A 72,089-nucleotide genomic window follows, 5' to 3' on the forward strand; every position below is an offset into this window, starting at 1 on the left:
GGGTTCCAAACAAATTTTCGAGGGCACACAAGGGATTCGGTATTTTTCAGGTGCATAGAAGGGATTGAGAGAGTTCTGAGGTGTACACAAGGAATTTCTCTTATTTTTTATCGATCATATAATATAGACAATGGAGTTCATTTCAATGCCATAAAAACATATATTGCCTTGAGCTTTTCAAATGTTTATGAAGCTATATATGAAATTGTATTTGCTAATGTTAGCTGCTTTACATTTCCATCGTGTTTTAAAAGGGGTCATAAAGTAATATGTCAAATTACACTATAATTAGTAGATATAGTTAACGTGGAATATGTTTGATGCAATATATTTCAAGTGTCTTTATATGGTTGCGATGACATAAATGATGGGAAACGTGCGCACAATATTACTGGTCATATTTAAAGTCTCCACCAGTGAGATTGAGTTTATTCGCTCTCTGCTGACCCGGCTTCCCTGTCCCGCCGATACGCTGTTCCCTTCCCTGTCCCGGCGACGTGTCATCTTATTATCCACCGGGTTTTTTCTGGTGGGCCAGTACGCATGGGCTCCTCTTTCACTTAAACGGCGTCAACATCTCCGTTCTTTCTCACACAACGGCGTAACATATCCCTTCCATCCCCCAACGGAAGGCATCGTATACATTATTAATTCCTATCTCTCCATGCTGTTGATCTTACTACAACAAAATAAAAATTCCCCACCTTGACCTAGATGAACTCCGCCAGATTCCGGCGCTTTACGGGTAAGCTCGAGCACCGCTTGCGCGAGCAGTCGATTGTCTCGAGCTCGCCACCACTGATCAAGCGCCTTGCCGCTGAGTTGGAGCTGATGCATGGTTGAGCTCGTGCAAATTAATCAAGGTCCAGCTGCATCAAAGTGCATGAGCTTGGATCTAGAAGGTCCATGATGTTTGGATACTATTCTCCAAAAACCGGAACTTCGGGATACTATTGCGGTGGTATCATGACGTTTGGACCAGGTGGCGCAGGAATTTTTTACCCAGGAGCATGGGCGGCGGTCTAGTCTATGGATTGATAGCCACTAATTTTATGTTTCCTTTACACTCCTATGCTTGGGATGAGGTTTTTTTCTTTTTTGATTGGTTGTGTGCATTTCATGCAAAGGCCAGGGGTGGGCTCAGTTGATTTTATCACCTTGGTGTAATTGACTGAGTCTTAATAAAACTTTCATTATCTAAAAAGAAGGTCCATGGTGTGATCGATGCTAACATCGTCAAGTACTACGCCAACCAGTGGATACAATCCAGCCCCTGTGACTTGATTTTGTTCAGTAAGATCCCAATCCCAATGTTGTTGCCTTTGTTTTTCAGATCTGTTCAATTTTTGACAACTTCTAAATGCTATGTATGATTTAGATAGTATTTTGTGGCCTGAAGAGGATTGCTGTATAATTTGCACATCGTTTATTCAAAATCTAACCAAAAACACATATTACTACTGATAAGTAAACTTCATTGCAGTGTTCAGTAAATTAAAAATAAGAAATGTTGTTGCACTAAAAGAAATTAATATTGCAAGTAGGTCAGGGGAACATATTGTGGAAATCAGTGTCAAATTATTGAATTGGCCTCCCTTGGTGCAGCCCCTGACTTTCTGGAGTCACTGAGATAGGAGTATGAAATAAAGGGTGTGTTGACACTTCCAGAGCAGCATAGTACTGTGATACATGTAAAAAAGTACTTTGTGTTGCTCTGAAGTCACACTTTACCTCTTCATATCTTTTATCTCCCACCAATCTGTCAAAGTGCTCAAAAAAAAGTAAGCATGTCATACTTCACACTAATATAACCCTTTAATTCATTATTCAAGCTTTCATTTCTTCGGGTGGTACTAGTATCCGCAGAAAACGTGTTCCGGCCATATACTAGTGCCCATTGCTCCCTTTTCTTAAAAATCCGTTGCAACCATGTATTCTGCTGGAGCTCATATTTTTCAAGCAATTGGCCCCATGCACGTAAAAATTCTTCTTCTTCTTCCTGATCATATATGCAGTTCTGAAAGTCAGCATTAAATTTCTTATAGTCCTTAACACACCCAGTAAGGTGCTTGCAGGCATTCTGATTCATGTGCCATACACATATCCGATGATGAGTTTCTGGAAGAACTATTTTAATTGCTTTAGCCATAGCTGCATCTTCATTTGGCAAAATTGTTTTTGGCTTCTTTCCTGATATAACATTTAGAAAAGTATTAAATAACCAAACAAAACTATTAGCGGTCTCATCATATAGAAGAGCAGCACCAAAAACAGTAGTCTTCTTATGATTATTCACTCCTACAAGCAAACCAAAAGGGTGTCCGTCATCCAACTTTCTATATGTTGTGTCAAAGCATACAACATCACCAAAATCTTCATAGTCCGCAACCATTTTAGAGTCAGCCCAGAAAATGTTTGTAATTAAGACATCCTCATCAACTTGAATAGAATAAAAAAACTTGACATCTTCTGATGCTTTCTTCTCCATATATTCTAACACTCCTCCAGTATCACCTTGTTTGGTTTGTAGTGACCTCTTGGAGTATAATTTATTCTTCATGTCAACACGAGTAAACCCGAGATTCTCAAATCCACAAGCTTGTTTTGCCATCAAATCAATAGCTGCTTTAGTAGAAATCCCTACGGATTTTGCGACTTCAACGCTTGCAATTTGAGCTTCATTTATCTTCCTTTGTGATCTTAACTGATGAGCCTGACTTCTAGTGGCAAGATTATGGTTATGTTCAGGCACAAAGTGATAGATAGAATATAATCCATCTATGATACTTATCTTCATACATGCTTGACACTTGCATCGAGTTTCTGGCCAACTAAAACTATCACCATAGCCTGAAGCTTCTGCTCTTTTGTCAATACCTCTACTTCCTGATAATACAGTGCACTAATTGAAACAAAATGTCTCTAATTGAAAGTTAATGTAACTATAAAAAGAAACAAAGAATTTACCTTGACAAGAACAACAAAATGTCTTGTTTTTTTATAATTTTAGTATTTCCCATGTAATGATAGCTGCTTCTTCTAATGCTGAAACCTTTCTTAAGAGCATAAGCATTGTAGAAGTCATAAGCTTCTTGTTCAGAGCTAAATTTCATGCCAATCTTTGGCACCAAGTCTTCCATATATTTTGTTGTATGAGAAGCTTCATTTGTTCCTTCATCCTAATTTTATCCGTGGTAATAGTTTCCATCAAAAAATTGCAAAAAAAAAGGAACGATAAATATAGTTGTTCATATGCACATACACATGTCCGGATCTTACAGTTTAGATGCAACTAATTTAACAAAATGTAAAGGAGAATAGATAGGGATCTTACAACTTCTAATTGATTTCTTCCCAGGCCATCGGAGGGATCTGTGGACTCAGCAGGATTTGATGATGATGATGATGGGGCAGAAGTATCACCCAAGAATGCGAACGTACCGTATGTTCCTGTATTCAGCAATTTTGATGGCATTGGTCCAGGAATCGGGAGTTCATCTGGCATGGTGCCAAGATTTGGCAGAGTTCTTGTTAGTGTGGAGACACAATCTGTGTAGATGAAAATAAAACAACTGTGTATTTATACTTATGTACCGCTCTAATCTTTCTTCCCGCCACTAATTTTATTTGCTTGGCGCCATATTTTTGTTAGCGTTTAAATTGCGTTGTTTCCAACTTAATTGTGATAGTATAACACGGGACGTTGACGCCGTTTAAGTGAAAGAGGAGCCCATGCGTACTTGCCCACCAGAAAAAACCCAGCGAATAAAAAGATGACACATCGCCAGGAACAGTGAAGGGAACAGGATATCGGGACAGGGAAGCCGCATCCACCCTCAAGAGTATCAAGGAAACATAGATTAATTTTGGTTCATCTATTCCATACTCACAGTCCTCATAAGAATGCCATCCAAAGGAACCACTAGAGCAGGTGCTTCTCTACATATACTAGTAATCGTGCACGTGCAAGGCACGTTGCTATCACATTCAGTTAGAAGTCCACTATCCCTTAAACAACCACAAAGAGTAATTCATAAGATAAAAATGAAAAACCTTGGTGATGATTCTCAGGGCGTGAGAAGTCATCATCGTCAAGGTTGACCATAAAGTATTGTTCATCCAAATCCTCAAAACGCTGCACAGGCATGACGGATTTCAGAGGAATAGAGACAATTAGGCAAAAGTTAGGAGACTGAAAGCAAGGCTGTCCATTTGATTATTGCTCATAACTTAATGCAATCTTTCAATGCATACAATTAGGCACACACCAAAATTTACAGATTACAGGGATACTATTACCCGAAACCTTGTAGTATCAGCCTCTGAGAAAAACATGGGCTACTCCACATCCATATCCATCACATTCTCTGGCAGTGTTACTGCTTCATTCCTCCATGAAGCCCCAATTTTAGATGAGCAAATCATTTACTTTCTTACTGTTGGTCTAAACTACTCATTCTCCATCCACTAACTTGTACCAATTCTATGCTATTTACAAAAGTAAGTTGAAAAGACCCTTCGGATACAATCATACAGAGGAACTAACTAAGACTGGAAGAGGGTTAACCTTATTGCAACTGTACAGGTTATATCAGGTGAATATTACACTATCGAACATAGTTCCAAAGGGAGTGATGATACATATCAGATACAGGCCACAATGGAAGGAAATGGTACACCCACAAGAGTCAGTCCTTAGAGCATGATACAAGATTAAGAAATTTTTGCCTCCAGTTTTCCAAGGTGATGGAATTTAACGAAAGCATAATGGTTCCATACGGAGGTTTTCACTAGGGACTCCATCTTGACAACAGGTGATGAAATTCCCTACGACCTGCACCTTGCCACCAGTAACTGACACCCAAGAAAAAAGTCAAATGTTCATCCCACAAAAACATGTATTGCCGAGTGACAATGGACAGTTCCAATAGATAACAGGTAGAATAGAACAATCAGCCATATGGCAACATCAAGTACAACTGAAAACATAACAACACACTATAAATGCTGAAGGAGAAAGTGTCATCATAAAATCAACATTACACAGATGCAGCATGTTGTAATCGGAACCAAGTAAGCTGGTGACAAATCAATTTATAGTAAAGGTTTACCGTCCAAAACAATGGAACATTTCATAGCCTAGCATGTAATTAAACAAAATATGAACTATGAATAAATTTATTATTGAGCAGTGGCATTATAACAGATCTGCACCCATCCCTAAAAAGGAAAATATGACACAAAGGGCCTATAACAGTGCATGCTTACTTCTATTGATTAGACAAAAGAATTAAACCGCAAGCACCACCATTATTTGCCATTGACACTAATTATATTTGATAAATAGTAAACATTTTATAGCATAAACCAAAATCCATACTATAATAGTGGTGCACAATATTGTGTATACTAAAAGGCGCAATGGGGCTGCAAAATGATTGAGTTTTGCACATTTTCTCCTATAACTATTATGCCTAGGGGGTAGAGGGTATATCGATGACTTCAACTCCTGGAGGGATAGTGAATCCCTTATTGCCAGTGCGCTTCTTTTTTGGCACTAGCTCAATCACCACTTCATCATCTTCAACTATCACCACTTCTGGCTTTGCTGGATTGTTGTTTTGTTCTTCCAATTGCAGTAGCTCTTTCTTCTTTGCTCAACCGCACTCAAATTTGTAATATCTCCAAGCACACATATTGAAATACACAATTAGATTGACCCTCCCCCCCCCCCCAAAAAAAAACCAAACGCAAAGAGTAATTTGATAGTACAAATTGATTCCACGAGACATTACCAGGTGTGCAGGAAGACACGGGTGCGGAGGAAGGCACAGGTTGAAATGATGATTGACAATCTATGGTTTGGCTTCCATTATGCAAACTCAAATTTGTAATATCGCCAAGCACACCTATTGAAATATCAATTAGATTGACCCCCCTCCCCCCCAAAAAAAAAAAAACAGACGCACAGAGTAATTTGATATTATAAATTGATTCCACATGACATTACCAGGTGTGGAGGAGGGCACAGGTTGAAATGATGGCTGACAATCTACAGTTTGGCTTCCATTATGCAAACTCAAATTTGTAATATCGCCAAGCACACCTGTTGAAATATACAATTAGATTGAACCCCCTCCCCCCTCCAAAAAAAAAAAACAAACACACAGAGTAATTTGATATTATAAATTGATTCCACAGGACATTACCAGGTGTGGAGGAAGGCACAGGGTGAAATGATGGCTGACAATTTACAGTTTGGCCACCATTATGCAAACTCTGATTAAAAACTACAATCCAATCGAATGTGCCTAGGTTTCAGCATTGTTTGCCATGAAATAGGGTTGAACATAATAAGAAGCGAATGAATATATCATAACCTATGCCCGATGTAGATGCTGACTTCTTCCTCTTCCTATTTTCACGATTCTTTTGAACCAAAGAAATAACACATATCAACAAAAGAAATTGCAAGTACTGAAGTAGGTACTTGACATATAGAGCAAACAGGTCTGAAGTAGGTAAATTCGACATCACAGAATACTGGAGCTAGTTTATGGTACACATAAATTTGTAAGATTTGATGGAGCAGGCCTTCAATATAATGGCAAATGAGATATTTGCTTAAAGTTATCTTCAGCTACAAAACATTCTACAGAAAATTATGCTCATATACATTGTAATTAAAGTTGATAATTCTCATGGCCAAAAAAAGTGTAGTTAATGAAATGACCAAAGGTTGAAATCCCAAAATTACAATAAACGCAACACATTGACTTTCAATAAACGCAACACATTGACTGTCATTGAATCACTGGAGCATCCAAGAAAGAAATCACAAAACACATAAACGTACCAGCCACCGAGGTGTTTGTAGCAGGAACACAGGGGGACAGGGCACTACCTAGTGGTTACCTCAATAACCCACTAAATTTTGCACAAACACTCATGTTCTTAGGTTCGAACTCAATCTCCTGACCACAAGAAAAACCAAAACTTAATTAGACGCTGCAACTTATCAACTAAAATGCTCTCTGAATCTCTAATCACCTCCAAGATAGTGTCAGCTCCAAACTCTTTCCTTTCCATCTCAGCATCTCTGCCCCATTGGCATCGCTTTATCATGATCGTACTTCCTTGCCTTGAGAAACATGCATCGAGATGGCAACAGACAAGGGGGGGTTATAATCAGCAGTGGCAAGGATCCATCTGATGGGGGCAAAAAGATACATTTTTTTGGCAGACCTTAGCATTATATGGGTCATCGTTCTTATATGGTAGTCGTCGTGCTTATCCTGCAGGAGGCTGTGTGTGGCGAGACGGTCGATGCTTGCGGCACGACGGCGAGGAGGCAGGACGGCGATCTGGAGGCGCCTTCTGAGGGCAGCGCGTAGGCTACCTGGGCGGATGGGCCTAGAGGGGGGGGGGAGGGGGGTGGTACGACAGATTGGAGAGGGGTGGGGGTGGTAGGGATTGACGATTGTAAAATCAAAGGTGTTTTTGATTATTATTCTGTGATGAACAATTGGGCATTGGAGATTATTGGTTTTATTATTTGGAATTTATTCACGAAGTGGTTTTGGAGACGATTGGATTTCACGGGTGAATCGCAGGATCGTCATTTTATGTGACCGGTCAGACCGGGCTCTGGTAGCCGGTCAGACCGGCGTGTATTGCACGGTCAGACCGGCACAGCCCGCGGTCTGACCGGCCGACACTGTGTCGGTTTCGGGTTGTTTATTTGGATATTCGAGTTTATTTCATGATTATGACTTCTAGATGGATACTATACGTATGTAATACTATCGTTTGCTGCTAATGAGTCAAGCTGGAGATAGCTTGGTCTCGGAATATGGTTTCTTTGTTTATTCCATGTGTAGGTGACTCGATGTCTCGGGAGAGTATTTGCGGTGATGGACTGGGAGTCGACTTGGGGATAAGACGACGTCCGTGGTGGTCAGAGATCATGCGGGATACTTAGGCTAGAGTTGATGCACGTGGTTGATGGAGATTCCATATGGCATACGATGGAGGTATTGTGTGCGTATGGGATGTGGAGTCGAATTTGGAAGGAGTCCAAATTTGGTACGATTGGTTATGTAAAGTTTCTTTCTTGTACTAGAGGGTTTCCTAAGGTGTTTAGGACTCTTAGTATGAGTTTGGTTCGTGGCTTTAAGCTGCCTACCTCATGTATAAATAGAGGGGGAGCGTGAGGCTTCCCGGTATCGCTTTTCAGAGCAATAGAGTTGAGTTTTGAGTTAGGGTTTCGAGTTTAGTCGAAATTTTTGTAAGGAGTGCTGTTGGTGCACTTTGTAAACACAGAGAGAATCAATAAAGTCGTCATCCACTTTAAGAGTTCTTCGATTTGTGTTTACCGGGTTCGGTGGTCTTCTAACTGGCGATCTACCGGTGGTCAGACCGGCGGCAAGCGGCGGTCCGACCGGCGGCATACGGGCGGTCATACCGGCGGCGGCAACAGGCGCGGCAGGCGACTTCGACGGTTCGACCGATCGATCTACATCGGTCAGACCGACGTTCATCAGGCGGTCAGACCGGCTCAACACCTTCGGTCAGACCGCGATCCGTCAACTTCGAGGGTAACTTTTATTTCTGCTAAAAGTTTTCGGTTTTTGGGTATACCAACCATTCACCCCCCCTCTGGTTGGCTTAGTTCTTGTGATTCGATCCTACAACGATGACCTGATGGTGGCGCGGTGGCTCGACGGATCGACGACAACCTGATGGCACGCGCAAGAAGAACCTGTGATGTGGATTGCGGTGATGGTGGAAGGGGAAGAAATCGGTTCCAGCGAGGGCATCGATGGACTACGACGGCGTTGGTGGAGGAGGAGGAGCACCGGCGGGAGAAGCGGTGGATTGAGGCGGAGCGAGGACAAGCGGCGCGTGTTGGCGGCGGCGGCAGCGACTACGGAAGGGGACAACCCTCCGACGGCGGCGAACGGGGAATGCGAGGAGGAAGAGGGCGGAGGAAGAGGAGCGCCGGTGGGAGCAGCGGTGGCGGGGCGAGAAGAATCGGCGCGTGCTAGCAGCGGCAGCAAACGCGCTGGGGAGGAGCGCGAGTCCCGCGTGGTCAGCGCACGCTCATCGCGCGAGGAGGAAGCGGACGGAAAGGAGAGATGGCGGGTGGACGATCTGGATTAGGAGAAACGCAGATGGACGGTAGAGATTGAACCAGGTGATTTCACCAGTAGGATTGAAGGGGGCAACTCCTACTTTTTATATTAGTATAAATATAGATATAGATGATTGAGAAAATTAACGTCAATAATTTATCTTATAATACATAATTGCCTTCATATTCATTTATATTGATAAGCTTTGCACGTATATATTGAGGTACATATTGTCCTTTGGTCAATCCGTACTAACGCAGCTTTATAACATAAAGTTTTGTGATTGATGCAATTAACTGTTTGCTGAAATGAATAAAGTAATTATTTCCCATCTATTATCTTCATCGAGCCTTATAGGCTGGCCTAATAAACCAATGAAAAAACCAAAATTTAAATTTGAAGTTAATTTTAAGATATTTTTAACGTAATTTCTTTTTATCATTGGTTTTAAGTCGCTACGAACAAATATATAAAAGTTGTAGCCTATAAATTAATTTTTATTTCCTAATAAGCTGTTTTAGTTTATTATGGAATATGGGCAACCGATGAGGCTATACATTTTCTTTAGCAAGGTCTCAATTTTCACCTACAAAATCACGCAGCAACGCTTTCATCTAGCTATTCAGTTCTTCTGGTCGTCGTCTTCCTCAGCCAGCGAGCGAGCATCGTCGTGCCCCGCCGTTGTGCCAAATCTCGCGACACCGCAGCTGTCCCCAGGTCCCCCGGCGATCTCGGCGACGAAGCCCCATTGCTGGAAAGGCTTAGCTTCAAAACCGAACGAGAAGCTTTCGCCTCATACGGCTCCTCAAGGGATGTGGGTAGGGCCAGCCAATGTTCGTTGTACACGTCCTCATCAGTTGAGCATTCAGTTAGAGACACCGATGGTACGTTCGCCCTTTGCACAATTCCTCGCATTTTCCCCGAGCTTATGTAGTACACGACCTCATGCATTCTTTGATTTTGTGATCCGTTTACTAGATCCACTTGTCCACGGTGTTCCCGGAGCCCCTTCATCTTGAGCCTCCGCTCGGTGAACAAACTTTCGATCCGTAAGTATAATCTCATTTCATATTCATACATCAAGGTCTGGATATCGGGCAAGCCATTCATGTAAGGAAAATTTCTCCATTTTATTGGGAAAAAAAAACAGACAACTACTCTTTCTAAGATCACACGTATATTATGATTTTTGTTAATGTTTGCAGTCCAGTGTCATTATAGCAAAGGTTAATGTTTGCAGTGTTATAATTGCAAATCCTCCTTTTGTACATGGATATGGACATGGTAAAATCAAAAGCAAGATAATGTTCAGTAGTCTGAATACCAAAACTCACATTTTTTTTAGATAATGGAAATGGATTACATCTCCGGCTTCTGTCATAAGACACACAGCCATAAGTTTAATAGTAAAAAAAGGTAAGATAAAAGTAAATCAAAATGAGAAATAAGGTGATGGGACAAATCCCCAACTCTTATTTATTATTGACTAGCGTTAAATCACATAAAATATTTTAGCTAGCAATTCTTATGGAACTACGTCACCCATAGTGGAATAAGAAACCCTTGGCTACCGATTCTAAGAGTGTAGCACCATTGTGCATAGTATCCTGCTCCAAATAATATAGTACTGTACAACATCAGCTTTATGTTTTATTCTCGGCTCTTTCCATCAAGGCAGAGTGGAGGGAAACATGACACAGAGTAGCAAATCAAACATAACCCAGGCAGGAATATGCAACAACTCCATTTTTTCCTTTTTGGGGACAACTCCAGTTGACCGAAGTACTTCCCATTCTACGCGTCCAATAGCCAACAATAACGCCAAGGTACCTCCAACTTGTTACATTCTGTCTCACTTGTTTCTCCTTTTTTCAATAATGCAATAGAGCATCATAGCCTTAAAAGAAACTTAAAAGACGAAACCAACCATAAAGAAAGAAACAAACTAAAGACTCCAACCAAAGATAAAGATACACAATTATTGAATTCTGTTTGTGAACCTCTATCTAAAATTGACAAAAAAAAGTTGCATAACCATTGTCTCAAGAATATGGCTTGCAACCTTTTAAAGCTCACTATCTTCCTCACACTTGTGTAGTTGTGCCCAAGACCGGAGCCAATGTGTTGCCCTGAAAACTACCTGCATATATGAAATAGATGGTGACGTGTCAAAAATAACAGAACCCAACATATAGCAGATGCTCTTATAAGAAAAAAGTTTTCTTCTTTTTTTGTCCAACCCCAGAAGCCAATTATAAAAAATATGAGATATAACATGAGGAAGGTAAAGACCAAAAGAAAACTGAACTGCTCTCCATAAAAACTTTGCATAATGACACTCCATAAAAAGATGTTGAATAGTCTCATTTTTCATACAGAAACAACATCTCAAGCTGCCATTCCAGTTCCTGCTTACCAAATTATCTTTAGTTAATACAACCCGTTTAAGCAAGTATCACGTAAAGATCTGGATCTTATAAGGCATCCGAAGTTTCCAAATAATCTTGTTTCTCTTAATATAACCATTGTTTATTAAGGCTAAATACATGGTCCGACTAGTAAATTGACCATTTTGATGATAATTCCATCTAAAACAATCATTCCGTTGACTCAACTGAATATGCAGAATAGAAGAACACAAGTTGTACCAATTTTCTATATTCTGACCAACCAAAGCTCTCCTAAAAGAAATATTCAGCGGAATAGATCTTATAACACTATCAATTGAAGAATTCTTCCTTTGAACAATGGCATATAAAGACGGATACTTGTCTTTAAAAGCCACGTTACCTATTCATTTATCTTCCTAAAATCTAGTTTGTTCCCCATTATTCCCAATCCAGTAACCCATATTTAAGAAAGTATTTTGAACTTTCATAAGGCCTGACCAGAAATGAGAATCTCCTGGTTTTCTATCAACTTGAGTTATATAATGGTTAGAGAGATACTTCCCCTTGTTTCTCCTAAAAGTCAAAAGAAACAATATAAACATTTTCTCTAGAAAATAATAGCTCACAGTTTAACTAATTAATGGCCGCAATATCGCACAATTTTATTGCAAAATACTATACCGATAATAGCAATTTGTTTGAACTTCTCATCCACTGAACCTCAAAGATACTCCCTCCATACTCGTAAAGAAAGTCGTTTTGGACAGCAACACGGTCTCCAAAACACAATTTTGATTTCTTGTTTCTATAAAAATATTTATTGAAAAGTGATATATGTATACTTTTATGAAAGTATTTTTCAAGACAAATCTATTCATATAATTTTTATATTTTCAAACTCAACAAATTGAGAGTATTTATGATTTATATTTCCAAGGTTTGATTTAAACATTGTCCTAAACGACTTTATTTATGAGTATGAAGGGAGTACCATCTATTGGTGTAAATAAAGGCAGGGAATGATTTGGGGCATGAAAAAATAAAACTTTTATGATGGTAAACGAAACAATATTAATATGTAGGCAGAGCCTCTTATCTAGTCCTAGCTGCTATCGAAGTTCTTAACGAAATGGGAATAACATGGCACAAAAACTCGCTATTATTAAAGATTATATCCGCCAATAATTAAATGAATTCTTCTGTCATATCGCGATAATCAAGCACAAATCCAGGTGTGAGGACCATTAATTAACCTGTCTAGTTTGACGTTTGACCACCCAAAAGCAAGGAAAGATATGACGAGAATTGTATGGCTGTGCGCATCATTGGCCTCCGGTGTGCAAAGAAAGAACTCTTTGACGCGATAAAGGGATTGGTGCCCAATGTTGGCTCAAAGGTCTCCAGGTTCTTCTCAAACACTTTGAAGAATGGCGCGTAAAGCGCAAAGGCTTTGTTGCAATCCCACCGTAGTTTGCTCCACCATTGCTCCTCTCCTCATATCCGCTTTAGATGAGTAATCCCTTCATGTGTTGCTTGGAGAGGGAACTCCTGAAGCAATGGACACCCAAACACATCCATGTATTCCAAACAAGGGCTTTCCAGCTTAAGCCTGCTGAATATTTCCAGATTTGGCAAGTAGTTCAACTGTAGTATTCTGAGTTTAGGGAAGGCATGGACTCTGTTGTTGTCTGCCATGATTTCACTTTCTTCTCCATCATCTGTGTCAGCTATGATACATTTGAGCATGCTGCAAAATGACAAGTCAAGGTGTTCCAAGTATGGCAATTTGATAATCCAGGTGAGATCAGTAAGTCCATTGTTCTCGACGATGTTCAGCATACGGATATAGAGGAGATCATGCCCCAGGCTTACTTTACTTAGTTTTGGCAGGCGCCAGAATGTTAGGAACTCCAAGTATGGGATTGCCTTTTCAGGGTAACTATCATCAACATATTCAATTGACAAGGTTTCTATGCCGAGGCACATTTTGAAGTTCACCACTGACATGCTACTCTTCAATTTTAAGCTGACAGAGGATTCTCCTTGAAGTTGTTCTACACCAAGATGGTGTACATTAATGTCAGGAAGTTCGGACAACTTCTTGAGAGCAAGGCTTGTCCTGACAGTGATACCAAGGGCTAGCCCGTTGTCAAAGCAATCCAATTCAGTTAAGCTGAACTCGTTAATTTGCTTGCCATTTGCACAACTACCATCAAATTCCTTCTCGAAGCCCGTATACTTACTTTGGTATAAGTACAACACTTTCAACATTGAAAGCCTGGATATCACACCATAAGGTATGTTCATCAGATGGTTTGTGAAACTGAGGTTCAGTATCCTTAACTGTTTCAAGTCACCAAACTTTTCAGGAAGAGAGGCTATGAATGAGTCAGCAAGGTTGAGGCACTGCAAATTGACGAGGTGGCATATCTCCCTTGGAAGATACTCAAATTGGGTCCAACTTAGATCCAAGTACGTGAGTGCAGACATACTTTGGAAGAAAGTTGGTAGTATCTCACTGAAATGGAAATTCTGCTGAAGGACAAGCACCGACAAATTCGGGCAGCTTGGGAGCACAGAAGGCAGAGATTCAACGAAGTTGCACATCAGTGAGATCGTTGTAGCACTGGCCCATCTCTCTATATCCGTAACCCTCCTCATACCAAGGCCTGCTTGCATAAGCCAACCTTTCTCTGATGTGATCCAGAGCGCCATGTCACGGATCGTGTCATGAAGCCGGACCTCAGTGTGCCCTATGTCCCCCTCCTCCAGTAAGCACACCCTTTTCAGCTGCCATATAACACTATACCCATCATTGTGGCTTTGACATAGTGCTCTTCCTATAGGTATCAAACCCAATCCAATCCAACAGTTCACCAGGTCAATGTTCCATATTGAGTAGTCTTGTGGCCAGATGGCACAAGCCAAGAAGCATTCTCTCAGGTGATCACTACTCAGGTTGTCATAGGTAAGCCTCAAGGTGGCAAGAATAGCGTTTTCCTTCTTCAATCCTGATTTTTCGAAAAGTTGGTAGCTCTTGTTGAGTGATCTGAGGGCAGCCTCCCACTCTTGCCACTGCCTTCTTATCGACATGGTCCTCCCAACAGAAACAAGTGCTAGGGGAAGTCCTTTGCACCTGTCACAAACCTCCCTTGCTAAACGTTGTATCCTCATGTCCAAGTTGATAGTTGCTTCTGTGACATTGGATAGGAATAGCTTCCATGCATCATCTTGAGGTAGGCATTCCACTTTTATTGTTGTTCTTGCCTCCATTTCAGCACACACTTGCTCCGAACGGGTTGCTAGGACTACTTTATGGATCTTGTCACGACCTGGCGGTGGAACCCCGATTTCTTCGAGGCTAATTTTCTCCCACAGGTCATCCAGGAGAAGCAAGAAGTTCTTGTTCCAGAGATAGTCGAAGATAGCTGCACGACGGGATTCTCTCCCGGTGTCCATCCTCAGCTCCAGCCCAAGTTTCTCAAGTAAGTTTATCTGAAGATTCTCTGGCCTGCAGCTCCTTGATGCTGTAACACAGATGACAAGATCGAAGTGCAGGCCATCAACAGTACCAAGGAATTCATTGTTGATGAGCTTTAGCAGCGTCGTCTTCCCAACTCCACCCATTCCCCATATCCCAATTACAGGGATGTTCTTATCTTTCTCTCTGAGGTAGCACATGACCATGTCAAGGTAATGCTCCATTCCGATCACCACCGATGTTCCGATAGGCCTGTGCTCGACTTTGGGTGGAGGTTTGCAAGGAAATTCACCTTCACTAAATTCACCTCCCGCGTACACTTGCTTCAACTTTATCATACTCTTTCTGGCTCTCTTGCTGATCCTGTAGCTCCTTGCAACATTTAAATTTGGCGTCAACCTTTGAAAACATGGAGTCCTATTGTCATACTCGGTTTTTATTTCATCTGCTTCACCAATGGCATGTTCTGCATCTTCCATCCAATCCCTCACTACATGTGGGCAAACTTTCTGCTTCCTCTCTGCATTCTCAATCATTAGCTCAATATCATCCCTCCTTGCTTGCAGTTTTCTTCTAAGCTCTGTTAGCTTCTTAACATTTTGCGCAGTTTTGAAAGGATATGTTAGGTGTGGTAGAAGCCATCCGCCGATGCGACACATTATTGTGGTGGCTCCTACGGCAATCTGGGCAATGGAACCCATCTCTACAGTGGACAGAAATGGTATGAACATTTGAACAAACATTATTCAGTAACAGTAGTAGGAGGGTAATACTTACTGAATGCCAAAGTAAATATTCCTCAATACTTGTGCACTCTTTAGGAGATGAGTGAGCAGAGTAGATCGACCAATTAATCGAGATACTGAAGATACTGCGAGGATGGTATAAATAATTATTAAATATCAGTGCAGATTAATCAGCCTGAAGGTTTCAGATATAAACTCATTCTGTACCGCAATGGAGCTAAACTCTCTTTCAGAAGCCTGAGGCCTATTGGCAAGGCTTTTGAGAGAGGAAAAATCTGTACTGGCCTTGTACCTGATTTCCAAATCAAAACAGTACGGACTATTTTGCATTGGTTGAATGAATCAAAGGTTTGATGATACCCCACAAGCCTTAGGAGGAAAAATGTAATTTTTACTAACATGGTCTAAGAATAGGAAATAAGAGGGGTTAGAGCATTTGCAATAGTGGATTTAAAGGGGTATTAAAGGAGAAAGAAGGGATGGAGTCACTCCCATACAATGTGGTGTTTTTGTCAGGGGGTCTCGGCCAAAGACCAGGGACTAGTCATGAGGCCTGACTCTATTGCTGCAAGTTGAAGAGAGCTTTCTTTAATATGTTTTAATTTAAGTGGTACCCATAATTGTACCTATGGAAATTTATTGCAGCTCTTTTTATCTGTTACTATCACTGATATGGGCCCATGTTTAATACCGATTGCATGAAGTATATACAAGTACTGATGGCTCTTATCAGATATCTTGTAGTTGTATTGATTTTATTTCAATCTATTAAAACAGTAAATTAAATTTTGATTTGCAGTGTCAGATAAGAGTAAGGGTATGTAAGTTTTAATTGGTGTATATCTACGATTGCTACATGTGTGACTCATCCAAAAAAGCTATTTAAAATATGTGACCCAAGCATACAAATGTGCAAGTTGATGGTGTTAAGGCAAACTTGAACATTAGTAGCTTAGAGAGAGCTAATGCTAATTTATTGACATTTCTATCTTGTACATTATCCAGAAGTCCATTATATAGTGAAATATATATGGCATATCACCCTTAGTTTTTTTTGGCGAGAAAAGGGTCGATTTCTAGTAATCACAAATTTAATTTCCAAATTCAGATTTTAGCATGCCCACTATTTCAGTTATCCAGACGCCACGCTATGCATGTTTCAACCCATGTTTTGTGCTAACTCATCTACGTAGAGATAATAATACCCTAACACTACTACCTCCGCAATTTAGCAAATTGCACATGGCTCAAATTGGCATACAAGTGAGAAGATGAGCAAATTCTACCCAGCTTTTGAGAGTTGGGGATGAGCTCGACTAAACATTGGAGTTGATTTACAAAACTAAGCCAGGGGTTGAGGCATGTAATAGGATTTGACCTTGAGAGATTATATTGATCAGGATTAATTCTCGAGTCCAAGGAAAAAAAAAGTGAAAAACCAAAACATTTATATGAGGAAATATCCAACGGAAATCATCAAAACTGTTGAGAATCATGAAAAACGGTTCAGGGACTACACTTGTATGTTCTAAGAAACACCCCAAAAAACATATTCAATTATATATATATATATATATATATATATATATATATATATATATATATATTGCTAGTTGCGGATGAACGGTGGATGAGACCAGGAGTACATACACCTAGGAGTATAGAATCAGTTTCCTATATTATCTCATTTGGATGATATGAAATTAAGAAACATTAGAATGAATAGTGTTGAAGTGGTATACAAATTTGAAGTTTGATGGGTTTTTCCGCAATTCATTCCACCATTTGTGAATTCCAGATCTTATGAACAAATTGAGTTTCATCTTGAAAATTACGTGGTCATATGATATCAACCCTTTAGATATGTTAGTGTTTTTAGGGGTATTTGTATAGTGGTTTTCACTAGCTATTTTAAGTCAATTGGGATGTTTTTAAGCTGATACCTCCCCGTTTATATTCATGAATATATACATGACAAAAAAAAAAACCATGCATGCAACATAAAACTTGCTTAATTAAGGTGTAACACAGTGAAAAATCTCTCGTGTTAAAAATTTTGCATATTCTTTTGTTTTGAAAGATGAGAAAAGCTTGTGTATGTATTCCCTAAGTTTCATATTATAAGACGTTTTGACTTTTCCAAATATCAAATTTCATTGAGTTTGATAAAATTTATAGAGAAATGTAGTAACCTTTTCAACACAAAATGAACATACTATCAAAATATAATCAGTCTTATATTTAATAAAACTGATTTGGTGTTATAAATGTTGCTGCATTTTCTATAAACTTAATCAAACATAAAGAGGTTTGACTTAGAAAACAATCAAAACGTCTTATAGTATGAAACAGAAAAGGTATATATTAACAGAAGGAGAAGTTTACAACTTTCAAGGTGATCTTATTATCATCCTCTCTCACCCCCACCCCGCACCACCACGATATTTTTTTTATTCAAGTGCCCATGTCTATTTCCATTATCGATTCGATTGCTTGTAGTAAAATCAAAGGGAGAGAGACATTTTGTAAATCGATGGCTCATGTATATCAATTCTACTGCTAGCACATTAGTAATATTTGCAAGGAGCTTGTGAAAAGCTCCAATAGAAAGGAAAAGCCAAAAGAAAGAAAAGGCATGACTGGATAATGCATAAAATGAAAGATTGCCCATAATAGTGCTAACAAATCAAAGCTTGCACTAGTGGTCAAGGCGAGAGTTGGTGCATATGGTCGGTTTTAGGCCTAGTTCGGATGGAACTGTTCGCAATTTGAAAACCTGGACGAATCATTAACGCATGATTAATGACACTATTATATATTTTAAAAATGGATTTATTCGCTTCTTTCTAAAATAGCTTATGTATTGATTTTTTTACATAAAATATACCGTTAAGAAGTTTGGGTAACTTAGTAATCAAAAACGAGAAAGTTGCTATCTCTGAGTTGCTGAAAAGAACAACCTAAGCTTTACGGAGCAGTACAATAGCACGCCGTGTTTGGATGATATTCCTCCTAGCTACTTGATGAGTCTACAAGCATGAAGCATCAATTCTAATAAGTATCTAACAGTAAAGAACCAAAACAGAACAACCGCATATATACCTTATGTACTGAAAACTGTCATCTTAAGATCATTTGCTCCAGCTTGATATGTGCTTATCCCAATGCCTGCTTGATGAGATACCAAAGCACGTTGCTCTCGTTGCTATGTCGAATCAGACCATCGAGTGCCACTGTATATATATACACACTAGTGCTCCTCATGGCTCTAACTTGCCAACATGGCACTTTAAAAAATATTTAACAAGATCCAACTCAAGTGGCGGACACATTGTTGCCGGATTGGATGAAAACCTCTTGTGACTCAGTAAAAGAATGCCGAAAGGAAAAAACATTTATGAAATGGCATGATTGGCAAAGAAATACTCCCTTATGTTACAACAAATTAATACAATTGAAACCTCGAAGTCAGAATGTTGGAAGAATCCAAGGGACCGTTTTTTAAGATTGAATGACAGGGTGGTCGATGCCCATGAACAGACACAACGTACTGAAGTACTACTGATCTTTGAGAAAATTAATAATAGCCCATTGATTGCTCTTGCTTCTGAGCCGTGCTTGCTTTAGTTTAGCACACTTGAGTTTTATAAATAAACGTACAACTGCAGTCGTAGTTGCGTATTTGAGAAGCATAGTACAGAGATATAAGTAAATGGATGACAGGGTGGAGGATGTCCATAAATTAAACTCATATAACCGATGAACTGAGCTCTCAAATCTTTTGAGAACTTTTTGTTACAGCCCATCTATTTGTTCTTACTTCTTACTACTGTGCGCTTACTCTGGCGCGCTTCTGGTTTAAAAAAAGAAACAAACAACTACATAGTTGTGCTATCGTATACGCATCAATTAGAGTTAAAGCATCAGCTATTCAAATTACAAATTTAGTGTATGGACAACTTGTTGACGCCTAATCGCGTCACCACACACACCTTGAGCATTATGTGCAACCCATACTGACACTCGGAGACGCGGTGTCGTAGGGAAAGGTACAGGACGCCGAACAAAAACCCAGGAGGGACCCGTCACGGTGAACGTACGTCAGTTTATCTTAGTCTCAGCATTCCAGCTAAGATGTTCTCTAATGTTGTACAGATGAGAGATGATGAGCAATTTGGGGATAGGTAGCAAGGAGTGAGATGTAGAGTAGAAGGTAGGGGTAATAGATTGATTTTAATGGTTGATTGATTTTTTTTTCAATGGTCTTAGCTCCGTATATTTATACGAGGGGTGAACTTTTCCATGTGCAATTAGATATAGAAATCAATTAGAACTCGAAAATCTCAGGCCCAAACAAGAAAACCTGAGAACCGACAAATCAAACTCAGAATCAGACTCTGCAAATTTGACCGACCACATGCCGTCGGTCTGATCAACCCACTATCGGCAGTCAGACTGGTTGTATGACGATTGCCCGTCAAGGGGTTCTCCAGGTGCCCCGCCGCCGCGTCCTCTGCCCATCTTCTCATCTAGATCCGGAGACGGTGGCGGTGGAGAAGGCCAGCAAGGAGGGCAAGGTGGCGGCCGACGACTGGGAAGTAGGTGAAAGTGGAGGCTGTCGCGTTCCTCCCCTCACTGAGCTCCTCCCAAACCTCACCGCCGGACCCAGGATCTGGCAACGACGGTCCATTGGACTCTTTTTTTTATTTATTTAATTGAATACTACTCCCTCCATCCCATAATATAAGGCGTTCACGTATTTCAAGATTTAACTTTTAAAGCATTTGACCAACACTTACTATAATATAAAATGAATTTTATTTGTTAAAAATTATATCATTAGATTGAGATTTAAATTTACTTTCATATGGTTATAATTTTATTGCTATAAACCTTATAGTATATGAGAAATTATAAGTTAAAGATTAATTTTGGAGACCGTGCTAATTTTGACCGCGCCTTATATTATGGGATAGAGGGAGTATAGGTGTTGGTTGTGGGGAGGCACCTATAATCTCTATAGGTGCCGGTTCCAGAACCAGTGCCGACAAATTGGTGCCAAGTAGGAAACCAGACTCCATCTGCATCCCTTTCTTTTCCTTATTTCCTTTGTTGCATACTTGATACTTCTAATGGATGAATGGACGTACGATGGACCTTAATCATAATACTTGCATTGACACTTGATATAGTTGCGTACTTGATATTTGCTTTGTTTCTTTGATTGAAGTATGTAAATGATGTATCGTTGCTATATATTGCATGCTTAATGTTTTATTTCTTTGGCTCACGAGCTAAATGAGCTGGCTCAAGCTAGCAAACGAGCCGAGCCAAACCAACTTGATATCTAGCCCTATACGAAGCGAAGATGAGTGAGAATATGTTGGCTCTATTGATTACCAGGCGTTCTAATAGTCAGATAGTGGAGTAGGCAATCTACTCCAGACGATATTGAGTCATTTGTATTTGTATGTCGTCTAAATATGACATGGAAAGATTATATAAATAACTAGGAAGGTAGCCCGCACATATGTGCGGGCATGTGCGTAAAATTTTATTACGAATATCCATGTGTGGAATTGGATGGTTTTCTATCAAAAATATTCTTTCACTTTATCATAAACTAAAATTAAACTTATTTAACGTGCTTTGAACGCTGGTTACTTGCAACATATAAATTGTGAACTAAAATTACTTTTAACCGTGTTGTTTCTAGTTCATGGGAAAATTTTGTGTCGAAACAATAGATGTGTTTCCTATGAATGTCTAATTTTTTTTTGTTAGATTCTATTTGAAATTTTAAATATATTCATTTTATTAGTCTTGCTAAAATGTTTGAATATTTCTATTTAGAATGGGTTATAAACCCAACAAAAAAAATTTAAATTAGATAAATTTTGTTCAATTTTCATTTCATTTTATCTTCTTTTTCTTTGGATAAATCCACTTTATGAAGCATCTTTGAAATGCTTTGACCTCAGTAAGTCGGGATGAAAATATAAGTGGATTGATCCTACAACCTGGCATGGGGTAAAGGTACCAATTCTAAATTATCTCGCTCCAATTAAGTAAGAAAAATTAAAATAGATGTCGTAATATTTTCTTAGCAAATTACCACTAAACTAGAGTATCATGTAATAATTACATGTTTCTAGATTGTTCAAAGTTATAAGTCACAAATTCACGATGTACTGTAGCAAGTTTTTTTAAAAAAGGACATGATCTTTTAATGCCTATATGTAATTGGCTTATATATTGTTGAGGTCACATCCTGGTTGTTTTTCACTCCTAGTGTGTTGTTCAACTGGCCACGTGACTTCATAGATCATATATATAATTTAGATGCTATGATCATCTTATGATTATTTATTTTTCTCTTAAAATGATCATTTATTGATAAAAGCATCAATATCAAAATGTATGGGTAAATAGCTCCTATATACAAGCTGAGAAAAAGTTGATAGAAAGTCATTAATTAGATGTCTAACGGGATATTTGGGAGAAAATTCCCTATGTACCCATGAAAGTCAACCTAGCCCTTTATAAGCCCCTGAATTTTGCTCATCCCCTTACGTACCCCTGAATTTTAGTTTGGATCCCTTCTACGCTATTTTCGCTAGTTGACCGTCAGTTGACCATTAAATTCTTATGAAAAAGTCCATTTGAAACATAATAAATTAATAGAGTACATTGTTGGAGTGTAGAAATTTGTTGGATGAGACTATTATATTTATGAGATTGTTATGCACCATATTATTTGTGACAAATTTACTTTTAGATATGATATAAAAAGTTAATATTTATTTATTAGTTATTAAAAGTTTTTTGTATGTAGCATATGTGTTTTGATAGTAATACAACAGCTTTGTTGTATAAGACAAACATATTTATATGCTACATAAACAACTTTTAATAACTAATAAATAAGTATTGATTTTTTGTCATATCTAAAAGTATATTTATTGCAAATAATATGGTGTATAACTAACTCATAAATATAATAGTCCCATCTAACAAAGTTTTACGCTCCAACAATACACTATTAATTTATATGTTTGCTGATAGCCAAGGGCAAAATGGGCTTTTTCATAAGAATTTAACGGTCAACTAGCGGAAATGGCATGGAAGAGATCCAAACTAAAAGTCATGGGTATGTAAGTGAATGAGCAAAATTTAAGAGTGTAAAAGGGATTAGGTGAAATTTCAGGGGTACACAAGGATATTTCTCTATAAGTAACGGGTCTACCAGTTTTATAACAAATTAAGTTGGGATATTTGTTGATGTTTAAGTAAAAAACCGATGGTTGAATATTATTTTTTTCCTTAGATGTATTATGTTTTTTTCTAATTTAAGTAGGACAAGTAGTGGCTTAGCAAAACACCCATAGGGATGGAGAGGAAGGGAAGATGGTTTGGGATATTTTTTTATTAAAAAAATTAGAAACAATAACGATGTAAATAATGTGTTAATCTATCTATCTACCTTATAGTTCAACAAATAGTTTTACTCATTCATCGTGTGACACATCCAACGATCGAAAACCATCTGATGACATCGATCCAACGGCACCCAGCCTCCCTCCCTCCCGATCCAGATCCGCCTCCCTTCCCGCGGCAAAATCACTGCGCCCTCCCTCCTCTTTCTATCGCGCGTCCCTCCCGATCTGATCCAAATCGGATCGATCGCCTTCACCGGCGGCCACTCAGATTCACCTCGACCGACGGCCGTCCCTGAACCCTTTCGTTGTACGCAGCCAGATGGCCGCCCAGTCTCCTGCCACCACGGTCGCCGGCAAGACTCCGAGCGCCGACGTGACAATCGGAACGGACGAGCTCGTAGCCGTCCGAGAATGGGAAGTGTCCACCAACGGCAGCCAAAACACATGGAGGCAAGTAACACAGGTGAGCATTTCGATTTGCTGCTCCCTGATTGATTGGTTTCTATATCTTCATTGTCTTGGCCCGAGCATGACTCAGTTTTTCATTTGTTTTGATTAGAACACGAGATAAAAATCAGTGCAGAGCTTGGACTCTTTCCCTAGCCCAAACAAGTCCGAGAAGATTGTTTGCATCACAATTCACAAGCATCACTGCATCTTCAACAGTATCGAGAAGTGCTTCGGAAGTGTTTGTGGAATGACTTCAAACAAAATAATCAAACTTGTCCGTGGTGGCTTGCTACATATATGTATTTAGAGCAATTTTACGATCCTTGAGGAGGTACCATGAGGTACCACTTTTTCTATTGTAAATTTGGTACCTCTTGGTATCTAGGTACTATGAGGTGCCAAATTTTACACTAAATTTTTGTACCTCATGGTACCTCCTCAAGGACCATAAAATTCCTCATGTATTTAAGATAATAGTAGCTCCAGCTACTCTACTCTCCATACGATGGTGGACGCCTTGATGCAGGATGAGCACAATTTTTGCCACAATACTACGTGAATCCTTGTCATGTTTTTGCCTTTCCTACAGGCTTGAACCTTTCGGCATTGGCGAAAAAAAAAGGTTTGAGCTTTTCGTATTTTCTGAAAGGTATTGCCCGACTTTGACTAATATATATGCTTCTTCTAAACAGGCTTTCGATATGCTATTCTTGAACTGTTTCACAAATTGATGGAAAGGAACTAGATTGTTTTCATGCAGAATTTTAGTAAGTTGTTTCCTATCGACAATATTCCCCATAAATTGTTACACCAATCCTTTTTCTGATGAGGTGGAAGAAAGGCTCTTGATATTTCTCAGGTTAGTGCTGCCTCATCGTTGCCATATTTTAGCACTTATCGTTCATCCTTTTTTGCATGACTCATTTCTCACAGTCAGATTACTACTGTGACCACAACCTAATACTTTTATTAATCATCCTTTTATTAGAACTCATGTATTGGTTAATTTCTTTTGAGGTGCCTGGAAACCTTCTAGCCACTTTGAAAAAGGAAGTTGAAGTAAAGTGGGATTTTTAGGAGAGCAGAGTCAACAACTGCACTTTTCTGTGGTCCTTACATAAGGATATGAACATGGAAGTTTTAGGGTGCTTTCTGATAAGAGTTGAATATTTTTGGAGTGCTTCTATAGAGTTTCTAACGACGTCGATCCAACGGCTCCCGATCAATTAATATCTAACAGGTTTGGTTCTAGGTGATGATTAATTAATCTCTTCCACAGTTTAATTTACTGCATTGATTATTTAGTTGATATTTGGTTACGGAGCTTTTTCATAGCTGCACGCAATGGCATCTATGGCAGCACATGCATTAGTCTAACCATAATAACATGAAAATGGTTCGAATTGGCATAATGCTTGTGGCTAGCGGCAGCTCAATTGTGACCAACAATAGTCAACGATTATTGGAAGGGTCTAGCCACCATGATTACTTAATACCATGTATTTTATTTTCACTGTTGCAAATTATTTCTGTAATGTGAGGATAATGAAACTTTGGCCAGACTGCTATAATGCATGAGTGCTATTTAAATTCTGAATTTGATGTGAGACAATATCCCCGCCTCTCCCTGTTATCCAAACCGTCACAATCCCACAGTAGAGGGGAATTGGGTGGTGGCAGGGGATCTCCCCTGAGAAATCTATGCTTGCCGAACAAGCCCTAAGTTTCCTGTAAATATATATATCATCCCTTCAATTAATATACTTCAATATCATGAAAGAAATCAAAAATTGATATTTGTTTTATGTCATTCTTTGTCACAATTAGCTAAACTCATCTGTTAATCAGAATATTTTAACTCTTGCCGGTTTAACCATTACCTCTTGCATGGAGTCCCTGGCTTAATTCACATGATTCTAATATGTTTGATTCAAAACCCTGGCATGGTGATTTCAGATATCAAAGTAAATGGATAATATGGACTTCGCTCCCTATGGTTTGGCATTTTGCAACACATGCGAGGAGCAGGCTTACATTGGTCCGATTTAGAGAAAAAAAAATACATGCATGATCTGATAGATGATGTCGAGCGCTGCTAGGAAATGACAATGTAAGGGTTTAAATTCCTGCTGTTGCTTGTGTGAGTTTCTGCTTTCATAGCTGACGTATTTGTTGGTTGACAGAAAGTATTAAGGCATATGTCTGGATTACTCAACGCAGTGTGCGACTGGTGAGACCATGGAGAAGCTGTTCGAATTGGCACAGTTGACACTTATTTGATATACTAAGATTTTGGTGTCATTTATATGATGGGGTTGTTCTCATGCTTAGTATTTTGGAATCTATATCCTATTTATTGTATACTGTAAAGCTCATGGAGAATGAAGTTAGGTCTATGATGAATGGAGTTGATGGGAGCATAGCGATGAAGCACCGGCAAAGCTACCTTTGATATGTTATTGTCAAAAATATGTGAATATTATGGCTTTGATATGTTATTGTCAAAAAGACACGAATATTAGGGTAGTACCTAATATCAAATAATTAGAAGGAGTGAGGCTTCGAACCCAGACCGTCTAGCCCACCACCTTGTGGAGCTAGCCGAAATACCCTTGGGCGTTTCTCATATATGTTATTGTCTGTTGAGCCGCATTGTGAAGTAGTTCCTTGTGATCTAATTGTGCTTATGCGCTTCACAAGCTCCATGACAAGTAAAACCCCAGTTTAATTAATTTGGCCCATGTGCATGGATATGGCAAATAGTGATGATTTACATGACAAATCAAGATGTATCATGGTAAACCTTTTTGTGAAGTTTGTTTTCCTTGAGTAAGTAGGAAACATTTTCTAAATTTGATGTATGTTGTTTTGCAATTGAACTCTGAAATGTAATTAAAGTCTGAATTCGCTTTGTACTATGGGGCGTTTTGGTTTGATACCAAAATGTTGCCATACCAATTTTTTGGTAATTTAAATAGTGAATGTAATGATTTGGTTTGAAGCCAAATGCTTGGTAATACCTATACTCAATTTGGCACAATTCTAGAATATTATTTTTCACAATTTGAAATTTGGCTCTCAATTGGCATAAATCCAAAGGCACTTATTTACAATTCTACCCTAATTGGTAGTGCCAAAACTGGCCTAAAGTTTGGCACTAACATGCCCTATATCTTATTTGTACATCTTGAATGTAATTATTTTTCTTATACATATCGTAAAAAATGTGATGTACGCGTGCAAGTTACTATAAATTCTATCTCATTATATGCTTGGTAAAACATATATCTTATTTTGGTTGTTTGATTTGTATTACTATAAATATTTCCGTAGCGTTAGCACGGGCAGATTACTACTTCCTCCGTTTCACAATGTAAGTCATTCTAGCATTTCCCACATTCATATTGATGTTAATGAATCTAGACATATATATCTATCTAGATTCATTAACATCAATATGCATGTGGAAAATGCTAGAATGACTTACATTGTGAAACGGAGGAAGTAGTCGATTTAAGTGGAAACTAATGGATGGATGTTTCTCTAATTTAATAATGTTATACAACGATTTAGAAATATTTATAAGATGTTTAATGGACTTTAACACCTATTTTTGAGATTATTTTCCATAAAAGATAATTTTAATTTTAATTGTATAGGGATAAAAAAACAGAAATGAATAGGGAGCCTACAAATTGTTCACTCTATGCATGGTGCACGGTATGGGGACGTGGGAGGTTTTGGTTTTCTAAGATAGATCTAACGATCTAGAACAATGGGTCCACCGATTTGAATGAAAATCGATGGTTAGATTTTTCTATTTTATTACATTGCCACGTAGCGACTTGGGAGTATTTATATGGTGCCATGTGACGGTTTGGGAGTGTTTGTAGGATGTTTAATGGACTTTTAGTATATAATAGATAGATATTACTACATAAGGTTTTTCCTTTATCTTATATGGTAGAAAATTCTATTTTATATTTTTCTCCCGATTATAGTATGTACGTTTTTTTTTTACTTTATCACACAGGTATCATTTTTTTTCTTCCGGCGAACGGAACATAAGCTTTATTATTTTTTTTCCGAATCATATGTGTTGTACTTATGATTTTTTTTTGCCAACGGTACGTATTTTTCCTTTTATACATGGAAGGTATTATATATATACACCTAATCATTTTAAAGTCATGGGTCCACCAATTTAAATAAAAATCAACTATATCTATATCTCTGATTAAAAAATACGGAAGGCTTCCGTAAAAAAAAAATTCGTCCGTTTTTTTTCTTTTTCACCGTTGCTTCTTTTTTTTCCGTCCCTTTTTCCTTTTTTTTCTTTCGTCCGTTTTCTCCTTTCTTTCTGTCCGCTTCTCTTTTTTTTTCCGTTTTTAATCCGTCTATTCTTTTTTTTTCGCCCCTATTTTTTCTTTTTTCCGCTTGTTCCGTCCATCTATTGTTTGGCTATTTTTTTTCCGTCTTTTTAGTTTGGCTTTTTTCCGTGCGCTTTTCTCTATCCAAACTGGATTGCCGAGAAAGCGTGTGGTTGTGCTGTAGATTCTGCCGCGTGAGATGTGCTTAAACATGAGTAATCTCCTTGTGTTCTGCCCATCATGTACGTGTGCAAGCATCAGATGATCGCGTAGTGAATTCTTTTGCGCACGTGGTAAAAAATGTTTTTTTATCTGCCATGTTTTTTCCGTCAACCAGCCGAACCCTAGTGCTACCACCACATCGATTCCCTCCTCTAATTAATGGGAGTACCTATACATCTTTCGAAAGATTTTTATGATCGTATCACACATATTTTTAATCTTTGGATTAAAATCCGATAGATATAATAAAAAGCAAAAAGCAATTAAGAAACACCATAATGGACACTAAATTACCATATCCTCAAGAAAAAGACCAAATCCAATACAAAATTTAAAATTTACATGCGAAGATTCAAAAATTACAGTGTAACTTACAAAAGTTACAGTGTAAGTTTCATAAATTACACTGTAATTTACAAGAAAATGCACTGTAAATTTGAGTGAGAAAATCGAGTGAGAGATAAGAAAAAATCTTTCGAGTGAGATATAGCAAAATCGCTAATTAATTGCAAAAATCGATTCCCCCATACTCCCTCACCATTTTCCTCAGGATTTTTTCTTTCAATTCTGATTTAATTCACTGAATTTAATCTCCATTTAAAAGTCACCGGTTTTATCCTAAGTTTTGCAGATTCGATCCGATTTTGATAAAAACAGACAGAGAAGATCGAGTGTATAAAAAAAACCCTCAACCAATTTTGAAAGATTGAGAAAGGTTTAACCTGATTTGATGGGAAGATCGGTTTGGCATCGTACCAACACTAGATTTTCTTCTGAAGGTTGAAAACAGAGCTGGACCTACAGGTCCTCTTGTGGGTTGGGTCAAAAGAGAGGTAGGAGGTTGGGCTGAGACTAAAAACTAAGGAAGAAATAGACTTTTGGTCTAAAACAATCAAAAATATGTTTTTACCCGTTGCAAAGCACCGGCATTTTTTCTAGTATATATATATATATAGATCTAATTTAATGGTCTAAAATAAAGGGTTCACCAATTAAATGGAAATCGACGGTGAATAGTGCCACGTGGCGGCATAGGAGTGTTTATAGAGTGCCATGTGGCGGCTTGAGAGCGTTTTTAAGAAGTTGAATGGACTTTTAGTATATAATAGACAGATAGATAGATAGCAGCCAATGAAACTAGAGAAAAAGTACAACATGGTATCCTGTTCTGGAATTAGACACCTCTATTGAAATTAATAGATGTGCCTTATCCCATTTGAAAATTAGTTCTTTCGAAAATCAAAAAAGCTCACCTCATGGGATGTAACAGCCCTTCCTCCAGAAGGGCATAGCCAGCCCATCTGACGGGCGGGCCCACTTACACATATACCACCCCACTTACACTTTCTTACTCGCTTCGTGTAAAAGGGTTAACCAGGAGTGGCATGGTTGGAGCGACAAGGCCTTATAAATTGATTCCACCCTTGCTAAACTAGCAAGGTGGTACTAAACATACGAACACAGCTCACATGGGCCACATAGGCCTCATCCTAATTGGGCCAGGATGTCACATGGGATGGTATGCATGGGATGTTTAGTACCATCTTGCCTATTCTAGGAAATAGAGATCCTTATAACGGATGGTGCTCCCCTAGCGTGGAGTATGGATAAGCAGGCGATCGGGAGAGCAGGTCTCCAGAACCTTCACTTTTGACGATGGCACCGGGAGAAGGTGACAATAAGGTTTTTTTGGAAGTGTGTTACGTGACTACTTACTGTTCATCTATAATGTCTCGTCTTCCTCATCGTTCAGGTGTTGCGCGTCTTCGTCAACGTCCGGTACCGTGGGTTCTTCTTGCTGTGCAGCCGAACGTCCAGAACCCTCGGTATGCATTCACCATGTTTTGCATATTCGATATGTTCATATTGTACTGCTAGTTTACATGTGTAGATCGTATGATGCGATTATACTAAGTTACATGTGAAATATCATGATTTATTTATGGAATAAATTAAATCAATATGTGCTTATATATTCAACAATCCAAAAACCTTTTCTTAGGAACTGTGATTTTACTATGGCTAGTTTAGCCAATGCACTGAGACAGGATAAATTCACCGGTATGCACTCTAAGAGATGACACATCAGGGTCACTTTGTGGTTGACGGCTATGAAATAGTTCTGATTAGTAATGGCAAACCTGAAGGAGTTCTTGCTACTAAAAAGCATAAAGAATTTGAGGAGGTCAGTACTCTCTTTTGTGGGATACATTCTTAGCGTTCTTGACGATCATATGGTCGAGGTGTATATGCACATGACTGACGCTAAGGAGTTGTGTGATGCACTGTATACCAAATTCGATGCAACTAATGCTAAGTAATGATTTGTACGTCATGGAGCAGTTTCATGACTTCAGAATGGCTGACAACCGTTATGTAGTTGAACAAGCTCATGAAATACAGACCATTGCTTAAGTAACTCGAACCCCTTAAGTGTGTCTTAATCGATAAATTTGTAGCTGCATGCATTTTTGCGAAACTACCTTCATCATGGAGATTTTTTTGTGCTGCATTCAAACACAAGAGACGGGAGTACTCTGCCGAGGGATTGATAGTATCTCTTGACTTTGAGGAGAAAGCTTGGGAAAAAGACACCGCATCTACGGGCGATGGTGGGTAGTCTAGTTCCTCTCTTACGGAAGCTTACTTAGAATATAAACATAAAAATAACTAAAATTATCCAAAACACTTTCCAATCATACCAATCTGGAATCACGATGTCATTTCATCCTTTTGACTCGCTCCGACTAACGATGATTACATAATTTTACCTAGCCAGGCTCGGGCACGGGCCAGGCCAAGCACATGTTATGGAGAACATCCATGCGTCATGTTATCTCTATATAAACCGAGACGCCGCTGTCGACGGGGGATACCCGTAGACCGGATATAGAGGGTATTGGGGTACGCTGGTACGAGGATCTACGTAATACGACATCAAGCAAACAGGAAACAGGGATTATACTGGTTCAGGCCCCTTGGTAGGTAATAGCCCTAATCCAGTTGATATGGGATTATATGATGGAAACCACAGATTACAAAGGGAACAGTGAAGTTCGGTGATACCGACAAGATCATAGTCGAATTGATCCGATTAGATCTCCCGGCGACTTGGCTCCGATAAGCTCCGGCTTCGTAGGCTGTGGTGGATGTGTTGGCTCTGAGATTCGATCCCTTAGGTCCTCCGGCGGGTCCCTTTTATACCGTAGGTCAACTAGTCTCCAAGTAGGACTCAGAGACATCGGACCCGACACGATACAATGACAACCCAGTTCTATCCGAGTAGGACTCTTTCCATCTGTAGACTCTACGATGGACTTCCTTAACTTATGCTGAGAACGTCCGTATACGCGGAAACATACCATATCGATATGTAACGTACATCGAAGGGTAGAGGGTATACCTTACCCGTAACCCTGACAGTAGCCCCCGACTTCTGCTTAAATGAACTCGTGAGACCGGTTGCGACTTCTGATGTTGTCGTCGTTCTCGATGTGAAAACCGAGAGACAAGGAGTGATCGACAACGTGGGGTGAAGCTCAACGGTCATGAGTGAATTTAAATTGAAGTTCGAAAAACTGTCGCGCGTAACGGACCCCGAAACTTCCGGCGGCCATCTCTCTCCTTTCCTTGGAATTCGCACCGTCGGAAGTACATCTATTTAAGGGAGTTTTGGGGATCCCATTTGAAGTCCGCCTGTTGAAAAACTCTCCAGCTTCCAAGCGTCCCTTGTCTTCTTCGCTCCCGCAAAAAACCCTAGCTAGCTCATCTCGATCCTTTCTCCGGCGATCCCCGGCAGTAATAGATCTCGACAAGTCAACCTCCACCAGTGCGTCACTGAAGAAACTGCAGGAGTGATAACGCTCTCTCTCTTGTGGCCCGATCTTTTGGTGAGGGGATAACTCTCGCTTTGATCGAGTGCGACGTTTGCGACGTGGCTACCAACCAGAACAAGTTAACATTTTGATCTCGAGTACCTTGTCCTCTGTAGAGATGTTGATGTCGAGGATGTCCAGCAGCGTGGGCAACCTGAGGTGCCAGTGGTCGTTCCGTTACTTGCGTCCGAGCCACATGTGCCGGAAGGCGATGTAGACCGAAGTTCGCCTGCGGAAACAAGCATGGTGGTTGGTTGTCTTTGTTACGATTTCCTTTCCCCTTCCATCTGGATCAACTTGATTCGTTGTGTTCTCGGGAGAGAAGAGCAGCTTGACTTAGTCATTTCCATGCTGAGCAGATCTCGAGAGTGTGCTTTCTGACCAGGATCGTCGCATCCAGTATTGGAGGACGAAGTTTGAGGTCGCGGAACTCGAGAGGACTATGCTGGAAGTGAGAAAGGACCAGGCCGTAGAGACACTCCGGGGTCGTGAGGTGTGGTTCAACTCGTATCTGAAGAGTTGCTGCACATCCATGTCGAGAGTTTGTAGAGAGCTCCGAGTACCCCGTGGGGATCTCGAGGAATCAGCGGCCGGATATATCTCGTGGCTGAATGGGGCCTGCGCCTAGCTCGAAGGCATCGGTCAACGTATCGATGGGGCCTTAAAGCAGGAGTGTCGTCACTCAAGCCGATATGCTGGGGGGCACGTGCTGGCCTGTATACGAGATCATCGTCCGCAGCTGCACCTCGAGTTTCTCCACGAAGGGTTTTCTCGTTCTCGGAGAACTCCCTACAGAGATAGATGGCCTGGCGAAGTCGATGGCGCCGCTGGCGGAGAAGGTTTTCCAGTCGATGGACTGGCGTTGGCCTTCCTGGTAGTCTCCGTGTCCTGTGACAAATGTCTTTGGAAAAAGTGTAATATAGTTTTGGATTTTGATGGAATTGTAAGAAATACTTGTGGAATAGAAAAGAGATCTATCTAACTAAGCTTTCTTACTCTGGACGTAGTGTGTATGAGTGTCTTCTCACTTCGCGACTTCGATTAGTCGTTTGAGTTATACACTCTCCCTAGCCCCCAGCCTTGTCATCGGAGAATTCTTCTCAGAAGATAAGGCTCTTGGACCTTTGACCTGCCTCGGTTGAACAAGCACTAATCCTAGCCCCCAGCCGTGAAGTTGGAAAGTGTATTTCCGATTACACGGCTTGGTTAATACGCACGGCGAGAACTCTTACACGACCAGATCTTACATGGTCTTTCGTCTCTACAGGATCCGACAAGGCCTTATTGGCTCTGGGCGTCCCCAGCCGAAGTTCCCTTAGGTTCCTCAGAGGCCTTGTCAAGACGGCGTAAAGGGACATGAGGATAGGTTTCAATGCTAGGTATCATCTGGGTAAGGGATCATCGGGAAGGAACACTTTGATTGTAGTCTGTACCTGAAAAATAGGCTTTATTGAGGCTGTAAGATGTCTTACAAGTATGGATACTATTGACTTATACGTAGAATTTACATAATTGATCAATGTTCCAGGAATTTGCCAACTCGCGACCATCGCCGTCTGTGATTTTAAATGCACCTGGTTGCAGAACTTGTGTGATCGTGTACGGTCATTCCCATTTGGGTGAGAGCTTGTTGCGCCCTTCTTGGCTTTGAACCCGTCGGAGGACGTAGTTGCCGATCGAAAGCGTGCGTGCTCGGATGCGCTTCTCATGGTAACGGCGAAAGGCTTGTTGGTAGCTGGCTGCTCGAACGGCAACTCGTTCGCGATGTTACTCGAGTAGATTCACATCGTCGTATCGCTGCTCCTCCTGATCCTCATCGGAATACTTCTGTACTCGTGTGCTTTGATGTCGTAGCTCGGTGGGGAGCATGGCCTCTGAGCCGTACACGAGGAAGAAGGGTGTCTCCTTGTTGGACGTTGTCGGTGTGGTACGCACAGCCCATAGTATTGATGGAAGTTCATCGACCCACTTCTTGTCGTGTGACATGAGCCTGTCGTAGACGCGGGTCTTGATTCCTTGTAGTACTATGCCGTTTGCCCGCTCGACTTGTCCATTGCTCTGAGGGTGAGAAACAGATCTTGACTCCCAGCCTGATGCAGTAATCCTGGAAATCGGCACTAATGAACTGGGAGCCGTTGTCTGTTATGATACGATGGGGCAATCCGAATCTGCATAATATCCCTTTGATGAATTTGATGGCGTTGTCGGCCTTGATTTCCACTATGGGTGTCGCTTCACTCCACTTGGTGAATTTGTCGATCGCCACGAATAGGAACCTGTAGCCGCCCTGTCCTCGTGGGAATGGCCCGAGTATATCTAGCCCCCAGCACGAGAACGGCCAACTAAGAGGGATAGTCCGTAGTGCTTGCGCTGGCAGCTTTGTGTGTTTACTGTGGAATTGACAGGCTTCACACCGCTGAACCATGTCGCAAGCATCTTTGAGGGCGGTTGGCCAGAAAAACCCTTGTCGGAAAGCTTTTCCGACTAATGTCCGACTGGCGGCATGTGACCCACAGATCCCTTCATGTATGTCGAGGAGGAGGTGTCTGCTGTCGTCGGACGAGACGCATTTTAGGAGTACCCCGTTTGGTGCCTTCTTGTATAGATCGTTGCTGATCATACAATAGACTTTTTCTTTATGGGATATTTTCTTGGCTTCTGCGTCGTCCTCGGGCAACTCTTCGCTGCTTATGAATTTAATGAGTGGGGTGCGCCAGTCGTCCGTGATCTCGATATCGGCAACGGCGCGCTCTGCCTCTGTAGCCCCCGAGCTGATGTCGGGGGCGACCGGGCTATCTTCGCCGTTTGCCTCTTTCACTTATGGCCTCGTCAGGACGTCCAGAAAGGTGCCAGGTTCAAGTGGTTCTTGTCTGGACGCACGTCGTGCTAGATCATCCGGTTCGATGTTGTCTTTGCGGTATACATGTCGGACCTCGATCCCATCGAACCTTTTTTCCAGCTTCCTGACTTCTGCGAGATACTTGGATAACTCGGGGCTAGAGCACTTGTAATCTTTATGCACCTGGTTCGCGACTAGTTCGGAATCCCCTTTCACGATTAGCCGCCTGACTCTGAGTGCAGCTGCAGCTCTTATCTCGGCGAGTAGTCCTTCGATTCGGCTGTGTTATTGGTTGCCCTGAAGTTGAGGTGAATTGCATGCTTGAATTTATCTCCCGAAGGTGATGTCAAGATGAATCCTGCCCCTGCTCCCTGGCTGTTGAGTGCGCCGTCGAACGCCATTGTCCACGTCTCATTGTCGATTTGGTTGTCTGACCTGTTATCAAGCGTGGTCCAATCAGCTACGAAATCGGCGAGTACCTGGGACTTGATGGCTATTCGTGGCACGAAGTGGATATCAAATTGGCTTAGCTCAACTACCCATTTCGCAATGCGGCCAACAACGTCTTTGTTTCTCACGACTTCGCCGAGAGGGAAGGAGGAGACAATTGTTACCCTGTGGGCTTGGAAGTAGTAGCGTAGTTTTCTTGATGTCATGATTACTGCGTAGAGCAGTTTTTGGATCTGTGGATATTTTGTCTTTGCGTCGTGGAGAGCTTCACTGACATAGTAGACTGGTCGTTGCACCTTCTCTCTCTCGACAACAATGACGGTGCTAACAGAATATGGCGTGGCGGCAATATAGAGAAATAATTCTTCATTAGGTTGAGGGGGCAACAAGTACAGGTGGATTTAATAGGTAGCGCTTGAGTGCAATGAATGCCTCTTCGGCCTCCTGTGTCCACACGAATTTGTCTTGCTTTTTCAGTAGAGCGAAGAAAGGTTGTCCTCGCTCTCCCATCCTAGCGACGAACCTGCTTAGTGCTGCCATGCATCCGGTTAGCTTCTATACTTCCTTGAGTCTTGTAGGCGACTTCATGTTCTGGATTGCGTTGATCTTCTCGGGATTCGCTTCTATTCCTCTGCCAGAGACGAGAAAGCCGAGTAGCTTGCCCGATGGTACTCCGAACGTGCACTTCTCTGGATTGAGCATGAGGCGATATCGTCGGAGGTTGTCGAACGTTTCCCGCAGATCGTCAATCAATGAGTCGCTTGTCTTGGTCTTGACAACAATGTCGTCGACGTAGGCCTCGACATTGTTTCCGAGTTGGTTGCTAAGTGTGCCCTGGACCGTGTGCTGGAAAGTGTTTCCTGCGGTTATTAGTCCGAACGGCATCTTAAAGTAGCAGAATACCCCGAACGGCGTGATGAATGCTGTCTTCTCCTCGTCCTATTTCGACATGCTGATTTGGTGGTAACCGGAGTAAGCGTCGAGGAAGCTCAACAACTCGCAACCGGCTGTTGAGTCCACCAGTTGGTCTATTCGAGGAAGAGGAAAGTGATCCTTGGGATACGCCTTGTTGAGGTCGGTGAAATCAACACACAGTCTCCATTTCCCGTTGGCCTTCCGCACCATGACTAGGTTGGCTAGCCAATCTGGATGGAGTACCTCTATGATGAAACCGGCTTTGAGAAGCTTGTCGAGCTCTTCTCGTATGGCTTGTTTTCGATCTGGTGCAAATCTCCGCAGTTTTTACTTTACTGGCTTGGCATCGGGTCGCACCATGAGTTTGTGCTCAATCACCTCCCTGGGTACCCCCAGCATGTCGGACGGCTGCCAAGCGAACACGTCAGCATTGTCGCGGAGGAAGGTGGTGAGCGCGAGTTCCTATTTCTCGCCTAGTGATGTCCCGATCTTGACGGTCTTGTCGGGGTTGGCACTAGAGAGTGGAACAATCTTGATTGCGACGTCTGGTTTCGGCGTCTTTTTTTGTCTTGCTCACTTTCTTGGGTGGCTGTGCTATGGCAGGCAGGCTGGGCGTGTGCTCGACCATGTCGAGGCTCCGCTTGTCGCATTGTACTGCCAGCTTAGCGTTTCCTTGAATAGTGATTGTTCCCTTCGGTCCTGGCATCTTGAGCACTTGATATGCATAGTGAGATGCAGCCATGAACTTCGCGAGTGCAGTTCTTCCAATGATGGCATTGTATGCTGTATCGAATTCAGCGACATCAAAGGTGATCTGTTCCGTTCAGAGGTTGCTTACTTGGCCGAAAGTCGCAGGCAACGTAATTTTGCCCAATAGTTTGGACGATGACTGAGGAGTGATTCCATGGAAGGGCTGATCGGTGGGTGTCAACTCGCTTCGTGGGATCCCCATCGCGTCCAAGGCGCTGGCGAAGAGAAGGTTGATTGAGCTGCCGCCGTCGATCAGTACTCGTGCGACCTTGATATTACGAATAGTGGGTTCGACCACGATCGGATATCGCCCTAGGATGACAGCAGTCTTGGGGTGGTCCTCTTATGAGAATTCTATCTTCTGCTCGGACCACTTCATCTTGGGCGCAGCTCCCTGCCACGTCGAACAGACTTCACGTTCCACTTTCTTGTATTCTCGCTTTAAGGAGTATGCCGTGGAACCTCCGAAGATGTGTGAGACATGGAGATCGGAATCTAGGTATGCTTAGTCAGATTCCTAAGTAGGGGCCTCAGCGTCCTTCTCAACCACGCGTACTCGCTTGCCTTTTTCCGATGCCATGTGTTTTGCGAGCGACTTTTTGAAGACAAGGCAATCTTCTAGAGAATGTCTGTCCGTCTTGTGTATAGGGCACCATGCTTTCTTTGTGTCGCTGCCTTGTGGGTCTGGGCACTTGGGAGGGTCCGCTATTCTGTTGCAAGAACTTCTGATTGAGCTTTCCTTTTCCCACTCTTGTGATTTTTCTTCTTGCTTGACTCAGGTGCGTCCTTGGCTGGTTTCTTCTCTCCTCCGGTCTTCGGTTTGTCGTTCTTGCGTCTCAGTGCGTCATCCGCATGAGCGCATCGGTCGACAATTTCGAATAATCTCCAAGTAGTCGTGATGCGCCTCGTTGCCAACTCCTGAGTAGTATAGCAATCTCTGACACCGGATTTGAAAGCGTGAATTATAGAAGCATCGGTGATCTCAGGGATTGTGTTTCTGCACTCGTTAAAGCGCCAAACATAATCCCTCAAGGATTCGCCCGGGTTCTGTGTCAACGCATGTAGGTCGTCTTCGATCGCGTGGCGCTTGTAAGTTGGCTACGAACTGCTGCCACAAGTCTGCCCACGAAGAGATCGAGTAGGGGGGAAGATGCATTAGCCATGAACGTGCAGAGCCTTTCAATGCGGTTGGCAAGTAATTCGCCAACGCGTTGTCGTCCGCTCCGGCAGCGTAGAGTACCGTGGAGTAAACCTGAAGGAACTCTTCCGGATCGGTGCACCCATTGTATTTCTCTATTGCTCCAGGTCGGAATCTTTCAGGCCATCGGACATCTCGAAGTGAACGACCGAAAGCTCTACACCCAGTGCTGGGGGCGGTGGGTTGTCGGCGATCATACGTCCTTCGTGGATGTCTATCTGATGATGAAGATGACGAGGATGATGATGATAACGATGGGTTGCTTGGTTCCGGCGTACGATTACGAGGACGTCGGCCGGGTTCTCGAGAATCCTGTCGTCGTCTCCCGTTGTTGTCTCGGCGCCGATCTCCATCATCGTCGTCATTGTGGCGACGTCCTCGACCAGTATCGCCCAGCACCCGCCGTTCGTGATCATCGTGATAGTGGCGGTTGTGGCGGTTATCACGGTCTCGGTCTTCGCTTGAACGGCCTCCTCGATCTTCGTTATCGTGACACCGCGAAGAGACATGACGCCGGGAACGGTTCTCGTTGTCTCGTGTGCATCGTGCCTCTCGGCGGCCATTCAGGTGATCGCGGAGATCGCCAGTGCCACGAGGTGGAGTTGTGGCTCGATGAGGCGATTCCCGCCGTTCATGGTTTTCACCATTAGCATCGCCAGTTGGTGGCTATTCTGGGTGCCCTGCGGCAGCGGCCTCTTCGAACGCATTGCTGAGGTTGGTCACTGATTCCCATAGTCGTTCTGTCCAACGTGCGAGATCGTTGTTCAAAACGGGATCGTAGGGGGTTTCCCTCAGTATTGCGTTGACGGCTCTGATGTGCTGGGCCGGAGTAGCCACTTGATTCTCCACTTCCACATTGGTGCGCGCTGACGTGCCGACATCGTCGATAGCCAATACCTCACACGGCGTACTCGTTGTCGATGATCCATAGTCTTCGAGCAGGTGCAGGACTGATGGTTCGTGGGGATCGATGTCGATTACCCCAACAAATCGATCTGAAATCGGCGTCGCTCCTTGCTCCTTGTCCTTATCCATGATGGGGATGCGTGACTGCTGGACCTTAGGAGGTGGCGTCTTCATGGCGCTGAGAAAGACCTTGCAGCTCGAGAGGTCGTGATTCTTTGTCTTGTGAATAGGACAATAGACATCACGAGTTGGAGATGTACGCTGAATTCCACGCTCTTTGCAGTCACGAATTTCAGCATGGACGTTGAGACCGGATATAGAGGGTATTGGGGTACGCTGGTATGAGGATCTACGTAATACGACATCAAGCAAACAGAAAATAGGGATTATATTGGTTCAGGCCCCTTGGTAGGTTATACCCCTAATCTAGTTGATATGAGATTATATGATGGAAACCACAGATTACAAAGGGAACAGTGAAGTTCAGTGATACCGACAAGATCGTAGTCGAATTGATCCGACTAGATCTCCCGGCGACTTGGCTCCGATAAGCTCCGGCTTCGTAGGCTGTGGTGGATGTGTTGGCTCTGAGATTCGATCCCTTAGGTCCTGCCGGGGGTCCCGTTTATACCGTAGGTCAACTGGTCTCCAAGTAGGACTCGGAGACATCGGACCCGACACGATACAATGACAACCCAGTTCTATCCGAGTAGGACTCCTTCCATCTATAGACTCCATGATGGACTTCCTTAACTTATGCTGAGAACATCTGTATACGCGCAAACATACCATATCGATATGTGACGTACATCGAAGGGTGGAGGGTATACCTTACCCGTAACCCTGACAACGCCTTCTCACAATACACGCAAAAAAAAAAACAATCTAGGGTTTTTGCCATTTGGCACAAGACTACCCACCATCGCCCTTAGATGCGGTGTCTTTTTCCCAAGCTTTCTCCTCAACGTCAAGGGACCGTATCAATCCCTTAACGGAGTACTTCCGTCTCTTGTGTTTAAATGCAACACCAAAAATTCTCCATGAAGAAGGTAGTTTGCAATAATGCGCGTAACCACAAATTTATCTGGTAAGACACACTTAATTAGTTTGGATTCCTTAGCGATGGTCTGTATCTCATGAGCTTGCTCTACCACAACGTTAATGAGCCATCCTGAAGTCATGAAATTGCTCCATCACATATAGATCATTGCTAGCACCAGTTGCACCGAATTTGGTGTCGGTGCATCTCACAACTCCTTAGTCATGTGCATATACACCTCAACCAAACAATCACCAAGAACGTTAAAAATCCATCCCACAAAGAGAGTAGTGGTCTCCTCGAATTCTTTATGTTTTTTAGTTGTAAGAACTCCATCAGATTTGCCATTACTAACCCAGAAGCATTTCATAGACGTTAGCCACCGAGTGATCCTGATCTACCTTCTGTTGAAGTGCACACCGGTGAAATTATCCGTCCTCGGTGCATCTACAAAACGAGCTATATTAAAATTGCAGTGCCTATAATAGTAATCATTTGGGATCGATAGAAATATAAGCACATGTAGATTTACTTTATTCCATAAATAAATTATAACATTAAGGATGTAAACTATTAGAAGCACATCATGTGATATAGACATGTATACTAGACAATTACACATGAATTGATCAAAGATTCGAAACATATTAGAGACATACCGAGGGTTTTGGTTCTGCTGTGGATCGGGTTAACGACGAGCAGCGTGCACCGTAGGAACAACACACGGTGTCGGGTGTCCTCGTCTGTGCGCATCCCTCCAATTTAGAGGAAGATGAACCATTGTGGAAGACGAGCAAATGGTGACGGTTGTTAAATACCAATTTCGACTGTCAATTATCTCAATAAATAAAAGGGAACTAGTTTTTACAGCATATTAGTTACAAATAATGTAAGTTCTACTTGTCCTTAGAGAATACAATGGATGCAGGGATTATACTCTAAAGTGAAGGAGAATATATGCCAGCATGCAAGGACACACATCTCCAGCAAATCTTGTGAGAGCACATGATTGAAGGGCCCAAAGTCTAACCAAACCGACATATTTTGCGCCAATCCACGGTGCACCGACATATGTCAGCCTTTAGGAGAAAGGCAGTGGAGATAGGTGGGGCCTAGGGGTTGACCGAACTAGGGGTTCAGCTGAACCACCTTTGGATCCCCTCATCTCCACCTTCCACGTGGCATATTCTCAGCTCACTCTAGTGACGGTTAGGGGTGAACAAACATCCACAACTGCCATTACAACCATCACTGGAGGCTATAAAAGGAGGAGGCATTCTCACTTCACAACACACACTCAAGAAGCAATATCTCTATTCTAAATTTGTATTACTATCTAGATTAGTGGAGTTTAGACTTAAAATAGTTTTTTCACTTTCATAGTCTTCTCAGAGATTCGAGTATGTCTTTAGTACTTTACTGTCTTTGTAAGACTATGAGCTTAGTAATGAAATATTCTTCTTTACTTATTTGTGTTTGTAATTCATATATTGTTTTGTCAAATACTGAGTAATTTATACCTCTGTCATATACTCTACTCCCTCCATCCCAAAATATAAGGGATTTTGGAGGGATGTGACAGCCTGTCCAGATTCGTAGCACTACGATGTGTCACATCCCTCCAAAATCCTTTGTATCATAGGTCGGAGGGAGTATATGTTTAGGCTAGTCGATCTATGCCACAGTATAGGGCCAATGATCTTAACGGGTTACACTAATTCTAACTTATCCATCCAAAAGGTGGGAGTCCTGGAGGAATTAGTTGTATTATTTAACAATGTAAGCATGGTGCTTAGATTGATTAACTGTTGTTGGATGTGGGTGTGCCCCACAGAATGCAGAGGTAGGCGGTAGGTGGTGATAACCTTGTCCGTCCTTTGTAATCCTCCACATTCAGGTATAACGTAAGAGTTCATAAAATGTCACAACCACGCTGACAGACCAGCAGAGAGAGGTCTCTCGGTAGTGCCTAGAACTAAGTCCTAAACATGTATATCGACTAAGCATGATAAATATAAGAGTACATATGAAACAATAGTTTTCTTTTGTCTTCATCCACTAGCTAGTTTATTTATTAAAATGATTATTTTGTGTGTCACACTACCAATTATAATTATTGTCCTTTACCCCTGTTAGACTGTGGTATATTAATTATAGCATGATTATGAATATACTAACTATTCTTTGCATCGCTGCCTTCTTGCGGAAAAATAAATAGAGAAAATAACAATACTTATAGAATAATCCCGGGTGAAGTCCTACAGTGGTATCCATACGCTTATGGATTTATCTATGATAATATCAAATACCAACAGCAAACGGTCACGCAGAACGCTTTCCAAAAACTTTATTAGCGCCTTCACTAGGTGCAGGATGCTCTCCCAATTGCCGGTGCACACCGACGAGCAGGACGGAGTAGACTACGAGTTTTTCGCATGTATTGTGAGGACATGTGATCAAGACATCTGCACAATCTTCATAACGTGTAACTGAATCAAATAAGTCACACATAACCTATATGGACTCCACACACTGGATTTTTCGTTGTATTTCCAAAAACTAGTATTTCAAAAACAAACACCGAATTTTGCAGTTGCAAAAGAAAGCCACCACATTAGTACAGACATGAAGAGCCCATTTTGGTGGACATTCATATGCATGTTGCATAGACGCATGATCTATGCTCGGCTTGACGAGCGCGTGCGTGCTCCTCTAGATCTCTCCATCACACATGCTTCAAGTAGGTAGGATAGCACTCTTCCTTTTAATGGGGTCTCTCTTCTACAATAGGTAAGGTAGTACTAAAGGTTAAGATGCAACCACTTCTCTCATGAGGTGGGTCTTTATAATTTTCCTAGAAATTATTCTCCACTAGCCGTCAACCCGTGCATTGCACGGCTATGGTATTATAAGTAATAAAAATCAAACATATAGCTTTTTGTGGAAATTTACTTCTATATATGTTTTTAAGTTCTAAAAATACAGTTCATTTTATTTATAGCTAAAAAATTCAAATGGATTGCTAAAGAATTCATAAATGAAAAATACAAATAACCTAATCTTACAGACCAATTTGTACTTCTGTTGAAGTTTCAACTTGTTGTTTACAATAATTTAATTTACAGCTTAGTATTTAATATTACTATTAATTTTGGTTTGGACTTTCGACTATAGCTTTTCAATATTTAATATTTGTTAAATTGGTGGATAATAAGTATTGAGCTGTCCTAGACTGGTGTCTTAATATTTTTCATGATTTAATAATTCCGAAATTCATAGCTAACAGATGTTGAGTTGGAGTTTCACATATAGAATTTTCTCTGATTTAATCATTATAAAATTTTGAATTAAACATTACCAATTAGTTTACGTTTGGGGTTTCAAGTTTGTGTTTTCTTAATTTAATATAAATTTCAGACAGAAATTAATAACTACTGAGTTGCCCTTAGCTTGTAGTCTTGATTATAGATTTACCATATTTAAAAACATCAAGTTTTACCTGGTTTGGGGTCTCAATTATAACATTTCACAATTTAATAAGTTGCATTAATAAATACTAAGTAAATTATTAAAATTTTTTGATAATTCCAAGTTTGGAATTAAACACTTTTTGGCCAGGCCTAAGGATCAAAATCCGACTGCATGGATGGCAACAAAAAGATGCAATCTATATACAGTTAAGACGTGTATGGAAAACTAACTAGAGAGAATCCATTATATACCACCGAGTTTGTTAGAGTTCAACGATATGCCATCGACATTGTTTCTTTCTATAATATACCGACGACGTTATCAATTGTTCTATAATACGCCATTGGGCTGGGTCTTATTTTCAAAAATACCCAAAATACCCTTACAAACATAAAATTAACAATTGATTAAACTCATTACAAGTCTCACAAAAATATGAAATTTTTTATGTGGCCCCCGTACACAACATAGAAGTTTGTATACAAGTTTCAAGTTTTTCTGGTATATTTAATTTTTAGAAAAAAAATATTTTGTGTCGTATATGAGAGAAAATATGCTTATATAAGAGATAATAGCACAAAAATATCTTATATAGTTTATGAAAGATGATTTATATTAAAAACAACAATAAAAAAGTATTTTATATGGCATATAACAAATAAGTTATATTTTTTATAAAAAAATAGAAATGTAAAAAACTTGAAACTTCTTTACGAATTTCCATGTTGCATAAGGAGGCCACATAAAAGTTTTCATATTTTTCTGAAACTTCTAATGAGGTAAATGAATTGTTAACCTTGTATGTCTATAAGGGCATTTTGGGTATTTTTTTAAAAAAGGCTCAGCCCAATGGTGTATCGTACACAATTGATAAAGTCACCGGTATATTATAGAAAGAGACAATGTTGATGGCAAATCATTGAACTCGAACAAACTCAGTGGTATAGAATGGATTCTCTCAACTAATTATTAGTTGCTGGTATATGGATTCAGAAAAATGCAGATCAATTTGTGTTCCTGCGTCAAAATTATTATTACAAAGCTCATTCGTTTTTAACAATGGGATCTTTTTACGTGGATCAACCTGACTACCTAACTTTCGCTGATAAAACAGTTGTTGACAGAATTACCTGAACACTTATTGATAAAACAGGTCGTTCAATAGGCAAAATATTGCAACTTGTATTCAAAAATTAATCGTGAATGATTTAAATAGGTCATATAGAAATATTGCAAGTTTGAAGGAATACCTGTGTAAATTGCAGATGTGGCAACAGATGAATCTTATTAGGTGCAAGAGAACTTAATTTTAGATTTGAGGATCAACATCTCTAACAGCTGAAATATAGATCAATATATATATATATGCCCTGTATTCAAAATTATTAAACAATAGCTAACTATTGGTTTATTTATTTATTTTTGGAACCGACCTACTTGATTTGCTGAACACTTACAAATACAACATCTCATGGAAGATTATCAACATAACTCACTATTTCAATCAAAATCAGAGCTCGTAAGAAGCCAATAATGTATTTATAAATAGGTCAGACTGATTATGAATACACAGATTTGGCACAATATATACATCAAAATCAGAAATCGATAATTCCTCATAGGTTAAATAGAACATTATTGTTCAGAGAAATACCTATGACAATTCCAAAGCTTGATTGCAGAGAAAGCGTTTTGTTCTGTTGTGCTATAGATTATGCCGCCTGAGATGTGCGTAAACAATCCATTAATGACTAATAATAGGATCAGGTAACAGACGTCATTAATTACATATGTACTGTACATGAGTACATCTCCTTGCGTTCTGCACATCATATACACTGCAAGCATCAGATGATGGCATAGTGAATTCTAATGAGTACCTGAACAACACAAGTCGGCGGAATAGAGATAGTCGCTAGCCGATTGAGTCGAAATAGCCGCCAGTCTATGATCGATTCAATTGGGATAAAGGGGAGAAGCTTCTTTTGCCGCAAGCAAAGTTGTGCCGAGTTCCCGACTCTCTCGTCCATCTGCCCTTTACGGAGATAGATCGGTGATTTCCTATTTTACTTGATGATGTGTATCCGCTCACGTAACAAATCTGCTCGGTTACAATGTGGGTTTTTAAAGTGGCCCACAATGCAGATTACATTTTTTAATCTACGGTTGTGATAATTTGATCCAACTGATGAATAATGTTTACATTTTTCTGGTTAACGTACGTGAGAGCTTCTTCAAAGTGCCTGATTAGTATAGGTATAGATAGATATGGGCCTTATCCCACGTGTAAATTCCAACACAAAATTCACCTGATAAAAATTAAGTGCCCAAAATACAAGGCTGCAGACCAATTCAGATTTATTTTGTCAGTTAGAACAGAATGAATTGAAACATAAGATTATTCTCTATAAAATAGCCAATGACTCATAACAATAACCATTTGGGATTGTTAGGTAGTAAAGATTTCATGTCCAGCAATAATAATGACATATCCAAACCATTTGCTATAAGGAACCTTTAAATCGAAGGATTCATGTATGAACTTTATATGATTCAAATTCTATAGGAATTTTTCCCTATATAGCCATTTGATTAAAAGAATTATAGTTTTTCAAATCCTATGAAATTCTTATGGAATGGCTTATTACATGTAGATTTTGGAAGAAACCTAGCACGACTTCAAACTCTTGGAAAATTTTCTTCGAGAGTAGCTTTCATCTCCAATTTCTGCCTTTTTTTCCGGTGGTTCAATCAAATGATCGTTGCTGTGTTTTCTTTTTGTTTCGTAATCCTCTATTTTATTCTTATATTTATATCAGAACCTTATGTTTCTTCTATTTCTCCGTTTTTTCAATCCAACGATTTAAAAGGGCCCTAAAAGAATATGACAAAGATGGTTACCAGGATCCATATAAAAGAAATAGACACTTCAACTTTCCCTTTTCGAGGAATGTGCAAAAGCAGCAGATTTTTACACCATCCGCTTGCGAAAACAGCAGATCGATCCAAAAAAAAAAAAAAAAACAGAGACATATATAGCAGCTATTCTCCAAACATATTTTGTGACCGTAACAAGGACCGCCCAGTTACTCCAGAAGTTCTGGACTCCCCTCTTGCGCATACCTTAACTGCTTTCAGCAGCGATTGTTGAGCACTAGCCACACCAATTAAACCTCCAGATCGGCTTGAAACCTGCAAACGGAACGTGACCAATGAAACAGAAGCGCTTGTACCTAGGCTGATTTCGCACTGAACACCTCCGACGGCTCCCGTCCTCAGGTTATAGTATTATTAGGGGTACACTTTCAATTTCATTCACTTTCTAGTCTAAATCACTAAAAAAATCTTTTGGGATAATAGCCAACTTCATCCTTCATGTTCTATCTCGGCGTCACTCTGATCCTTCAAATTTCTTCTGTCTAAACCGGCCCTTGAAAGCTTGCTCTTTGCCTCTTTGGGCCAATGTGGTCCATATATTGGCCTTGGTAAGTGAGCATATGCTTGCCCAGCGAAATTCACCTGACAAAACTGAAGTGCCGGCCATAGGTTTGAGAATATTGTTGAAAGCGATATACTCCCTCCGTTTCGAAATGTTTGACGCCGTTGACTTTTTAGCACATGTTTGACCGTTCGTCTTATTCAAAAAATTTTAAGTAATTATTAATTTTTTTCCTATCATTTGATTCATTGTTGAATATATTTTTATGTAGGCATATAATTTTACATATTTTATAAAAGTTTTTGAATAAGACGAACGGTCAAACATGTGCTAAAAAGTCAACGGTGTCAAATATTTCGAAACGGAGGGAGTAGTTTTTTAACTAGAGTTGTTATTATACAGATGCACTCAGCAATACATGAGTTATCAAATATGCTTGTTCGATAAGACATATAATAAATCATAGCCATTTAATTATTCATGTCTTTTTTGTTTCCTAATTTTGAAACATATTTGCTCCACCCAATTTATAGATAATGGAAGAAAAGGAAAAGATCAATACTCAGAATTGTCCTCCCAAACTTAACCATGCATGCTAGAAATGAAGTTCGAAAATTAAATTTGAGCAATGCCTTACCGTATGTTTAATGGACTTGCATTTTGATTCGGCTAAACTTTTTTTAATGTTTGACTTTACACATATTAAGTATGATTCAAATATGTAGATATCAAAAATATATATATTCTAGATTTAAATTAGAAAAAATACATACTATGTATTTGATATGATATTCAAAATTTGCCTGCAGGATTTGATCATATTTGAAATATGAATCGTATAAACAGGTGGATATGGTAGTTTTACACAAATATGAATTAGCAAGTTATATTTTCGAATTTATATAACACATAGTATGTGTGGTCATTTTGCCAATTACCTACTCTATCAATTTCAGGTTATAAGATGTTTTAACTTTGGTCAAAATCAAACTGCTTCAAGTTTGACGAAGTTTATAGAAAAAAAATAGTAACATTTTCAACCCAAGACAAATTTATTATGAAAATATATTCAATTATTGATTTGATGAAAATAAATTGGTATTATAAATATTACTGTATTTATCTATAAACTTAGTTAAACTTGAAATAGTTTAACTTTGACCAAGTCAAAATGTCTTATAACCTGAAACGGATGGAGTAGGTAATTGACAAAATGACCACACATACTATGTGTTATATAAATTCGAAAATATAACTTGCTAATTCATATTTGTGTAAAACTACCCTATCCACCTATTTATACGATTCATATTTCAAATATGATCAAATCCTGTAGGCAAAATTTTGAATATCATATCAAATACATAGTATGTATTTTTTCTAATTTAAATCTAGAATATATATTTTTTGATATCTACATATTTAAATCATACCTAATATGTGTAAAATCAAACATTAAAAAAAGCTTAGCCGAATCAAAATGCAAAACAATACCTACTTTTACTAGAGCTAGTTAGGATATTTGCAATTCTAGCAATAGTAGTACATTGGAAATACATTCAAGTGGGTGCTGGTCCACCATTTCAAGAGGAGGAGTTATTAGAAATTTAGCCAGACGATGTATTTGATTCGATTCTTAAATAAAAAACCGACAGACCTGTTAATTGGTCGATGCCACCTGTGCTCCAAAGAGCAGCGAGAGATATGACGAGAACTGAATAGCCGTCCTCATCATTGGTTTGCGATGTGCGAAGAATGACCCTGAAGCTTGGACGAACGGATTGGTGCCAAGAGCTGGCTCAAAAGTCTCTAGGTTCTTGTCAAACACCTTGTAAAATGGCAACAACATATTACGGGTGGCATCACCGTCCCACCGCAGACTGTTCCACCATTGTTCTTCTCCACGGATCTGCTTCAACCGAGCAAAGCCACCGTTGTCTGGCTGGAACTGGAACGGGAGCTCCTTCAGCAATGGGCAGCCAAACACATCTATGTATTCCAAACAAGGGCAGACCAGCTTAAATGTGCAGATTGATTCCAAGCTCGGCAGGTGGTTTAACTGTAATATCCTGAGTCTTGACAGGCAATGGACTCTGCTGGCATCTCTTCTCTCTCCATTTTCTGCGTTGGCTAAGACCGAGTTAAGCTTGCTGCAGAATGACAGATCAAGATGCTCCAGCTGCGGAAGTTTGAGCACCCAGGTGATGTCGCCAAGCCCATTGTTCTCAACGATACATAGCATTCGGATGTAGAGGAGCTCCACACCAATCTTCACGGAAGACAACTTGGGCAAGCGCCAGAAGGTGAGGTACTCCAACTGCGGAATGGATTTCTCTGGATCTTGGCCATTGTCAAGTTCGATTGACAATTCTTCTACACCGAGGCACATCCTGAAGTTTACCACCGTGACGGTACTCTGCAGCTTCAGGCTCACAGTGGACTCCCCTTCCAGTTGTTCTACGCCAAGAAGGTGTACGTAGGCATCAGGAAGCAGCGATAGTGTGCGAAGAGCACCAACACTTCTCACAGTAATACCCAGGGATAGCCCTGTGTGAAAGCATCTCAGCTCTCCTAAACTGAATTCATCATTTCTGCCCGTAATGTTTTTGCTCAACTCCAATTCAAAGCCTGAGTACTTACTCTGGTATAAGTACAATATTTTCAGCATGGACAGACTAGATATAACACCACTGGGTATGTTCCTAAGATGGTTAGTGTAGCTGAGGTTCAAGAACCGTAAGTTCTTCAGGTCACCGAAATTTTCCGGCAGACATGCTATGTGTGAATCAGCAAGGTTTAAGCACTGAAGGTTTACTAATGAACAAACTTCTCTGGGCAGCTGTTCAATCTGTGTCCAGCTAAGGTCCAAATACCTGAGAGCAGCCATGCTTGCACAAAGGGATGGTGGGATATCCTTTAAATGGAAATTTTGCTGCAGAACTAACACAGATAGGTCAGAACTGATCGGCTCTGATGGCAGAGAATCTAAGAAGTTGCACATCAGTGATATTCTTGTGGCACCCTTCCATCTCTTGAAATCAACTTCACAGCTTAACACATTTCTTAATCGGTGCCCAGCCTTCAGTAGCCAGCTATCCTTCTTGCCCTTATAGTCCGAGGCAATCCAGAGGGCCATATCACGGATAATATCATGGAGTCGTACCTCTGATTGTTTGATATCACCTTCCTCCAGTAAGCACAATCTTTTCAACTTCTCAATTCGTGATAATCCAATGTTATGGCTATCATTGATTGTTCTACCGACAGGGACGAGACCCAAACCAATCCAACAATTCACAAGATCAACTGTCCAAATTGAATAGCCTTCAGGCCATAGCAAGCAAACCAGAAAACATTCTTTCAGCTGATCATTCTCCAAATTGTCATAGGAAATCCTCAGGGTGCTCAGAATAGGGTTAATGACCTTCATCTCTGAAGCTTCCAAAAGCTGAGTGCTCTCATCAAAAGTTGACAGGGCATTCTCCCACTCGCGCCACGTTCTCTTTGCACGCATGGACCTCCCAACAGTGATTAGTGCCAAAGGCAAACCACGGCATTTTGCACAAACTCTTTTCGCGACATTTTCTATCGGCATATCTGCACATATTGTTTCTTCTGTAGCACTGTATTTGAACAGCTCCCATGCCTCATCAGGCTGCAAACATTCCAGTTTGATTCTTTTATCGGCTTCCATCACACAACAAATTTCCTCAGAGCGAGTAGCAAAGACTACTTTCTGGATCTTCGATTCATTTGGAGGTGGAATGCCAACCTCTAGAAGATCAACGTGCTCCCAAAGGTCATCCAGGAGCAGCAAAAAGTTCTTGTTCTTCAGATGGTTGAAGATGGTTGCGGCACGAGATTCTATGCTATCTCCCTGCTTCGAGAGCAATCCCAGCTTCTCTGCTATGTTCATCTGAAGATTTTCCAGGACGCAACCCCTGGCTGCTGCAACACACATAATATGATCAAAGGGCATATTGTCAACAACACCAAGAAACTGGTTATTGATGACCTTCAAGAAGATTGTCTTTCCTACTCCCCCCATGCCCCATATGCCAATTAACCTGATTTTTGCATCAAGTAGATAGCTCAGAACTTTCATCACATTTAAATGCATTCCAACCAATTTTTCCCTGATAGGCTTCTCCTCAATGGAAGGTAGAGGTCCATCAACAGATACAACTTCAAAAGAACCTCTGTCATACAGGTCAACCAATTCCTCCAGTTTGTCAGAGGCTCTCCTGCTGATGTTGAAATTTGAGATCAGGTGTTTGGATCTTTTGCTATAATCTTGCAGTATTGCATCAACTTCAGTTCGGGCCAGCTCAACTGTTTGAAGCCAATCTAGCACTTCATGCTTACAGGTTTGTTGTTTGCTCCCAGCCATACTGATCATTAGTTTTATGTCATCACTCCTAGCCTCCAACCTTCTATTGAATTCAGTGAGCTTGACAAGAACCTCTTCAGGTTTGAAAGCATACGCAATATTCAGTTGCAAACAGTTGCCGAAGCTGCAAAGCACGGCCGAGAAAATTGATTGCGAATGATGATTGGAAGCCATATCTGTTAAAGAGTAAAAACCTGTGAGCTCATGCTCTAGCAGAAAAGGGGTAAAGGGGAAGATGAAACAATGTGAGGAAGATTACACAAATATAAACTTCAATACCCACTACTCATTTTTCACTCTCAATCTATTATATTATTAAAGGAATAGAAAAAGGAGCCTCCACGTTCGCTCTCATGGCCTAGAAATTCTCACATTAATCAGAAAAAAGAAAAAGCAAAGTCCATATAGAAATATAATTTAGAAATAGCTGAAATTCGGAATTAAAAAATAAGGAATATTAGAAGATAAGACTAGAGTCCATATAGAAATACAATTTAGAAATAGTTGAAATTTGGAATTAAAAAATAAGGAATATTAGAAGAGGAGACTAGAGTCCATATAGAAATACAATTAGGAAATAACTAAAATTCGGAATTAAAAATAAGGAATATTAGAAGAGGAGACTAGAGTCCATATAGAAATACAATCAGGAATACAATTAGGAGATAACTGAAATTCGGAATTGAAAATAAGGAATATTAGAAGTAGAGGATAGAGTCCATATAGAAATACAATTAGGAAATAACTGAAATTCAGAATTAAAAATAAGAAATATTAGAAGTAGAGTATAGAGTCTATATAGAAATACAATTAAGAAAAAAATAGAAATTCGGAATTAAAAATAAGGAATATTAGAAGTAGAGTATAGAGTCCATATAGGAATTTAAAACTAACTAAAATTTGGAATAAACATAATAAAATTAAAAGTAGAGTTTAGAGTCCGTATAAAAATATAATTTACAAATAACTAAAATTTAAAATTAAGAAAAATATGGGAAGAAGAGTTTAAGGTCAATATAGGAATACAATTTAGAAGTACTGAAATTCGAAAAATTAAAAATTAAAAGAATATTCAAAGATGAGTTTAGAGTCCACATAGAAATAAAATTAGAAATAATAAAAATTAAGAAATAAAAATAAATAATATGAGAGTTATTGCAAAATTTAAAATTATATTATCATTTTAATATATTTTAATAATATAATGAGAAAACATATATGCTATTATATGAGAGCAAATATAATGATGCTAGCCGTGCAATCTGCGCGGACCACAATGCTAGTTACACTGTATTAGGCCTGGAAGGACTGTGAGCACATCATTTCCTACCATTTTTTCAACATTTAGCTGGCATGATGTCCTGACTGAGATTTCTGCTATTGATTGAATCGATGGGTTTCAATTATTTATGTTATCCATGTTACTAATGTCGTCTTCTCAATAAAACAGATCTATCTTGTTACAAGATTAGATGGTTGGATAACAAAACTATTCACTACAGATAGTGAGATAAGTATACATATGCTTAAGTACAGAATGTGTGGATTTTAAGCTAGCCTAATACTCCGAATAAATGTCTGATATGCTAATAGCACTATATATGTTAAATTGAAGGGTAATTATACCTTCCTTGAAAATAGTACTGGGAGATACCATATTTTCTAGCGTAAAATTTGGTATCTTCAGATATTAGGTATCTCGAGATAACAAAATTTTTAATATAAGAGCAATTTTACGGTCCTTTAGGAGGTACCATGAGGTAACATTTTTTCTAGAGCAATTTTACGGTCCTTTAGAAGGTACCATGAAGTACCATTTTTTCTATTGTAAATTTGGTACCTCATGGTACCTAGGTACAATGAGGTACCAAAATTTACAATAAAATTTTGGTACCTCATGGTACCTCCTCAAGGACCGTAGAATTGCTCTTTTTTCTATTATAAATTTGGTACCTCTTGGTATACTATGAGGTACCATGAGGTACCAAATTTAGGTTAGATATCTCAAGGTACTTTCTTAAGGACCATAAAATTTCTCTAAATTTGATAGACAACATAAATGAATTATGGATTCAGGAGGCTAGTGCTTAAGTAAATGTATACACATGTTACTCCAGTGCTCTCAGATTTATGGTATCCCTCCGAGTTACCAGAAAAAAGAACACTCCAAAATAAAAAGGATGCAGAAACCAGAGTGATGCGCCTATCTAAAAGAAGTCCTGATATCCCAACCAAATACTAAAAGATATCATCAAGGTGAAAAAAGAGAGAAGGTCATGCTTGTACACAGAAAACTGAAGATGTATAACTCTATCGGATTGGCAGATCACCTTAACTCATAGCTTATCAAAACATGCAGAGCACAACAGAGGCGAGACATGGTGATCAAGAAGGCAGAAGACCCACTTGCCTTGGTTTCCACAGGATGAACACCTTGCTTCGTCGATGGCGTCTTCAGAGGCGCAGAGGCAGCACGACATTCACCCAGGCTCAAGCACATCAACCAGCAATATGAAGATGAGTACGATGCTGAAAGAAAGCTTTTTTAGTAGCAGTGGTTGCCCACTCTGGTGCCCCAACCAACAAGTAAAAGAACCCCTCATGTTGCCAACCTGACATTATATATCTAGTTTGGATGGTGGCAGGAATCAATCAACCAATATATCATTTCGCGGATTGAATTGAATATGATCCCCGGTATGTCAAACTAGTCCTAAACCAGCAGCTCCACTGCTCGGACATATAGAAGAAGACAAAGCAAAAGGAGACGTTTACGAAAAGCACGGTGCAGGTGGAAACATAAGATACTCTCCACCACTGTCTTACATACTACTACCACATTTTTAAAATTTATGATGCCATTGACTTTTTCACAATATTTGATCATTCGTTTTATTAAAATATTAGTATAAAAATGTAAAAGTATAATTAAAGATAATATTTTATTTAATGATAAAACAAGTCACCATAAAATAAATGATATTTATATAATTTTTTGAATATGGCGAATGGTCAAACGTTATTCAGAAAGTCAACGGCATCATATATTTTTAAATACAGTGGTTGGATGCACTCCAATGAAACGAAATTTCTTTGTGCTAACTGTCGACGGGGGATACCCGTAGACCGGATATAGAAGGTATTAGGATACGCTGGTACGAGGATCTACGTAGTACGACATCAAGCAAACAGAAGATGAGGATTATACTGGTTCAGGCCCCTTGGCAGGTAATAGCCCTAATCCAGTTGGTATGGGATTATATGATGGAAACAACGGATTACAAAAGGAATAACAGAACTCGATGATACCGACGAGACCGTAGTCGAGTTGGTTCGACTAGATCACCCGGCGACTTGGCTCCTGTAGGCTTCGGCTTCGTAGGCTGTGGTGGATGTGTTGGTGGTGAGATTCGATGCCTTAGGTCCTGCCCAGGGGGTCCCTTTTATACCGCAGGTCCGTCGATCTCTAAGTAGGACTCGGAGATATCAGATCCCTCACGATATGGTAAAGACCCAGTCTTGTCCGAGTAGGACTCCTTCTACCTGTGATTCTGTTTCTATCATGTGATAGATTTCCTTAACGTATATAGGAACTTATTCGTATACGCGCGGGTATACCGTATCATTATGCAACGTATATCCAAGGGTAGAGGGTATACCTTATCCGTAACCCTGACAGTAGTCCCCGACTTCTGCTTAAATGAACTCATGTAGCCAATCGCGACTTCTGATGTCAGAATCGTTGTCGTGCTCATCTGGTCGATCTCGGTGTGAGAACCGTAGAGACAAAGAGTTATCGACAACACCGTATGAAGTTCAACGGTCATGAGTGAATTTAAATTGAAGTCTGAAAACTGTCGCGTGTAACGGACCCAGAATATTCTGGCGGCAATCTCTCTCCTTTCCTTGGAACACGTACCATCGGTTAGTGCGCTTATTTAAAGGGATTTTGGGAACCCATTTGAAGTCCGTCCGCTAGAAAGCCATTCTGCATCCCAGCGCCCTTCATCTTCTCCGCTCCCACAGATAAAAACCCTAATTTACTTCTCTCACTTTGCTCTTCAGCAATCCTCCGGCAGCGATGGATCTTGACAAGTCCACCTCCACCACCGCGTCCCTGAAGAAGTTGCAGGACGACGGCGCCCTCCCTGGTCGCGCGACCATGCAGAGGGAGATAGGAGGTACTGAACCCAAACCCATCTTGGACCGTATGGTTGCGGTCGAAGATTACATTTCTTGCGGTTTTCTTCCTCCGTCTTCCGAATTTCTTCTTCTTGTCTTGAACTTCTACGGCCTTTCTTTGCTTCACCTGAACCCCAATTCCATTGCATTCCTTAGCATTTTCTCCTATCTTTGCGAGGCCTATATTGGGGTAGAGCCATTCCTTGATCTCTTCTGTTTTTACTACGAGTTGCGCTGGATGGAACCCAATAGGGTATCCGGATGTGTCGGATTCCGACTGTGGGATGGCCTGAAGTCGCGCTACATCCCCTTTCCAGTGCCCCTCTTCTCGCAGGAAATGGCAGGTGAGGTGGTTCTATCTTCAGATAGAGAACTTGGATCCTATCCTTGTTGTCCCTGAAGAACAACTGGACAAGATCCCGGAGTGGACCGCCAAACCAGCCCTGACTCCCTCCCTCCAGTATTTCATCGACATCATCGATGACCTCCGAATACGGGGGTTGTCGGGGTACGAAGTCGCTGCCGACTTCGTAGGTAGGCGGATCCAACCGCTCCAGGCCCGCGCCCATCTGGCCTTTGATTACACGGGGACAGAGGACACGACCCGGGTCTCTCCTCGGGGTATTTTTCCTTGTATTTCAGATTTCGTTTTGGGTGTGCCTGTTTCTCCTGACTTACCGAGCTTCTGTTCTCGATCTATAGGTCTGGACGGCGACACTGTGGGCCGCCGCGTTGGCCAGGTGATGATCAGCGCTCCCTCGACGGCGAGCGACATCCCTGTCCCACTCTGCGAGAAGGGCCTGGCTGAACGCGAGGCTACGATCAACGTGAGTGTACTCGATGACTCCTCTACATCTTATGCTGGTGATTTCATGCACGCGTTGTGATTTCATGTTATGTAGGCTCTTGTCACACCCCGAAGTTTTCCTCCCAAGCCAAAATTGTAATTTTTATAAATGGCCCTAAGAAAATGCAGGTGAAATCAGAAGAAAACCCTAAGAAAGTGATGCAAATAATAATCGGATTTGACATGTGGAATTTTTCTTGAGTTCTACATGTCGAAATTCATTAACAGGATTTTTAGTGGAATTTTCAGAGCTCTAGAAATAATTTTAACCAATTAAAATTGAGCAAGCAATATTTTAATTCCAGGGAAAATCCTTTTTCTTTTTTTTCTTTTTCTTTTCCCTCCCTTTTTCCTCCTTTTTCCGAATGGGCCGCCGGCCCATTCCCTCCTTCCTCCCCCTCCTCCTTGCTGGGCCGGCCGCAGGCCGAGGCCCAGCCAGGACGCCCGCCGCCCTCCTCTCCGGGGTCGCCGACAGGTGGGGCCCACCTGTCGGGCCCGTCTCCCTCCTCCCGCCGATCCCGCTCGCGCCGCCGCCGCCGCAACCGTCGCCGCGCCCACGTCTCCGCCTCCCCCGGGCCACGTCGACCACGCCCGCGCGTGCGCCGCGTCTCCCGCGCCCACTCCCCTCTCTCTCCCGCTCGCGCCCGCGCCCGAGATGGCCGGGATTCGAAAATCGAATCCCGCCTCTCTCTCTTCCCCACTCCCTCACGTCCGCCGGCGATTCCCGCCTCTCCCGGCCACGTCCGGTTCCCTCTCCCCCCTATTTAAGCATCGCCGTCGCTCCCTCTCGCTTTTTCCCCATTTCGCCGCACTCTCTGGAGCCACCCATCGCTCCCGCGCCGTGCAACCCTTTGCCGCCGCCATTTTCGCTGCTCCGGCCGCCGCTAGCCGCCGCTAGGCTCGCCGCCGCACCGCGCCGTCGCCGCCGTCGGGTTCGCGTGGCCGAGATCCACCCCGTCCACCCCTCCTCCGTCGAGGTTCGTCGCCGGAGCCCTCGTTCCCTCGCACTCGGGTGAGCACCACCTCCACCGCCGCGTTCGGCCATGGTTTCCGGTCGCCGTGGTCCATCTCCCTCTCTCTAATCCCTCTCTTCTCCTTCCTTAGGGCACCCCGAAGCTCGTCCGCCCGCCGACGTCGTCCTCCCGTGGCTTGCCGTCGCCGTTCATCGTCATCTTCCTCCGCGCCGGCCACCCTCGGTGAGGCGCCCTCTCCCTTCTATTCCCCTCCCTCTCCCTCCTAGCCGCCGCTTTAGCGCCGCCGCCCGCTAGTCGTCGCTTTAGCCTCACCGCCCTTCGGCGCCGCCTTGCGCTGCCGTCTCCGCCGGCGGTTGCCGTCGTCGGCAACGCGCGTGCGCGTGCGCGCGCCGTCGCCGTGACCGGTCGGCCGGCTTTGTGCCGAGCCGAGCCTAGCCTGGCCGCCGCCGCACCGTCCGATCGGTTCCGGGCCGATCCGGGCCGTCGATCCCGTGGACCGGCGGTGGATCACCCGCGTGGACCCGATCCACGGTAGACTGGCCATCCGTGCGCCGCTGACATGCGGGCCCCGCATGTCGGCGCCGCATCCCCTCCGTGCTGACGTCAGCCCTGGTTAATATTGCGCAATAAATTATTTAAGGATTTTTGTTATAGTAATAAACACAGTGAATCTTCTAAAATTCATAACTAATTCATCCGAGCTCCGTTTAAGCCCATTCAAGTCTCAGTAAATCAAGAAAAATGTGTAGAATCCATTAAAAATGGTTTTGTTCCCTGTTTCAGTAGTCTTATAGCTTGTTTGCAATGTTTGCTTTGTATGTCGCTAGATTCCGATTCCTCCGACGCTCCGGTGTACTTCGAGATAGTCGCCGAGGTTCCTCCAGCAGCAGAGCAAGGCAAGTCATGCTTGTCACTTGAACATGTTGATCCTAAATTGCAAATGCTCTATTGTTTTCTTTCAAATACTGCATTGTTTTATAATATTACTATGGGATGGTTACCTTTTGTTACAGCCATGTTCTTTTGGATATCATGCTCCTTTGTTAGCTTGGGGTTATAACATGATTAGAGTTTGGACTAGAAATTGCTTAGCCATGCTTAGTTCAACTAGTTCACAATGGGGAAAATCATATTAATGTTTAGACTGTTGGTTCTAAGGGTAATGTTGGATTAGTACCACCGCTCTGGTGTTGGTTAAATAAAATGAATCACATGGTGGGCTGTGGGTGCATGGTTTTGCTGGTCGCGCCCATGGCAGTTAAGGACCGGTTCGCGGGATGCCCTGGAAGAACTTATCGTACTTACCACAAGCCAGCGTGGGCAACGGCTGGGCTTGTAGTGTAGCTTTCCTCTAGTCGACGCATCCAGGTAAGGGTGGGCGTGATGGAGCGGGGCGGGCCCTGCGACGGCCTCTGTCGCTTCCGGATTCACCTAGGCACGAGAGGGGACTGCCCGTTGCCCGCTGGGGACGGGGGTGAAACCTGAGGTGTGGTGTGCTTGGCTAGAGGGGGTTATGCGAAGGGTCCTGTCACGGCCTCTTTCCGGTATGTCGTGGTGACATGTCGGCGCACGGAAACGTGTCGTGGGGCTGTGTCTTGTGGGTACAGTTGTACACCTCTGATCAGAGTAAAACTATTCGAATAGCCGTGCCCGCGGTTATGGGCGGTCAACCAGATTCACCGTGATTAGTCTCACCCTAGTGTAATCTTTTGAATTTGGATAGTTTAGGTGGATGGTTGGGCCTGTCGCAACGTGGGTTAGCGTTGGACAGCGGATGATTAATATTAATTAATTATTACAACTGGTTAACCTTTTAACTTCTGTTTTTAAATGCCCGCTTTATGCAAACGAACCACTCTAGCTCTTCTTTGTTAATTCCCTGCATCATACTCCTATTCCGGTATGACTTGCTGAGTACAGTGGGTAGTACTCAGTCTTGCTCTACTTTTCCCAACCCCAGAGTTCGAGTTCGGGTCAGATGAAGGTTTCTCCGAGGAGTAGGCTTTGTCCGTGCCGTCGAGGATGCCTGTGGAGTGGTGTTCCCGCTGCAGTTTAGTCAAGGCTTAGCTCCTGTTGTCTTTCGTTTCTTCCGCTGCATTTATGTAAGATTTTATGATGTTTGTAAGACGTGGATCTGTATGTCAACATTGTCGTTTGTGTACCCTGGCTGGTCCTGGACGGGGATTTTAATGCACATTCTGCTTGAAATTCTATTCGGGAATTTCTGGGCGTGACAGCTCTCCCTCTGACGGACGTCATCGAGCCACTCGTGGACCACTAGGCGGTGACATCATTGAAGGAGGGCGTCACCAAGGAGGCGTCCGACGTCGCTGCTGCCGCCACCACGAGCGGCAGCAACGTTCCGAAGAGGGGGGGGGAATTCTCCTCCGTACTCAGGACCCGTCGGAAGGCGCCAACCCCAGCGGTAAGCCTCTCTTGTCTTTTAACGCGTAGCCGGAATGTTTTGACCCCACACCATCCTATCTTACTTAGGCCTCAAACGCATCACCTCCCCCTCAACGGAGGCAAAGGCTGGTGACGATCGGCGAGAAGTAAGTAGACGTTCTTGAAGCTTTTTCATTCACGAATTCTTTACCATCTAGCCTTATGAGAAAGAGAAAACTCTTCGCAGGGCGGCGCGGGCGAAGGCGGCGCAAGGTGGGACCGGTGGGACTACCAGCACGTCCACCGCGACAGCCTCGACAGACGTCGTGGTTGTCACTAGGGAGCGGGAGCTGACGCCGAGTAGCCCCGCCATCGGCCTTGTGCCTGCTCAGAGCCCGCCTACTGATGCCCTCACCTGGGGGGAGCTCCAAGCGGAGATGGAGCGTATCCTCCAGGCTAGTGCTCGCGGCGTGGGCCGCGAGATCGAGGAGGCCAGGGTGGCGGTGTCGTCGGTGAACCAACGTGCCGACAAGCTAGCGCGCGACCTGGCAGAGGCCCGCGAGGACCTCCTGAATATGAGGGAGCTGGTGGCCGGCAACGAAAGGCAGTAGCAAGGGCTCGAGCACCGGATGTCAGAGCTCGAGAACAACTTGTCAAAGATCCGCGGCTCACTACGGGTATCTTACACCGGTCTACACCAGCTCGACGGGGAGTGCGGCGTCACGACCACCATCCCGGCGAACCCTGACGAGTTCTCGCTAACGTCGTCGCTCGCGGAGTTGGGTACGGCGATGGAGGACATCCCCTCCAAGCACGCGGCCAGGATCGGCGAGGAGACGTCCAACGGGATCTATACCGGGGCGTGCCACGTCCTCGCATGCGTGAGGTTGGAGTATCCTGATCTAGACCTTAAGAAGGCTTTGGATCAGGGGGCTGCCGATGACGCGCGTCGGGGTGTGATGGAGGAGGTCGGTGACCTAGGGGAATCCGTGCTCTCCCTTTTTGAAGAGTAGGATTCCGTTTCTTTTGTACCCCTTAACCAACATGCTGTAAAACCTTTGTGGGTTCAAACTGCCTTTATGTATACAGTTGTTTCCTTTGTTTTCTTAGCATGTGATTCCAAGTATTTTGTTGTCGTTGTAGAGATGTCGATATTGAGGATGTCCAGCAGCGTGGGCAGCCTGAGATGCCGGTGATCGTCCCGGCACTTGCGCTCGAGCCGTACGTGCCACCGGAGGATGTCGGTATAAGCCTGTCCGCGGAGATGAACATGGCGATGACGTCCTTAGGTTTGCACCTTGGTCTTTACTTCCTTCACTCTTTTGTTTAGGTTGACTTAATTTGCTGTGTTCTCGGGAGAGAAGAACAACTTGACTCAGTCCTTCCTGTGCTGGGCAGACCTCGAGAGTGCGTTGGCCGACCGAGATCGTCTAATACAATACTGGAAGACGAAGCTTGAGGTGGCCGAACTCGAGAAGACCATGGTGGAAGTGAAGAAAGACCAGGCCGTGGAAGCCCTCCGAGGTCGCGAGGTGTGGTTCAAAACGTACCTTAGGAGCTGTTGCACGGCAATGGTGGGAGTCTGCAGGGAGCTCCGAGTTCCTCGCGGGAATCCCGAGGAGTCGGCAGCCGGGTATATCTCGTGGCTAAATGGGGCCTGTGCACAGCTCGAAGGAATCGGCAAGCGCTTCGATGAAGCCTTGAAGAAGGAATGTCGTCGAGCGAGCCGCTACGCCGGAGGGCATGTGCTAGCCTGCATCCGAGATCACCGCCCACAACTGCACCTCGAGTTCCTCCACGAAGGGTTCTCGCATTCTTGGAGGACTCCCGCGGAGATCGATAGCCTTGCGCAGTCGATGGTACCGTTTGCCGAGAAGGTTTTTCGGTCCATGGATTGGCGTTGGTCGTCCTGGTAGTTTTTGTACCCTACAAAAAAGATATTTCAAGGAGACATGTAATATATTTTGGAATATTTATGATTTGCAAGAAACACTTGTGAAATAGAAAAGAAATCTATCTAACTAAGTTTTCTTACTGTGGATGTGTTGTGTATGAGTGTTTTCTCACTTTGCGACTTCGATCAGCCACTTGAGCTATACACTCTCCCTAGCCCCCAGCCTTGTGGTCGGAGAATAGTTCTCGGAGGACAAGGCTCTTGGACCCTTGACCTGCCTTGGTTGAAAAAAAGCACTGATCCTAGCCCCCAACCGTGAAGTTGGAAAACTCAATTTCCGATTACACGGCTTGGTTAATACGCACGGCGAGAAATCTTACATGACCAGATCTTACATGGTCGTTTGTCTCTACATGATCCGACAAGGCCTTATCCGCTCTGGGCGTCCCCACCCGAAGTTCCCTTTGGTTCCTCAGAGGCCTTGTCAAGACGGCGCAAACGGACATTAGGATAGGTTTCAACTCTAGGTGTCGTCGTGATAAGGGATCGTCAAGAAGGAACACTTTGACTGTAATCTTTACCTAAAATCAACTTATTGAAATCGTACGATGTCTTACAAGTATGGATACTATTGATTTATACATAAAATTTACGTAATTGATCAATGTTCCAGGAGTTTGCTAACTCGCGACCATCGCTGTCTGCAATCTTGAATGCACCTAGTCGCAAGACTTGCGTGATCGTGTATGGTCCTTCCTACTTGGGTGAGAGCTTGTCGCGTCCTGCTTGGCTTTGAACCCATCGGAGGACGTAATCGCCGATCGAAAGTGTGCATGCTCTGATGCGCTTCTCGTGGTATCGGCGAAGGGCCTGCTGGTAGCTGGCTGCTCTGACGGCAACTCTTTCTCGATGTTCCTCGAGTAGATTCACATCGTTGCTTCGCTGCTCCTCATGTTCCTCATCGGAGTACTTATGTACTCGTGTGCTCTGATGTCGTAGCTCTGTAGGAAGCATCGCCTCTGAGCCATACACGAGGAAAAAGGGTGTCTCCTGATTGGACGTTGTCGGTGTGGTACGTACGGCCCATAGAACCGAGGGGAGTTCTTCGACCCACTTTTTGTCATGTGACATGAGTCTGTCATAATCACGGATCTTAATCCCTTGTAGTACTATGCCGTTTGCCCTTTCGACCTATCCATTGCTCTGATGGTGAGAAACTGAGGCAAAGCAAATCTTGACTCCCAATCCGACGAAGTAATCCTGAAAGTCGGCACTGATGAGCTGGGAGCCGTTGTCTGTTATGATGCGGTGAGACAATCCATATCTGCAGAATATCCCTTTGATGAACTTGATGGCGTTGTCGGCCTTGATTTCCCCCGTGGGCGTCGCTTCAATCCACTTGGTGAACTTGTTGATCGCCACGAATAGGAACATGTAGCTGCCCTGTCCTCGTGGGAATGGTCCAAGTATGTCGAGCCCCTAGCATGAGAACGGCCAAGTAAGAGGGATAGTCTGGAGCACTTATGCTGGTAGCCTTGTGTGTTTATTGTGGAATTGACAGGCTTCACACCGCTCAACCATGTCGCTAGCGTCTTTAAGTGCGGTCGGCCAGAAAAATCCTTGTCGAAAAGCTTTTCCGACCAATGTCTGACCAGCGGCATGTGACCCGCAGATCCCTTTGTGTATGTCCAGGAGGAGATGTTTGCCGTCGTCGGACGAAATGCATTTGAGAAGTACCCCATTCGGCGCCTTTTTGTATAGATCGTTGCTTGTCGGGTTATTTTCTCGGCTTCTGCATCATCATCGGGCAACTCGTCGCTACTCAGGAACATGATGAGTGGGGTCCACCAGCCGTCTGTGGTCTCGATGTCGGCAACGACGTATTCTGCCTCTGTAGCCCCCGAGCTAATGTCGGGGGTAACTGTGCTATCTTCATCGTTGGCCTCTTTCACCGATGGTTTTGTCAGGACGTCTAGGAAAGTACCAGGTTCAAGTGGCTCTCGTTTGGACGCACGCCGTGCTAGGTCGTCTGGTTTGATATTGTCCTTGCGGTATACATGTCGGACTTCGATCCCATCAAACCTTTTTTCCAGCTTCCTAACTTATGCGAGGTACTTGGATAACTCGGGGCTAGAGCACTTGTAGTCTTTGTGCACCTGGTTCGCGACTAGTTCGAAATCCCCTTTCACGATTAGTCGCTTGACTCCTAGTGCAGCTGCTGCTCTTATCCTAGCAAGTAGTCCTTCGTACTCGGCTGTGTTGTTGGTTGCCCTGAAGTTGAGGTGAATTGCATGCTTGAACTGATCTCCTGAAGGTGATGTCAAGATGAACCCTGCCCCTGCTCCTTGGCTATTGAGTGCGCCGTCAAACGCCATTGTCCACGTCTCGTTATCGGTCTGATTGTGTGATCTGTTGTCAAGCATAGTCCAGTCAGCTACGAAATCGGCGAGGACCTGGGACTTGATGGTTGTTCGTGGCACAAAGTAAACATCAAATTGGCTTAGCTCAACTACCCATTTCGCAATGCGGGCGACAACGTCTGTGTTTCTCATGACTTCTCTGAGGGGGAAGGAGGAAACAACTGTGACTCTGTGGGCTTGAAAGTAGTGGCGTAGCTTTCTTGATGTCATAATTACTGCATAGAGCAGCTTTTGGATCTGTAGATATCTTGTCTTCGCGTCGTGGAGGGCTTCGCTGACGTAGTAGACTGGTCTTTGCACCTTCTCTCTCAACAACAATGACAATACTCACAGAATATGGCGTGGCGGCAATATAGAGAAATAATTCTTCATTAGGTTGGGGAGGAACAAGTACAGGGAGATTTGAAAGGTAGGGTTTGAGTGCGATGAAAGCATCTTCGGCTTCTTGTGTCCACACAAATTTGTCTTGTTTCTTCAGCAGAGCGAAGAAGGGTTGTCCTCGTTCTCCCATCCTAGTGACCAATCTGCTCAATGCCGCCATGCATCCAGTTAGCTTCTGGACTTCCTTGAGTTTTATGGGCGACTTCATGTTCTCGATTGCCTTGATCTTCTCGGGATTTGCTTCGATCCCTCTGCCAGATACGAGGAATCCGATAAGCTTGCCCGATGGTACTCCGAACGTGCACTTCTCTGGGTTGAGCATGAGACGATATTGTCGGAGGTCGTCGAACATTTCCCGGAGGTCATCGATCAATGAGTCGCTTGTCTTGGTCTTGACAACAATGTCGTCGACGTAGGCCTCGACATTGTTCCCAAGCTGGTTGTTAAGTGCTCCTTGGACCGTGCGCTGGAAGGTGTTTCCGGCGATTATCAGTGCAAATGGCATCTTAACGTAGCAAAATACACCGAATGGCATGACGAATGTTGTCTTCTCCTCGTCCTCTTTCGCCATGCTGATCTGATGGTAGCTGGAGTAAGCGTCAAAAAAGCTTAACAACTCACAACCAGCTGTTGAGTCCACCAATTGGTCTATTCAAGGAAGAGGGAAGTGATCTTTGGGACACGCCTTGTTGAGATCGGTGAAATCGACACACATTCTCCACTTCTCGTTGGCCTTGCGTACCATGACTGGATTGGCTAGCCATTCTGGATGGAGAACTTTTCGGATGAAACTAGCTTTGAGAAGCTTGTTGAGCTCTTCTCGTATGGCTTGCTTCCGATCTGGTGCGAATCTCCGCAGTTTTTGCTTTACTAGCTTGGCATCGGGTCGCACCATGAGTTTGTGCTCAATCACCTCCCTGGGGACCCCCGGCATGTCGGACGGCTGCCAAGCGAACATGTCCGCATTGTCGCGGAGGAAGGTGATGAGCGCGAGTTCCTATTTCTCGTCCAGTGACGCCCCGATCTTGACAGTCTTGTCGAGGTTGGCACTGGAGAGCGGAACGATCTTGATTACGTCGTCCAGCTTCGGCGTCCTGTTGATTTTGCTCACTTTCTTGGGCGGCTCAACTGTGGTGGGCGGGTTCAGAGTATGCTCGACCATGTTGAGGCTCCGCTTGTCACACTGCACCGCTATCTTCGCGTTTCCCTGAATAGTGATTGTTCCCTTCGAGCCAGGCATCTTGAGCACTTGATACGCATAATGAGATGCGGCCATGAACTTCGCGAGTGCAGTTCTCCCGATGATGGCATTATATATTGTGTCAAACTCAGTGACATCAAAGGTGATCTGCACCGTTCGGAAGTTGTTTGCTTGGCCGAAAGTCACAGGCAGCGTAATCTTGCCCAATGGCTTGGAAGATGACTGAGGAGTAATTCCGTGGAAGGGTTGATCAGTGGGTATTAACTCGCTTCATGGGATCTCCATTGCATCCAAGGTGCCGGCGAAGAGTAGATTGATGGAGCTGCCGCCTTCGATAAGGACTCGTGCGACCTTGATGTTCCGAATAGTGGGCTCGACCACAATCGGATATCGCCCTGGAGTAACAGCAGTCTTGGGGTGGTCTGCTTCTGAGAATTCGATCTTCTGCTCTGACCACTTCATCTTGGAGGCAGCCCCCTGCCATGTTGAACAAATTTCGCGTTCCACTTTCTTGTACTCTCGCTTTGAGGAGTACGCCGTGGATCCTCCGAAGATGTGTGAAACATGGAGGTCGGAGTCTGGGTAAGCCGAGTCTGAGTCCTGAGTAGCTGCTTCTGTGGCCTTCTCGACTACACGTACTTGCTTGCCCTTTTCCAATGCTAGTTGCTTCGTAAGTGCCTTTTTGAAGATGAAGCAAGCCTACAGAGAGTGCATGTCTGACTTGTGTATAGGGCACTATATTTTCTTCATGTCGTCGCCTTGTGGGTCTGGGTGCTTAGGTGGGTCCGCATACTCTGCTGCGAGGACCTCTGTTTGAGCTTTCCTTTTTCCACTCCTGCGACTCTTCTTTTTGCTTGACTCTGGTGCATCCTTGGCTGGTTTCTTCTCCCCCCTGTCTTTGGCTTGTCGTTTTTACGTCTCAAGGCGTCGTCCGCGTGAGCGCATCAATCGACAATTTCGAATAACTTACGAGCAGATGTGGTTCATCTTGTCGCCAATTCCTGGGTAGTGTAGCGATCTCGGACATCTAACTTGAAGGCGCGGATTACGAAAGCATCGGTGATCTCGGGGATCGTATTTTGGCACTCATTAAAGCGCCAAATATAGTCCCTCAATGATTCGCCCGGATTCTGCGTCAACACATGTAGGTCGTCCTCGATCGCGTGGCGCTTGTATGTTCCTTGGAAGTTAGCGACGAACTGCTGCCACAAATCTTCCCATGAAGAAATCGAGTAGGGAGGAAGGTGAACTAGCCATGAACGTGCAGATCCCTTCAACGCCACTGGCAAATAATTTGCCAATGCGTTGTCGTCTGCTCCGGCAGCGTAGAGTACAGTGGAATAGACCTAAAGAAACTCCTCAGGGTCGGTACTTTCATCGTATTTCTCTATTGCTCCCGGTAGAAACTTCTCAGGCCATCGAACCTCTCGTAGAGAACGAGTGAAAGCTCTGCACCCGCCGCTAGGGGCGGTGGGTTGACGGCGATCATTTACTCGTCGTGGAGGTCTGTCCGTTGAGGAAGATGATGAAGATGACGAGGATGATGAGGAATCACTCAGTTCCGGCGCAGGGTTCCGAGGATGACATTTGGGTTCTTGTGAGCCTCGTCGTCGCCCATTGTTGTTTTGCCGGCGTCGATCTCCATCGTCGTCATCGTCGCGGCGTCGACCTCGACTTGTATCGCCCGACAGTCGTTGTTCGCGATTATTGCGTTCTCGGCGGTTGTGGCAATCATCACGGTCTCGGTTCTCGCTCGGACGTCCTCCTTGTTCTTAGTTCTCGCGACGTCACGAAGAGACGCGATGTCAGGAACGATTTCCGTTGTCTCGCGTGCGTCGTGCTTCTCGGTGGCCATTCAGATGGTCACGGAGATCTCTGGTGCCACGAGGCGGATTGGTGGCTTGACGAGGTGACGCCCGCTGCTCAGGCAACTCCCCATTGGCACCACCGGTTGGTGGTTGTTCTGGCGGTACCCTGGCAGCGGCCTCCTTGAACGTGTTGCTGAGGTTTGCTACTGATTCCCGTAGCCGTTCTGTCCACTGATCGAGATCAGCGTTCAGGACAGGATCATAAGGGGTTTCCATCAGTATTGCATTGATGATCCTGATGTGCTGAGCCGGTGTAGCCAATTGATCCTCCGCTTCTGTGTTGCCACCCGCAGACGTACTGGTCCCACCAATAGTGTACACGTCACGTGGTGTACTCGTTGATGATGAGGCCTCACCTTCGAGCAGGTGTAAGACAGAGGGCTCGTGGGGATCGATATCGATTACCCCGACGAATCGATCTGAGATAGTAGTCGCTCCTCGTTCCTTGTCCGCATCTCTAGGAGAGATCTGTGGCTGTTGGACCGTAGGAGGTGACGTCTTTATGGCATTAAGAAAGACCTTACAGCTCGAGAGGTCGTGAGTTCTTGTCTTGTGAATGGGACAATGAACATCACGAGTGGGAGAAGTACGTTGAATTCCGCGTTCCTTGCAGGAACGGATTTCAGCTTGTACGTCGAGAAAAATCGAGCAAGCTTGCAAGTCGTTCCTTTTGGTCTTGTGAATAGGACACCAGGTCCTTGTTGCCTCAGAAGTTGTCCTCGTCGGCTCGTGTTTCTTGTCGGAAAGACAAGAACTAGCCGCGTTAGAATACTTCTCGGGCGTAGACGTTGCCGATGTTCTGTTCTCCGCTTCTGCAGGAGGATCTTTCGACATGGAGTCGACCAGGGTCATAACCACGTTGTTCTCGCTCCCGGTGATTACTGGGCCAGTCGAGATCGGCATCGTGGTGTAGATCGGGAAGACAATCTCACCGACTTGAGTCCACACCAGCATTGTTGAAGTTGAAGCTCCTTGGTTGAAGCTGGAGTTGACGCCGTCGTCGACGAGGCTTGAAGTCATAGTAGTATAACCTTGAGCATCAAGTCCCCCTACCTGGTGCACCACTGACGACGGGGAATACCCGTAGACCGGATATAGAGGGTATTGGGGTACGCTGGTACGAGGATCTACATAGTACAACATCAAGCAAATAGAAGACAAGGATTATACTGGTTCAGGCCCCTTGGTAGGTAATAGCCCTAATCCAGTTGGTATGGGATTATATGATGGAAACCACGGATTACAAAGGGAATAACAGAACTCGATGATACCGACGAGACTATAGTCGAGTTGGTTCGACTAGATCACTCGGCGACTTGGCTCCTGTAGGCTTCGGCTTCGTAGGCTGTGGTGGATGTGTTGGCGGTGAGATTCGATGCCTTAGGTCCTGCCCAAGGGGTCCCTTTTATATCGCAGGTCCGTCAATCTCTAAGTAGGACTCGGAGATATCGGACCCCTCATGATATGGTAAAGACCTAGCCTTATCCGAGTAGGACTCCTTCTACCTGTGATTCTGTTTCTATCATGTGATAGATTTCCTTAACATATACAGGAACTTATTCGTATACGCGCGGGTATACCGTATTATTATGCAACGTATATCCAAGGGTAGAGAGTATACCTTATCCGTAACCCTGACACTAACTATCAGAAAGAACTGTAGTTGAACATGACAACTATTTGTGGTAACTGCATTGGTTAGTGCCTATCGCAATGTCATCCACAGTTCTGAAGATTCATGTCAGCTGGAAGAGAAATTTATATGTAAATTACTATATGTACTTTATAGCCATTTTATCCACCGTACACTGAAATTTTGACAATTGTGAGTTCGGGAGCAGAAAGGCGAGCAGAAAACGCTGTAAAAGCCTTCTCAAAAGAAGGGTTTGCTTCACAGCTTCAGTACTAATCGGTAAACATGCGCTTCATAAAAAAAAAACAATTATTTTTTTACCGAAATAACGCCAGGCATTTACGCAGCAGTGTAATTTTATAAATTAAAAAAAAGGTTATTTACAAAACATAAACAAACGGAGGAGCACCAAGAATTACAAGAGTCGCAACGAATCAGCAACTATCTGTATTAAGGGATCATTCATTTTACGCATACGTAAAAGAACCTCGTTCCAAAAAACATACCATCAAACACAAAACAAGGATCATTGTTCTGAAAGAATTTTCCTATTCCGTTGCTTTCAGATGTACCAACATACCATGCATGATTCCAAGAAACCTTTCTGTCTAAACCAAAGTCTTGCCAAGACCAATATTTGGAAGAAATCAAGAGAAGTATTCCAAAAATAGTTTATGCCAGCATCGATGGCTAAAAGGACATAGAAAGAAAAGGTGCAAAAGAGTGTCCCTTTGATGCGAAGAATAGAGAACACAAGGTAGGTTTCCATTTGGGGAGCACAATTCTTCTTGTTCTGCCCGTCACCAAACAAGAGCCAAATAAAAATGGGTTAATTGGATCTATGCCATTAAAAATATGCTGTCTTTGAAATATGCCACTAGTATTCACGTATCTAGAACCATGCCATTATAATTTTACACATATTCGAGATATGCCACTACTTATCTTTTAGATGCATTTACAACAAAATCTGGACCAAATTGCCCTTCTTCATTCTTCCATTCTCTCCCATCTCTCTTTCACAATGCCAGGGACCGGTCATGGCTCGGAGGTGGCGGCAAGCATGGCAGATCATGGACTTGGCCGTCGCAGTCGCTACCTCCTCGCTCTCCGGCGCTCTCCGCCCGAGACGTCCATGTCTCCCTCCAACTCGCACCACTGTCGACTAGCTCCTGCATGAAGCACCACACCAATGACGATGTCGCTGCAGGGCCCCCGATCGTCGCTGCCGACGGCGTCTCTCCTCCCTCCCGCTGGTTACTGTCGACGGCGACAGCGAGCTGGAGATGGAGATGCTGCTGAAGGCGTCGGCCTACATCCTCAGCGCCACCGGTTCGAGCATCATGTACAAGGCCGTGCTCACCGTCCGCCGCATCGGCAGGAGCGGCGGCGTCGACCACCTCGATGCCTGACGCGGCAAGGCCGGCCTTCGTGAAGAGCTGTGGGTAGATCTGCCCGGTGCTTTTCGGCATCTAGATCTCCCAAGATGACGCGGCGGATACAGACGGGTTGACCCAGTCGAGGAGCAGCAGGGAGATGTCGCCGGTGGCGGCGGGATTCGGGTGAGAGAGGAGGCTAGGAGGAAGGAGAGAGGATGAGGAAAGGGAGATGTAGAAGATAAGGGTAATTTAATCTAACTAGGAAGAAAAACCGCGCAGTTGCGCAGGCATCTTATTTATTATTTTATAATATAATGTTAAAAGAAGTCGTATCTCACCATTTGTACACTGTGAGATATACCGTAGTTTTTTTTGAAACAAAAAGCGGCAAAAGATTTGCCGAATATATTAGAAAGAATAAAAGGTTAGTGTCAGGATTATGGATACCACATACCTAATAATAGTTGACTAAATCTCCGCAGGACTAACCACATACCATGTCTTATACGGAAACTGACCTCGAGGGAGTTCCGGACAAGGAAAGATAACCAAAGTTCTACATGGAAACGACAAGGACTACTCGGATTGTATACATATTGGTTTCCCGAGTTCTACTTGGGTAAGGGAACACTTATGGGTATAAATACAAGGCCCCCTAGGAGGAGAGGGGACACGGACAATCGACGACCACCTCAATCAACACCCACCACAATCTATGGAACAACAGAAGCCCACATACGCCAAGACAAGACGCCAGATATCGACTTCAGGAATAAGCACGGCTAGTCCCCTACGGTGTCTCCAGATACTGTCAGGAGAGACGAAAGCGCTATCTCTGATCTCGCCGGGCACGGATTCGACGAGGAAGACTACTCTGTTGTCGACTACGTGTCAGAACTTCAGACCGCCATGGTCGACAACAGTTAGATAGGCTACCCATATATTATACTGGTGTGATTATGGTGAATAAAGAGCAACTCCGGCTTCGGCCAACAGAATGTAGGGTTATTACCTGACAATTCAGGGGCCCGAACCTATATAAAAATCCCTGTCTCTGTCTCTTTTACCTCAGTCTCGCATATATCCTACTACCAACGATCCCCATACTATGCAAATACCGGAATCGCGACATCAAACATCGACAGTGGCGCGCTAGGTAGGGGGATTTTGGTGCTTTAGGATTTTGACGAGATGGGTTCAAAAGATGGATTCTCCAACAACAAGCTACTCGACGACTTTGGACCCGGGAGCTCCAACCCCGCCAGAGTACGTCCTCCGACGAGATTGGAATCATCGTCATCAATAATTCGATCTCTCGAGATCGACCAAGCTTCGAGACGTCATCACCGTGGAGGATATCAGTTCAACGTTGTCATCCGTGAGGCCTTGCTTCGGATCGACTACTTTTGAACCGACACACC

The 72,089-nt window shown here is 42.8% G+C and overlaps 2 protein-coding genes across 2 annotated transcripts; both read right to left on the reverse strand.

Moving 5' to 3' along the window:
• Positions 1-13,018: 13,018 nt before the first annotated feature.
• Positions 13,019-15,229, reverse strand: LOC107276074 (disease resistance protein RPS2). The gene has a single exon (XM_015755637.1). The coding sequence runs from the start codon at positions 15,227-15,229 to the stop codon at positions 13,019-13,021; it is 2,211 nt and encodes a 736-aa protein (XP_015611123.1).
• Positions 15,230-46,551: 31,322 nt separating this feature from the next.
• LOC4346689 (probable disease resistance protein At5g63020) lies at positions 46,552-51,678 on the reverse strand. The gene is made up of 2 exons (XM_015755329.3): positions 48,772-51,678; positions 46,552-47,203 (listed from the first exon to the last, which is right to left on the reverse strand). The coding sequence occupies exon 1, from the start codon at positions 51,676-51,678 to the stop codon at positions 48,775-48,777; it is 2,904 nt and encodes a 967-aa protein (XP_015610815.2). The 3' UTR covers positions 46,552-47,203; positions 48,772-48,774.
• Between the last annotated feature and the right edge of the window lie 20,411 nt (positions 51,679-72,089).

Source organism: Oryza sativa, chromosome 9, assembly GCF_034140825.1.
Source record: "Oryza sativa Japonica Group chromosome 9, ASM3414082v1".
NCBI lineage: Eukaryota > Viridiplantae > Streptophyta > Magnoliopsida > Poales > Poaceae > Oryza > Oryza sativa.

Coding starts and splice junctions, on each gene's coding strand:
- LOC107276074 (XM_015755637.1), bottom strand. CDS start 15,229: ATGGAGCATTACCTTGACATGGTCATGTGCTACCTCAGAGAGAAAGAT.
- LOC4346689 (XM_015755329.3), bottom strand. CDS start 51,678: ATGGCTTCCAATCATCATTCGCAATCAATTTTCTCGGCCGTGCTTTGC.